The 60,948-nt window shown below is 45.5% G+C and overlaps 1 protein-coding gene across 1 annotated transcript; it reads left to right on the top strand.

Moving 5' to 3' along the window:
- The first annotated feature begins 9,820 nt into the window (after positions 1–9,820).
- Positions 9,821–11,334, top strand: LOC127333619 (uncharacterized). Its single transcript, XM_051360012.2, has 2 exons — positions 9,821–10,275; positions 10,366–11,334. The coding sequence occupies exons 1-2, from the start codon at positions 9,841–9,843 to the stop codon at positions 11,002–11,004; spliced, it is 1,074 nt and encodes a 357-aa protein (XP_051215972.1). The 5' UTR covers positions 9,821–9,840; the 3' UTR covers positions 11,005–11,334.
- Positions 11,335–60,948: the final 49,614 nt, after the last annotated feature.

Below are 60,948 nucleotides of genomic sequence, written 5' to 3'. Positions count from 1 at the left end.
AGGGGGGCGCGCCCCCCTATTGTGTGGCGCCCCCGTAACCCTTCCGACTTCGAGTCTCCGCCTATAAGAAGCCTCCTGACCTAAATCTTCGATACGAATAAGCCACAGTACGAGAAACCTTCCAGAGCCGCCGCCATCGTGAAGCCAAGATCTGGGGGACAGAAGTCTCTGTTCCGGCACGCCGCCGGGACGGGGAAGTGCCCCCGGAAGGCATCTCCATCGACACCACCGCCATCTTCATCAACGCTGCTGTCTCCCATGCGGAGGGAGTAGTTCTCCATCGGGGCTGAGGGCTCCGCTGTAGCTATGTGGTTCATCTCTCTCTCTTTGTGATCTAGTTGAATATCATCTATGTGCTACTCTAGTGATGTTATTAAAGTAGTCTATTCCTCCTCGATGATGTAATTGTGACAGTGTGTGCATCATGAAGTACTTGGTATATGCTATAATTTGTGATCTCTTGTAGATTATGAAGTTAACCATTACTATGATGGTATTGATGTGATCTATTCCCCTTTTCATAGCTTGTCGGTGACAGTGTGCATGCTATGTTAGTACTCGGTATAATTGTGTTGGTATATCATGCACTCTAAGGTTACTTAAATATGAACATCGAATGTTGTGGAGCTTGTTAACTCCGGCATTGAGGTGCTCTTGTAGCCCTACACAATTAGTGGTGTTCATCATCCAACAAGAGAGTGTAGAGTGGTTTTATTATGTGATCATTGTTGAGAGTGTCCACTAGTGAAAGTAGGATCCCTAGGCCTTGTTTCCACACATCGAATCTCCGTTTGTTTACTGTTCTGTTGCATGTTTACTCGCTGCCATATTTTATTCAGATTGCTATTACCACTCATATACATCCATATTACTTGCATTTTACTATCTCTTCGCCGAACTAGTGCACCTATACATCTGACAAGTGTATTAGGTGTGTTGGGGACACAAGAGACTTCTTGCATTGTGATCGCAGGGTTGCTTGAGAGGGATATCTTTGACCTCTTCCTCCCTGAGTTCGATAAACCTTGGGTGATCCACTTAAGGGAAAACTTGATGTTGTTCTACAAACCTCTGCTCTTGGAGGCCCAACACTGTCTACAGGAAAAGAAGCGTGAGTAGACATCAGTACCCCAAAGGCTCAAGTTTTATTCTCAATGGATACACCGATGCGGATTGGGCGGGAGACAAGGATGATAGGAAATCAACTTCCGGGGCTTGCCAATTCCTTGGTAGGTCCTTGGTGTGTTGGTCTTCTAAGAAGCAAAATTGTATATCTCTCTCCACCGCCGAAGCCGAATATGTTGCCGCCGCAAGTGGATGCACTCAATTGTTATGGATGAGGCAAACTTTAAAGGAATGCGATGTCATTTGTGACAAAGTGCCTCTATTATGTGACAATGAAAGTGCCATCAAGATTGCCTATAATCCGGTGCAACATTCAAGAACGAAGCATATTGAGATCCGGAATCATTTCATTAGGGATCATGTTGCCCGTGGTGATATTGAGCTTATCTATGTTCCTACCAAAGATCAACTTGCCGATATATTCACGAAGCCTCTTGATGAAGCAAGGTTCTCTTATTTGAGGAATGAGCTAAATATCATTGATTGAAGGAGTATAGCTTGACCATCTTGCAAACACACCTTTGTCTCAAAACTTTATTTGGTTTAGATGTGGGCATGGAAATAGGGGGAGTGCGGTTTAAATTATTGAGCTATCCCTCCCCCCATAATGCCAACATTAAGATATCATTCTCGTTATATCATAGGTTGATATGTGAGCTTCAATGATGAGTAGTGGTTTGGACCCAAGATATATCTTCGCGGTGCCATGCCACAACACTCATATATGGTGGCCTAGCCCACCACACTCTTCTTTGTGAAGAGTTGGGGTAATTTGGATCTTCATTGGATTTTATTGACATATCCTTGTTTTTATGGGAATTGGCTCAATGTTTGGCTTTCTCTTGATTTGATCCTTGCAAACTTGAGTTCATAGTACCATACCTCTCCTTGTCTCCATCCTAAGCCATTCTCTCATCTCTAAAACATTCTATCTCTTGCACAAGCTCGTTTCAAAAATTGCATACCAAAACTCATGTTTATCCTTGACCAAATTGTGTTTATTAAAAAAAGGGGTGTCTTAAAAAAAGGGGGAGGGAGGCTGGCCGACCCGGGCCTGACCAGGCCGGTAGTACCGTCGGGGCCTGGCCGGTACTACCGCCGGCCTCGGGCCGGTACCTCCACTCAAGAGGGGTCGAGCCCCAGGCTCCCCTCACCCTTTCCCTTTCCCGCATCCTCTCCAGACCCCCAGCCGCCCAGCCGCCGCTCTGCCCGCGCGCCACCACCGGTCCCCCGGCCATCCTCCGGCCACCTCCGGCCGGATCGGCTCCGTGGGAGCCTTCCCCCACCTCTCCTCCTCCATGGCTCCCGGTATTAGCCTCTCTCTCCGCGTATTTTGGTCGTATTTTGGCTCACATATTTGTTGGTTGTCGGCTCTACATGCTTAGATTTTTGGCTAAATCTTACACTAAGAGGTTGTATCTATTGCTGATCTATGTCCTCTAGTATGTAGCACCGTTAACCTCTACTATGTAGCATTTTTTACCTATAGTGTGTGGCCAATTTTTTTTTTCATCATGCATGTGTATTTTGGGTCAAAATTTTGTTCAATAGAGATGAGCTTGTGCCCTTATCCCATATGTCCCTCGGCTCTGTTCGTCTATTTCACAGGTGCTAGTCGGAAGAGGCGAGGGGTTCCGACCCTTGAGGATGAGATTGTTGAACAAGATGAAGTGTTACCCCGTGCCACTACTGCTCGTGGTGCTTCTTTGGCAAATAAAAAGAAAGGGAAACTGGCTATTGAGTCCTATGGCAGCGTCCGCCTTCATGCATACATGGCTATTCGCACCGCTAACCCCTTTTTGGGACCTCGGTCTTCTCGCACCCGCAACCGCCACTTCTACACCGAGGTTCAAGAGCGCATATTCAATGAAGTCTATCCTCCCAAGGTGAAGGTGGTTGATCAACGGTATATCAACATTGACCATTTGAAGAAGGATGCCTACTTTCATGAAGCTCTTGGGATTTGCGAGGAGTTTGGTTTGCTTCCCATTATGACTTTCCAATGCAACTATGATCCTTACCTTGTGACTCAGTTCTTTGCCACAGTCTATTTTCATGAGGATAAAGCTCGCTCCATTACTTGGATGACTCGTGATGAGGTACTCACTACCACTTGGAGGACCTTTGGACAGATTCTTGGCTATCCTATTCCGGAAAATTGTGAAGACGACTGTACTAGTGGTTGGAGGTTTCACGAGGAGTCTAATGCAAGCACCAAAGATGTTCTTGAGCCGCTCTATATGCCCGGTCGATGCAAGCTTGGATTCACTTCCGGTCTCCAACCCGTATATGATATTATGCTTCGCATCTACCGTGAGACCGTTGCCGTCAGAGTAGGTAATGTTGATGAGATCCATTCTTTTGTCATTGACTTGATGCTTCAAACTCATCTCCGGAAGGGCAAAGGTGTGAAGATGGATGTCATGGATTGCCTGTGGAACCAGATTTTCCTGCGTATGGTGGAGAAGAGGTCTCCTTCCTTTGCTCCCTTCATCATGAAGCTTATTTCTGAGGTGTGGCGTCAGAAATTTGAGGGAGCTATTCTGGAACCATTCTCACCCCTCACTGAGCATCGTCGCAAGAACATTCTTATCAAAGATCATGGGCTCCTAGCTTTTACCTCAGCCTCTGCAGCTCCTTCTGCCTCAGCAGCTCCTACAGCAGGTCCTGCAGATCCTTCCACTGCTCCTGGTCGCAAGTTTGATGGCTTTATTGCTCATATGGCCCTTGGGGGGCCTCCGGCTCACTCCGCATATGATCCCATGCTCGAGCCCTCTTGGTACACCAAGCTCAAGATCAAGGTAAAGAAGACCTTCTGCCTCCAGCTGGATATTCAGGAGCGTATGTATGACGCCTATGTGGCAGAGAAGAAAGCTCGACGTCGTCAGAAGAGCATCATGAGAAAGCTTGGTGTGGAAGTGTCTCCTCCAGGATCTGAAGAGAATATCCTTCCGAAGCCTCAGTGGATTTCTGCTCATAGGCAGTGGTCTGATGGCGAGGATGGACCCTCCTATGATGTCGACTCTGATGTTGCCGGGGACTTCCTTGATGCATAGGGACGATAGCATCGCTATTCGACCTTTTTGGCATCTTGATGTCAAAGGGGGATAAGAGTTCTATTAGGTTCGGGATTTGCATGGGAAGTCACAAGCTTGCGTTTTCTTTGACTCTTTATGCTTGTGACTTATGGTTACCTATTGTTGAGAACTACTTATTATGCTTTATGAACCTTATCTATGTGTGTGAGACATAGGGGCTACCTATTTATGTATGAGACATTATCTATCTACCTATCTATGGTAAAGACTAAGTGAACTACATGTGGTATGATCTCTAAACTCAACACTTGTCTTTACTCACATATGCTTGTCTCTTCTCAAGTGCAAGTGATGAATTTGCTTGCTTACTCCTTTTCTTTGCACTTGTTGGTTAATCTTATTTGCTTGAGTATATTGATCCTAGATTATGTGCTTCTTATTCAAATGTGCTAATTCTATTGGATGCACATGTCTAGGGGGAGCTTATTATATCATCTTATAATTTCTTTGCTCAAATACTCAATTCTTATGCAAATCTTATGTTGTCATCAAGAAACCAAAAGGGGGAGATTGAAAGAACATATCTCCTTTATAAGTTGTTTTGGTATTGATGACAATGATTTTATATGAGCATTTCATGTTATAAGATTTGTAGGTTGTTGCATGCTCGGAATGCCCAAAAGTTGAAGAGCGTAAAAGACATCAAAGTGTTATTCGTGTGTGTGGTTGTTTGTTGAAAGAAAGAATGGAAGAGAAAAGAAAGAAAAGAAAAGATTGGAAGATAAGAAGAAGAAAGAAGAGAAGAGTAAAAAGGGAATGAGGAGTGGTCGCCGGCGGTGGTGCGGGCGGTACCACCGGCCATGCAGCGGCCGGAGCCTCCGGGCTAGGTACCGCCTGCGGTACCGGGGAGCTGCCGTGTGCGGCAGTAAGGTTCCAGGGGGATTGGAGCCCCGGCGGTACCTCGACCGGTACCCCGGCCGGAGGCTCCGGTCTCCCCTCCTGGCCCGCACGCTCCTGGCCACGTGGCCACCCCTTATTCGCCCGCGCCGGTCGACCGCGGCCGGTAGTACCGGCCCAACCTGGCCGATACTACCGCTCAGCCCTCCAACGGCTGTTTATCTCCAGGATATAAATACCCTTCTTCTCCAAGTGGTTTGGCTGCTCACTTCTTTCCCAAAAAAGCAAAACACCATTGTTGAGCCACCAAGAATACCAAATTCATCGGATCTCCTCCCTCAACCACCCAAATCCCTTGTGCTTTGGAGAATCGAAGGAGAAGACCCCGATCTACATCTTCACCGAAGCAATTTGCATTTCCCTCTCATTTTGTTGAGGGCCCCCTTGCTAGTGTTTCTCTTTGGATCCCTAGTTGATTTGTGTTGATGTATTGTTGTTGATTGTTGTGTTGTTATAGATTTGGGAGCCTCCAATTTGGTTGTGGATGTGTGCCCCAAGAACCTAGTAAAGGCCCGGTTTCCGCCTCGAGAAAATCCCTTAGTGGAAGTGGGCTAGGCCTTTGTGGCGTTGCTCACAGGAGATCTGAGTGAAGCCTTCGTGGCTGTTGGTTTGGCTTTCGTAGCAACCACACTCCTCCAAACGTAGACGTACCTTCTTGCAAAGGAAGCGAACTACGGGAATCATCTCCGTGTCATCGCGTGCTTCACTCTCTATTACCTCTATCCTATTCTATCTCCTATATATTGTGTAGCTATATCGTGCTTAGTTGTTAGTCTTGTCATATAGGTAAATTCACTTAGTTGCATATCTAGAGAATTTACCTTTGTGTCAAACCTAAATTGAAAAAGAACTAAAAATTGGTTAGCACCTATTCACCCACCCCCTCTAGGTGCGGCATACGGTCCTTCCAGGGATCCCTGGCCACAACCTCCTGCCCATGCGGCGGTACCTCCTCCACCGCCGGCGTACGAGATTCCATGGCCGGCGCCAGAGTTGATTGACCTCGTGAGCGACGACGACCAGTAGGCAGCATCTACTTTTAGCACGCCTTTCTGGTTTTTTTATGTTTTTTTATTAATGCAAATTATGGCTTCATGAATGAAAAAAAAATTATGCATCGTGCCGCTGGAGCCACCCCAAAAGCAAACGGACGCCCAGACGATTTCGACCATTTGACCCGACGCGTCCGTTTGGACGTCCGAAATGCGTCGCGCCGCTGGAGATGCCCTTACACGCATACGGAGCTTTTCGGCGTCCATGTGAACAATTTGATTTACTTCCACCTAGTAAAAATTGACTTACCTTATGTTCACGATAAAAGGAAAAAATCTAAAATAAAATTTTGAAATGGAGAAGGATTTTTTTTGAAAATAGGAAAAGTTTGTTCAAAATATTCTGATACCACATAAGTAATAATACTCTCTCTGATCCATATTCCTTGATGCTAAAATGGATGTACCTAGAACTAAAATGTATCTAGATACATCTATAGTAACATGAAGTAATATGGATCGGAGAGATTATGTGATTTTTATAAGAAAACCTAAGAAAACAGAAAAAAAATCTAGAAAAATAGAATTTTTTTGTCAAGAATATCAGGTAACACCAAAGCATTCATGAAATATTTTGTTATTATCACCGGTTCGAATGTATAATATATTTCAAAATGGTTTCCTTAAAATGTTCTTAAATTTTCTTCTTTCTTTTGGAGAATAGATTTCTTCTTCTTTCAGAATTCCATTGGTTTGCCTACTAAAACAAATAAACTCAGTCGGAAACTCGAGGTTTGCGACCGCTGCGACATCTGTGGTAGGGATGCAGAAGACGCGTATCATGCTGTTGTCAGATGCACCAAGGCGAATGGGCTCCGCTATGCTCTCCGCAAACACTGGAAGCTTCCACATGAGCACACCTTCAGAAAAACCCGGAAAGATTGGTTGCTGATCCTTCTCAACCAAGTTGACATGGACACCGGGGCAAGAATCTTACTCATGTTCTGGAGAGCCTGGCACTTAAGGAACAACATTGTGCATGATAACGGCAAAGAGACGATCGAACGATCGATCTCATTTCTCCTTTCCTACGCCACTGCCCATGAGAACCTTGACGTCTGTGCGGATGACAAAGGGAAAACTCCCATGTGGAGCTCGAAGGAAAACGGTGATGGCGCCTCTTTGGGGGGCAGCATTGGGGGTTGGGCTGCCCCGCCCCAAGGCTGGATCAAGCTCAACAAGGATGCCTCCTTCATCTCCGCTGATCAAGCTAGCGGCGGTGGGGCTGTTGCGAGAGACTCCAATGGTGTGGTTCTGTTTGCAGCATGCTCTCCTATTCGGAACTGCAGTGACGCGGTTGATGCTGAAGCTAAGGCGGCGCTGAGAGGCATCGATCTTGCCTTCAGCCTTGGGCACACAAGAGTCATTCTGGAGTTGGACTGCGCTAGGACGGTCTCTGCTCTCCGGTCTGTTGATATTGACAGATCAAAACAATGGGCTACTTATGACCATGCGAAGAGCATCCTAAAAAGCCTTGATGATCACCGTGTAATCCACACTAGAAGAGAGTGTAATCCACACTAGAAGAGAGAGCAACAGAGTGGCTGATGCCCTTGCTAAGATGGCTAGATCAGCTGGAAGTTGCATTTGGTGGAGCCAGTTACCGGACATTATCTGTGATCTTGTAACACAGGACCAAAACTCGATTGTCTACCCGATAATATAATGCTCTCTTACACTCAAAAAAAAAAAGAATTCCATTGGTTTGTAGGAAACTATTTTCTAATGTCCTTTCAACTTCCTCCCGAACATGTTTTTTTCTTGAGATATGCTAAATCATCTCAACTTGTTTTTCTTCTGAACTGTAGTTTGCGTCTCAAATGGAAACAATTATAAACTACATAACAAGACACGTTAGCAAGGGTATATCATTTTTGGCAATGTTGCACAAATTCCACGCTCTATATTTCTAGCACAAAACCACATGTGTGACATGAGAAAAGGATGCAAAGAGAAATTTAACGATCAGTTTAGCGTGCCTATTTTGCCCTTTGCTTTTATTTTATACTACCTCCATTTCAATGAATAAAGATTTTTTTTAAAAGTCAAGCTATGTAAAGTTTAACTATTTGTTTGGAATAAACCATTAACATGTCGGATACAAATCAGTATGATCAAAGTTTACTTAGCTTGGCTTTTCATAAAAGATATACTCCCTCTATTCCAATGAATAATCGTCCTTATTTCTTGTGTTTTTTCTTTAACAAAAAATTACTTCAAATATATAAAGATTCTTGGTATAGAATTAGAATCATTAGAAAGTGATTTTTAATACAAATCCGATGATACTGATTACGTACAATATAAGCATACTTTTTTTGGGATCAAGTTTATTTTGAAATACGGGGTACGTCTTATGTGTCGAAACAGATGTAAGCTTTATTCATTGAAACAAAGGGAGTATTGTTTGTGTTTGTTTTTTTCCTTCCCTGTCTCAGACCATTGGGGCTGTTAACCCGTGCAAATTGTTCCTATATTCAGCTTAATAAAGTTTATTTTTTTCAGCGCAACCTTGCGAAGCAAACTTGAACTTGGGACATGAAGGCCATTAGAGCATGTCTAGTAGAGCCCCTAAACCCCTAAATCTGTAAAAATAACCGCTTTTTTACAGTTTTTGATGGAAAAATCGCAAAGATTAGAGCCCCTAAAACTGTAAAACTGTAAAAAAATTCCCAGGTCGGACCTGGGAATCCCTTCTTGGCCTGTAGAAACGAGGGTTGGGCAATCCAACCCGTCCCCGACCTGGGAACGCCTCGTACACGCGCGGGAGGGACATTTCAGCTCCCTCTTCCTCCCTCTTCCTCCCTCCCCCGATCCCGCCGCCGCCGCCGCCGGCCCCGCCCCGCCGCGGCCCGCCTCCTCCGCCGCCGGCCCTGCCCCGCCGCGGCCGGCCTCCTCCGCCCCCGCCGCCGCCGCGGCCGGCCACCTCCGCCCCCGCCCCGCCTCCTCCGCCCCGGCCTCACCTCCTCCCGCCCCTCCTCCGCCCCGGCCTCCTCCCGCCCCTCCTCCGCCCCGCCTCCGCCGCCTCCTCCGCCCCGCCTCCTCCCGCCCTCCTCCGCCCCGCCTCCGCCCGCCCCTCCTCCGCCCCGGCCCCGCCTCCTCCGCCCCGGCCCCGCCTCCGCCCCGGCCTCCTCCCGCCCGGCCTCCTCCCGCGCACCGGCCGCCGCCGCCATGGACGCCTCCCCGCCCCGCCCGTGCCGCCGTGGCCGCGCCGCCCGCCCCGCCGCCGTGGCCGCGCCGCCCGCCCGCCGCCGTGGCCGCCGCCCGCCCGCCGCCCGCCCCTGGCCCGCCGCCCGCCCGGCGCCCGTCGCTCCCGCCCCCACCCCCGCACCGGCCGCCCACCCGCACGTCGCCGCCGTCGGCGCGGGCGGCGGCGTGCGGGGCATCACCTCGTGCCGGCCGTCGGCCCCGCACCGGCCGTCGCTCCCGCCCCGCCCCGCCGCGGCCGCACCACCCGCACCTCCCGGAAACGGACGAAGGTGTCCTCCGGTGGTCCTCGTGCTGCCAAGGCCAAGGCCAAGGCCAAGGCGGCCTCCTCCCCGCGCCGAGGAAGGCCGTGGCCAAGAGGAGGGCAACGGCGAAGCTGCCCGCCCCGGCCGCCGTGCCGCCCGCCCGGAGGTGCCGCCCGCCCGGCCGCCGTGCCGCCCGCCCCGGCCGCCGTGTCCTTCATGGACATGCTCAATGAGGTGGAGGTGGACATCAACGCTCCACCGCTTGATCCCTATAGGGATGATGATTTGGAGGGAGGAGATGAGGAGGAGGAGGATGATGATGATGAAGACATCACAGAGATACAAGAGGAGGCGTTCACCCGCGTCCGCTCGTCGAACTACACCGACGCGGAAGATATACTCTTGGTTCGAGCTTGGGCGTCGGTGGGGTTGGATGCGGGCACCGGTACCGACCAAACCGGTAAACGGTATTGGCAGCGCATCGAGGACGCCTACCTTAAGATGAAGCCGAAGAGGAGTGGGTTCGCCTCGCGCTCATTCCGGTCGCTTCAAGGCCGGTGGGACTTGATGAAGCCGGCATGTGCGCGTTGGAGTGCCGCCATGGACCAAGTGATGGATGCGCCGCCGAGTGGCACCGTGGAGAGTGACTATGTAAGTTTGCAAACCTCACATCGTATGGTTTCTCTCATGTGTGTTCTATGGTTTCTCTCATGTGTGTTGTGTGTGTTGCTTGGTTTGTAGGAGAAGATTGCCGGCTTGAGGTACAAGGAGATGGCCGGCTCCAAGGGCAAAGAATTCCCATTCAAGCATGTTTGGTCAATTCTTCAAACATATGACAAGTGGAAGTTGAGAGATGATGAAACCGCACCGAAGAAGTCCGCAATGCTTGACATGGATGATCCGGAAGTTGAGGAGAGGAACTTGAACAAGCCCGAGGGAACCAAGAAGGCCAAGCTTAGGGTGAAGATGGAAGGAGAGGCGGCTAGCCTAAGGGAGAAGATGGATCATATGATGAAGGCAAGAGAGGCTTTGGCAACCAAGACGTTGGAGACAAAGCTTCTCATCACCGAGCAAAAGAAGGTGGTCAAGCTTGCACACATTGAAGCAAAGCGTGAGGAGGCAGCCCGCAAGGCCGACTTGGAGGAGAGGATGCTCAAGGTGAAAGAAGCAAAGGTATGGAAAGAACTCATGGTGGAAGAGAAGGAGCACATGATGATGTGCAAGAAAGACATGGATGAAGAGCAATTGCAATGGTGGAAGGAGTACAAGGAGGACATCGCCGAGAGGAAGAGGATGTTCCGAGGGTCCTCCTCTACCTTTGTAGTTGACACTACCATGAGCGATGGCGGTGTCGACAACTCGCATGATGGTGGGGTTTGATGGTGGTGGAGTGGCCTAGCATATGGCACCGACGTGTAATTTTTTGGTGATGGTGCCAATGAGATGGGCAAGATGATGATTATGTGATGTAAAAACTACTAAACCATGCATCCATGATTATTACTTTTGTAGTATGTTTGATGATTCATTGTGTTTTTGTGTCATATTGTGATGAATATGTGACAGGTTTAGAGGTTGGGGTTGAGGCAAAGAATAGAACCCCTAAACCCTCAAACCCCTAAAACGGAATATTCTGTTACACGGGTTGGGTTTAGGGGTTCTATTCTTTGCCCCTGTTTTTCAACCTGTAAATGTGTCCAAAACTTGCAAATCTCGGCCTGTAAATCCTAGAAAACTTTTACAGTTTTAAGGGTGCTACTAGACATGCTCTTAGGTCAGCGTTTGCGTAGAAGCCCGTATAGATTGGCCCATGAGGTTGCGATGCACAATTGTTGATGGGATCACAGGCTTCATGGGCGCCACCCTCCGAGCCCACCACCATGAAACATGTCGGTAGGCAACCCAGCGACGCGGACGTCCGCGCACAATACTTGCCAGCGTCCGGCGCGCGGGGACCGCAACAAAGGCGCGCGCAGCCGTGCAGAAAGCGTGACTAAAGTGAGCGCGCGCGGGAGCGGCAACAAAAGAAAGGAAGTCTCGAGAAAATGATGATGGCCCACTCACTAGTGAGCGAGCGAGTGGTCACGACAGACTGAGGCTGACCCGTGGGACCAGCGAGACAGACAGCCTGTGTCGCTCACGGGCATGTGGGTCCGACTGCACATAACCGAACCGAAACTGAAAACCGAACCGAAAAAAACCTAACCGAACTGAATTTTCAGTTTTTATGGTTTTATGGTTAGGTTTCAGTTAGCAAAAGTGCTAACCATATACACTTCAGTTAATTCAGTTAAAAACTGGAAAAACCGTGGTTAACCGAACAAAACCGAATAGCACATCCCAACAAAGAATTTTGCTTTCCAGGCCCATCACAAATTCATGTTAACGTTTTATTTCATTTAGAAGTGCACGTTGTGCTAACAAAGGTACTCTAATGTGGTGGTTTGGGTGTGTTAGTATATGTATATATGGACAAATCGTCAGTTCAAGTCCCAAATAGTGTTGCAATTTTTATTTTGGCCGCATTTCTATTATTTATCATTTGTTTCTCATGTAACACAATCAATTTGGTCTTAAAAAAATACATAAACAAAATATATGTCCATAAAAAGTAGGTGTTATTCAAAAATTCGCGTCAACTATGGTTAATTTGGTTATTACCGAAACCGAACCGAATTTATATGGTTATTACCGAAACCGAACTGTATTTTTATACGTAACCGTATTTACCGAAGTATTGAAACTATATTTACCGAAAAACCGTATTTACCGAACCGAATTAACCATATTAACCGAACGTGCAGCCGGACATGTGGGGGCAGCTCGCGAATTCTGCTCCTCGGCCCCCGCGCAGCAAAAGCACAAGCGAAGAACGGCCGCGTTTAGGGCATCTCCAGCGGGCCGACGTCCTTTGCGCCGGCCCGCGGATGTCTTGTGGGCCAGGGCGACCGTTTGCGTCGGGTAGCTCCAGCGGTGCGGACGCATATTTTATCCCGGGACAGCGTCAAGGTCGCTAATGGCGTTTTACGTCCCGTCGAGGACTGCCGCCGGCGATTAACTGTTCGCGCGGCGACGATCGTTCCCGCGCGCATCCAATACATTGGCAAGTTTTGCCGGCGGTTCGCGCGCGCGGGAAACGCCCTGCGCGCCAACGCCGTTTCCCGCCCCCGCTGTGGCTATATATGGTGGACACCGGCGGGGGCGACGGGCACACCTCAAGCTACCATCCATCCATGGCCGACCACATGAATTGGGAGCACGTTGTTCACATGTGCCGCCAGCTCCACCCGGAGGAGGAGGAAGACGAGGTAGCCGCCGCCGGCGTTGAGGCGCAGCAGCTGGACCTGGAGGTGGTGGCGGCGGAGGCGGAGGTCGCGGAGCGCGCGGAAGGGCGCCTCGCGGCGCCAGGGCGGAGATCGCCAACGCCATGGTCGAGCTCGCCGACGCCAGGGCTGAGCTCGCGGAGGCGCTGGCGGCCATCGCGGCCCCTCCGGCCGACGCCGTCATCCACGACATCGCGGACGACGACGTCCCCGTGCCCATGCGCTTCGAGTGCACCGGTGACCAGCTGGTTCTGCTCGCGTCCTTCGAGTCCCTGGCTGGGGACGCCCAGCGCCGTCAGGCTTGGCTGGCGGAGGAGAAAGCCCACAGCTATGCGATGGCCATGGCTGGGGGTTAATGTGCTTCGACCTGGACTCGCTCCAGCGTAGGGGCCCTTCTCCCGCGCAGGTTGATACGCGTACAACACGCAACCGTTGGGAACCCCAAGAGGAAGGTGTGATGCGTACAGTGGCAAGTTTTCCCTCAGTAAGAAACCAAGGTTTATCGAACCAGTAGGAGCCAAGAAGCACGTTGAAGGTTGATGGCGGCGAGATGTAGTGCGGCGCAACACCAGGGATTCCGGCGCCAACGTGGAACCTGCACAACACAACCAAAGTACTTTGTCCCAACGTAACAGTGAGGTTGTCAATCTCACCGGCTTGCTGTAACAAATGATTAGATGTATAGTGTGGATGATGATTGTTTGCAGAAAACAGTAGAACAAGTATTGCAGTAGATTGTATTCGATTAAAAGAATGGACCGGGGTCCACAGTTCACTAGAGGCGTCTCTCCCATAAGATAAATAGCATGTTGGGTGAACAAATTACAGTTGGGCAATTGACAAATAAAGAGGGCATGACCATGCACATACATGATATGATGAGTATTGTGAGATTTAATTGGGCATTACGACAAAGTACATAGACCGCTATCCAGCATGCATCTATGCCTAAAAAGTCCACCTTCAGGTTATCATCCGAACCCCTTCCAGTATTAAGTTGAAAACAACAGACAATTGCATTAAGTATGGTGCGTAATGTAATCAACAACTACATCCTCGGACATAGCATCGATGTTTTATCCCTAGTGGCAACAGCACATCCACAACCTTAGAACTTTCTGTCACTGTCCCAGATTTAATGGAGGCATGCACCCACTATCGAGCATAAATACTCCCTTTTGGAGTTACTAGCAAAAACTTGGCTAGAGCCTCTACTAATAACGGAGAGCATGCAAGATCATAAACAACACATAGGTAATAGATTGATAATCAACATAGCATAGTATTCTCTATCCATCGGATCCCAACAAACACAACATATAGCATTACAGATAGATGATCTTGATCATGTTAGGCAGCTCACAAGATCCGACAATGAAGCACAATTAGGAGAAGATGACCATCTAGCTACTGCTATGGACCCATAGTCCAGGGGTGAACTACTCACTCATCACTCCGGAGGCGAACATGGCGGTGAAGAGTCCTCCGGGAGATGATTCCCCTCTCCGGCAGGGTGCCGGAGGCGATCTCCTGAATCCCCCGAGATGGGATTGGCGGCGGCGGCGTCTCTGGAAGGTTTTCCGTATCGTGGCTCTCGGTACTGGGGGTTTCGCGACAAAGGCTTTAAGTAGGCGGAGGAGATAGGTCAGGGGGCCACACGAGGGCCCCCCACGCCAGGCCGGCGCGGCCAAGGGCCAGGCCGTGCCGCCCTAGTGTCTAGCCACCTCGTGGCCCCACTTCGTATCCTCTTCGGTCTTCTGGAAGCTTCGTGTGAAAATAGGCCCCTGGGCGTTGATTTCGTCCAATTCCGAGAATATTTCCTAACTAGGATTTCTGTAACCAAAAACAGCAGAAAACAGCAACTGGCTCTTCGGCATCTCGTTAATAGGTTAGTGCCGAAAAATGCATAAATATGACATAAAGTATGCATAAAACATGTAGATATCATCAATAATGTGGCATGGAACATAAGAAATTATCGATACGTCGGAGACGTATCACAGGTCGAGTAGGAGAACCGGGAGCTGGAGGTCGTCATCGCCGCCAGGGACGAAGCTGTGGCGGCGGCTAGGGGCAGGGCCCGCTTCGTCGCCGACGTGGCGGCGATCCAGGCGGAGGAGGACGCGGCGGCGGAGGCGACAGTCCAGGCGGCAGCGGAGGAGGAGGCCCGGGCGGCGGCGGCGGTCCAGGCAGCGGCAGAGGAGGTGGAGGCCCGGGCGACGGCGAAGGCGGCGGCTACCAAGGTGGCCGTTGCGACGGTGACGGCCCTGTGGGACAGCTCCCTGGCCGAGGCCCTCGAACGCCGCAGGCGGCAGGACGAGATGTCCGTTCGCCGGCGTGCGCGGCGCGCGGAGTGCAAGAAGCGCTCCCGCTTCGACGACGGCGCCGGCCCATCCGGCGGCCAGTAGTAGGGCGCGCGACTGCGAGTAACCGAGGCCGGTGTAGGCCGCGCGACGGCGAGTAGGTACGGCCGTTGTAGTTTTAGGTTAACTCGACTAACCATCTCTGTAAAGATGGTCCTTTTGGCCAATCAATAGTAATGAAAAAATCTTTTGCTTACCTAGTCACTGCCGACCGGGCCCGGATGTACCCAACGCGGACATTTTCCGCGACCGCCGAGCGTCCGCGGAGACGCAAACCTGGCGCATATTTGGGCCAGGTTTGCGTCTCCGCGGACGGCCCGGTCACTTTGCGTCGCCCCGCTGGAACAGGCCCCAGACGCGTTTCCGGTCACGGTGGACGAAAACGGTCGCTCAGCGACCGTTTGCGTCGCGCCGCTGGAGATGCCCTTAGCCCGTCACAAAATGCGCTTAGCTTTCTCTATCCAAGAAATGCTCCAATCCTCTCTTCTGAATCAAGTTCCCGTGACCTCCCAAATCGGTGACTCAAACGGTTTGTTTCTGTCTATTTGGGTCAGCGAGCGGATAAGATGTGTCACGGTTCAGCCGGATCGGACAGTGCGCGGCGGCGCGATCCATTCGGTCCGCTGGCTAGTTGGTCCGCGCACACGGGACAAATAAAATGGCATGAATTTAAAAAGCGCGCAAAGATTTAATAGGAATTTCATTGATTCAAACATAATTAAAACTAAAATCTGACATTTCACTTGACAAACCTAAACTCCGCCGCCGCTGCTCCCTCCCCTCTGTTCCCTTCCTCCTCCTCGCTCCATAGTCTAGGGGTGAACTACTCACTCATCACTCCGGAGGCGACCATGGCGGTGAAGAGTCCTCCGGGAGATGATTCCCCTCTCCGGCAGGGTGCCGGAGGCGATCTCCTGAATCCCCCGAGATGGGATTGGCGGCGGCGGCGTCTCTGGAAGGTTTTCCGTATCGTGGCTCTCGGTACTGGGGGTTTCGCGACGAAGGCTTTAAGTAGGCGGAGGAGATAGGTCAGGGGGGCACACGAGGGTCCCACACGCCAGGCCGGCGCGGCCAAGGGCCAGGCTGCGCCGCCCTAGTGTCTGGCCACCTCGTGGCCCCACTTCGTATCCTCTTCCGTCTTCTGGAAGCTTCGTGTGAAAATAGTCCCATGGGCGTTGATTTCGTCCAATTCCGAGAATATTTCCTTACTAGGATTTCTGAAACCAAAAACAGCAGAAAACAACAACTGGCTCTTCGGCATCTCGTTAATAGGTTAGTGCCGGAAAATGCATAAATATGACATAAAGTATGCATAAAACATGTAGATATCATCAATAATGTGGCATGGAATATAAGAAATTATCGATACGTCGGAGACGTATCAGCATCCCCAAGCTTAGTTCCTGCTCGTCCCGAGCAGGTAAACGATTGTAAGCACATGTAATGAATGCAGCGATCCAAACAATGGTAAATGACATGAGTAAACAAATGAATCATATAGCAAAGACTTTTCATGAATAGTACTTTCAAGACAAGCATCAATAAGTCTTGCATAAGAGTTAACTCATAAAGCAATAATTCAAAGTAAAGGTATTGAAACAACACAAAGGAAGATTAAGTTTCAGCGGTTGCTTTCAACTTATAACATGTATATCTCATGGATATTGTCAATGTAAAGTAATATAACAAGTGCAATATGCAAGTATGTAGGAATCAATGCACAGTTCAGACAAGTGTTTGCTTCTTGAGGTGGAGAGAGATAGGTGAACTGACTCAACATAAAAGTAAAAGAAAGGCCCTTCGCAGAGGGAAGCATTGATTGCTATATTTGTGCTAGAGCTTTGATTTTGAAAACATATAGAGAGCATCAAAGTAAAAAATTTGAGAGGTGTTTGTTGTTGTCAACGAATGGTAGTGGGCACTCTAACTCCCTTGCCAGACAAACCTTCAAAGAGCGGCTCCCATTTTATTTTATTTTTGGGTGGCACTCCTTCCAACCTTGCTTTCACAAACCATGGCTAACCGAATCCTTGGGTGCCTGCCAACAATCTCATACCATGAAGGAGTGCCTTTTTATTTTAGTTTTATTATGATAACACTCCTCCCCACCTTTGCTTTCTCAAGCCATGGCTAACCGAATCCTTCGGGTGCCGTCCAAGAATCACATACCATGGAGGAGTGTCTATTTTTGTTAATTAATTTGGGACTGGGAATCCCATTGCCAGCTCCTTTTGCAAAATTATTGGATAAGCGGATGAAGCCACTAGTCCATTGGTGAAAGTTGCCCAACAAGATTGAAAGATAAACACCACATACTTCCTCATGAGCTATAAAACATTGACACAAATCAGAGGTAATAAATTTTGAATTGTTTAAAGGTAGCACTCAATCAATTTACTTTGGAATGGCGGAGAAATACCATGTAATAGGTAGGTATGGTGGACACAAATGGCATAGTGGTTGGCTCAAGGATTTTGGATGCATGAGAAGTATTCCCTCTCGATACAAGGTTTAGGCTAGCAAGGTTATTTGAAACAAACACAAGGATGAACCGGTGCAGCAAAACTCACATAAAAGACATATTGTAAACATTATAAGACTCTACACCGTCTTCCTTGTTGTTCAAACTCTTTACTAGAAATTATCTAGACCTTAGAGAAACCAATGCAAACCAAATTTTAGCAAGCTCTATATATTTCTTCATTAATAGGTGCAAAGTATATGATGCAAGAGCTTAAACATGAGCACAACAATTGCCAAGTATCAAATTATCCAAGACATTTTACCAATTACTACATGTAGCATTTCCCGATTCCAACCATATAACAATTTAACGAAGAAGATTCAACCTTCGCCATGAATATTATGAGTAAAGCCTAAGGACATATTTGTCCATATGCAACAGCGGAGCGTGTCTCTCTCCCACACAATGAATGCTAGGATCCATTTTATTCAAACAAAACAAAAACAAACTGACGCTCCAAGCAAAGTACATAAGATGTGATGGAATAAAAATATAGTTTCATTAGAGGAACCTGATAATGCTGTCGATGAAGAAGGGGATGCCTTGGGCATCCCCAAGCTTAGACGCTTGAGTCTTCTTGAAATATGCAGGGGTGAACCACCGGGCATCCGCAAGCTTAGAGCTTTCACTCTCCTTGATCATATTGTATCATCTCCCTCTCTTGATCCTTGAAAACTTCCTCCACACCAAACTCAAAACAACTCATTAGAGGGTTAGTGCACAATTAAAATTTACATGTTCAGAGGTGACATAATCATTCTTAATACTTATGGACATTGCACAAAGCTACTGAAAGTTAATGGAATCGAAAAAATCCATCAAGCATAGCAAAACAGGCAATGCGAAATAAAAGGCAGAATCTGTCAAAACAGAACAGTTCGTAAAGACGAATTTCTAAGAGGCACCAGACTTGCTCAAATGAAAATGCTCAAATTGAATGAAAGTTACGTACATATCTGAGGATCACTCACATAAATTGGCATAATTTTCTGAGTTACCTACAGAGAATTAGGCCCAGATTCGTGACAGCAAAGAAATCTGTTTCTGCGCAGTAATCCAAATCTAGTATGAACCTTAGTATCAACGACTTTACTTGGCACAATGATACGTCTCCGACGTATCGATAATTTCTTATGTTCCATGCCACATTATTGATGAATCTACATGTTTTATGCATACTTTATGTCATATTTATGCATTTTCCGGCACTAACCTATTAACGAGATGCCGAAGAGCCAGTTGCTGTTTTCTGCTGTTTTTGGTTTCAGAAATCCTAGTAAGGAAATATTCTCGGAATTGGACAAAATCAACGCCCAGGGGCCTATTTTCACACATAGCTTCCAGATGACCGAAGGAGTCACGAAGTGGGGCCACGAGGTGCCCAGACACCAGGGCGGCGCGGCCCAAGCCCTGGCCGCGCCGGCCTGTCGTGTGGGGCCCTCGTGTGGCCCCCTGACCTATTTCCTCCGCCTACTTAAAGCCTTCGTCGCGAAACCCCCAGTACCGAGAGCCACGATACGGAAAACCTTCCAGAGACGCCGCCGCCGCCAATCCCATCTCGGGGGATTCAGGAGATCGCCTCCGGCACCCTGCCGGAGAGGGGAATCATCTCCCGGAGGACTCTTCACCGCCATGGTCGCCTCCGGAGTGATGAGTGAGTAGTTCACCCCTGGAGTATGGGTCCATAGCAGTAGCTAGATGGTCGTCTTCTCCTAATTATGCTTCATTGTCGGGTCTTGTGAGCTGCCTAACATGATCAAGATCATCTATCTGTAATGCTATATGTTGTGTTTGTTGGGATCCGATGAATAGAGAATACTATGCTATGTTGATTATCAATCTATTATCTATGTGTTGTTTATGATCTTGCATGCTCTCCGTTATTAGTAGAGGCTCTGGCCAAGTTTTTACTCTTAACTCCAAGAGGGAGTATTTATGCTCGATAGTGGGTTCATGCCTCCATTAAATCTGGGACAGTGACAGAAAGTTCTAAGGTTGTGGATGTGCTGTTGCCACTAGGGATAAAACATCGATGCTATGTCCGAGGATGTAGTTATTGATTACATTACGCACCATACTTAATGCATTTGTCTGTTGTTTTCAACTTAATACTGGAAGGGGTTCGGATGATAACCTGAAGGTGGACTTTTTAGGCATAGATGCATGCTGGATAGCGGTCTATGTACTTTGTCGTAATGCCCAATTAAATCTCACAATACTCATCATATCATGTATGTGCATGGTCATGCCCTCTTTATTTGTCAATTGCCCAACTGTAATTTATTCACCCAACATGCTTATTCTTATGGGAGAGACACCTCTAGTGAACTGTGGACCCCGGTCCATTCTTTTAATCGAATACAATCTACTGCAATACTTGTTCTACTATTTTCTGCAAACAATCATCATCCACACTATACATCTAATCCTTTGTTACAGCAAGCCAGTGAGATTGACAACCTCACTGTTTCGTTGGGGCAAAGTAGTTTGGTTGTGTTGTGCAGGTTCCACGTTGGCGCCGGAATCCCTGGTGTTGCGCCGCACTACATCTCGCCGCCATCAACTTTCAACGTGCTTCTTGGCTCCTACTGGTTCGATAAACCTTGGTTTCTTAATGAGGGAAAATTTGCCACTGTACGCATCACACCTTCCTCTTGGGGTTCCCAACGGACGCGTGCTGTACGCGTATCAAGCTCTTTTTCTGGCGCCGTTGCCGGGGAGATCAAGACACGCTGCAAGGGGAGTCTCCACTTCCAATCTCTTTACTTTGTTTTTGTCTTGCTTTATTTTATTTACTACTTTGTTTGCTGCATTATAACAAAATACAAAAAAATTAGTTGCTAGCTTTACTTTATTTACTGTCTTGTTTGCAATCTCTATATTAAAAACACAAAAAAATTAGTTACTTGCATTTTACTTAGTTTCTTGCATTTTACTTCTGTTACCATGTCTAGTTCTGCACCTGTTACTTCCTCACCTGAGGAATTAGTCTTCACTTTTAAACAAGGGGATGAGGAGAGTTTTAAAGATGCTTGGTCCAGAATTTTTGATTCTTATCGTAAAGCTGAACCTCAAATGACTCTAAGTTTGCTCCTTAGTAACTTTTATTTTGGGCTTATGATTCGCTATAGATATGCCTTGGATGCTGTAGTGGGAGGAGATTTCCTTCATTGCAATGGGGATCAAGCTTTCAATGCCATAAAGAAATTGGTTGCATCACATGATTCAGCCAATAACCTTGATTCAGCTCTTATTAGCATTTATAATAGATTAAACACTCTTGAGACAAGTGCATCTCGCTTGCACGAAAATTATTGCTATGTTCGTAACCGTCTTGATCAAGATTTAGTGAACTCTGAACCTTCATTATGGGATCCTACTATTAAAGTTGTTATCGGTGATCAAACTCTTCATGCCAATTGTGATATTATGTCTGAATTTGCCCTTATGCCTAAGAGTATTTATGGATCTTTGACACTTTGGGGACTCATTGAAGGGGGAGAAGGAATAACTCTTATTGATAACTCTGTTATAATTCCTAAGGGAATAGCCGCGGGTGTGCATACAACCATTCTTGGAAGAACAATATCCATTGATTATCTTGTTATTGAATGTGTAGGAACAGGACAAATCACACTCGGAAGATCCCTGCTGAAGCTATTGGGAGGAGTCATAGATGTGGGAGAAGGCACCCTAAAATTCACCTCTACACCGGGGGGTAGACATGTATTCCCTAAATCAAAGAGTAAGAAAAAGAACAAGAAAGGTAAGTGTAAAGCCCAAGGTAATGTTGATGCACCATCTTTTGATAATACTTGATACACACTTTCTGCGCCTAGCTGAAAGGTGTTAAAGAAAAGCGCTTATGGGAGACAACCCATGTTTTTACTACTGCACCTTTATTTTATATTTGAGTCTTGGAAGTTGTTACTACTGTAGCAACCTCTCCTTATCTTAGTTTTGTGCATTGTTGTGCCAAGTAAAGTCGTTGATAGTAAGGTTCATACTAGATTTGGATTACTGCGCAGAAACAGATTTCTTTACTGTCACGAATCTGGGCCTAATTCTCTGTAGGTAACTCAGAAAATTATGCCAATTTACGTGAGTGATCCTCAGATATGTACGCAACTTTCATTCAATTTGAGAATTTTCATTTGAGCAAGTCTGGTGCCTCAATAAAATTCGTCTTTATGAACTGTTCTGTTTTGACAGATTCTGCCTTTTATTTCGCATTGCCTGTTTTGTTATGCTTGATGGATTTTTCTATCCCATTAACTTTCAGTAGCTTTGTACAATGTCCAGAAGTGTTAAGAATGATTATGTCACCTCTGAACATGTAAATTTTGATTGTGCACTAACCCTCTAATGAGTTGTTTTGAGTTTGGTGTGGAGGAAGTTTTCAAGGATCAAGAGAGGGAGATGATACAACATGATCAAGGAGAGTGAAAGCTCTAAGCTTGGGGATGCCCCGGTGGTTCACCCCTGCATATTTCAAGAAGACTCAAGCGTCTAAGCTTGGGGATGCCCAAGGCATCCCCTTCTTCATCGACAACATTATCAGGTTCCTCTAGTAAAACTATATTTTTATTCCATCACATCTTATGTACTTTGCTTGGAGCGTCTGTTTGTTTTTGTTTTTGTTTTGTTTGAATAAAATGGATCCTAGCATTCATTGTGTGGGAGAGATACACGCTCCGCTGTTGCATATGGACAAATATGTCCTTAGGCTTTACTCATAGTATTCATGGCGAATGTTGAATCTTCTTCGTTAAATTGTTATATGGTTGGAATCGGGAAATGCTACATGTAGTAATTGCTTAATGTCTTGAATAATTTGATACTTGGCAATTGTTGTGCTCATGTTTAAGCTCTTGCATCATATACTTTGCACCTATTAATGAAGAAATACATAGAGCTTGCTAAAATTTGGTTTGCATAATTGGTCTCTCTAAGGTCTAGATAATTTCTAGTAAAGAGTTTGAACAACAAGGAAGACGGTGTAGAGTCTTATAATGTTTACAATATGTCTTTTATGTGAGTTTTGCTGCACCGGTTCATCCTTGTGTTTGTTTCAAATAACCTTGCTAGCCTAAGCCTTGTATCGAGAGGGAATACTTCTCATGCATCCAAAATACTTGAGCCAACCACTATGCCATTTGTGTCCACCATACCTACCTACTACATGGTATTTCTCCGCCATTCCAAAGTAAATTGCTTGAGTGCTACCTTTAAAATTTCTATCCTCTACCTTTGCAATATATAGCTCATGGGACAAATAGCCTAAAAACTATTGTGGTATTGAATATGTACTTATGCACTTTATCTCTTATTAAGTTGCTTGTTGTGCGATAACCATGTTCCTGGGGACGCCATCAACTACTCTTTGTTGAATATCATGTGAGTTGCTATGCATGTCCGTCTTGTCTGAAGTAAGGGAGATTTACCGCTAGAATGGTTAGAGCATGCATAATGTTAGAGAAGAACATTGGGCCGCTAACTAAAGCCATGATCCATGGTGGAAGTTTCAGTTTTGGACAAATATCCTCAATCTCATATGAGAAAATTAATAATTGTTGAATGCTTAAGCATTAAAGAGGAGTCCATTATCTGTTGTCTATGTTGTCTCGGTATGGATGTCTAAGTTGAGAATAATCAAATGCGAGAAATCCAATGCGAGCTTTCTCCTTGGACCTTTGTACAGGCGGCATAGAGGTACCCCTTTGTGACACTTGGTTAAAACATATGTATTGCGATGATAATCCAGGTAATCCGAGCTAATTAGGACAATGTGCGGGCACTATTAGTATACTATGCATGAGGCTTGCAACTTGTAGGATATAATTTACATAACACATATGCTTTATTACTACCGTTGACAAAATTGTTTCTTGTTTTCAAAATCAAAGCTCTAGCACAAATATAGCAATCAATGCTTCCCTCTGCGAAGGGCCTTTCTTTTACTTTTATGTTGAGTCAGTTCACCTATTTCTCTCCCATCTCAAGAAGCAAACACTTGTGTGAAGTGTGCATTGATTCCTACATACTTGCATATTGCACTTGCTATATTACTTTACATTGACAATATCCATGAGATATACATGTTATAAGTTGAAAGCAACCGCTGAAACTTAATCTTCCTTTGTGTTGCTTCAATGCCTTTCCTTTGAATTATTGCTTTATGAGTTAACTCTTACGCAAGACTTATTGATGCTTGTCTTGAAAGTACTATTCATGAAAAGTCTTTGCTATATGATTCAATTGTTTACTCATGTCATTTACCATTGTTTTGATCGCTGCATTCATTACATGTGCTTACAATAGTATGATCAAGGTTATGATGGCATGTCACTCCAGAAATTATCTTTGTTATCGTTTACCTGCTCGGGACGAGCAGGAACTAAGCTTGAGGATGCTGATGAAGGAGATATGCCCTAGAGGCAATAATAAAGTGGTTATTATTTATATCTTTATGTTTATGATAAATGTTTATATATCATGCTATAATTGTATTAACTGAAACATTAGTACATGTGTGATATGTAGACAAACAAGAAGTCCCTAGTATGCCTCTTAAACTAGCTTGTTGATTAATGGATGATTAGTTTCATAATCATGAACATTGGATGTTATTAATAACAAGGTTATGTCATTGTATGAATGATGTAATGGACACACCCAATTAAGCGTAGCATAAGATCTCGTCATTAAGTTATTTGCTATAAGCTTTCGATACATAGTTACCTAGTCCTTATGACCATGAGATCATGTAAATCACTTATACCGGAAAGGTACTTTGATTACACCAAACACCACTGCGTAAATGGGTGGCTATAAAGGTGGGATTAAGTATCCGGAAAGTATGAGTTGAGGCATATGGATCAACAGTGGGATTTGTCCATCCCGATGACGGATAGATATACTCTGGGCCCTCTCGGTGGAATGTCGTCTAATGTCTTGCAAGCATATGAATGAGTTCATAAGAGACCACATACCACGGTACGAGTAAAGAGTACTTGTCAGGAGACGAGGTTGAACAAGGTATAGAGTGATACCGAAGATCAAACCTCGGACAAGTAAAATATCGCGAGACAAAGGGAATTGGTATTATATGTAAATGGTTCATTCGATCACTAAAGTCATCGTTGAATATGTGGGAGCCATTATGGATCTCCAGATCCCGCTATTGGTTATTGGTCGGAGTGAGTACTCAACCATGTCCGCATAGTTCACGAACCGTAGGGTGACACACTTAAAGTTGGATGTTGAAATGGTAGTACTTGAATATGGAATGGAGTTCGAATATTTGTTCGGAGTCCCGGATAAGATCCCGGACATCACGAGGAGTTCCGGAATGGTCCGAAGAATAAGATTCATATATAGGATGTCATTTTATGTGAATTAAAATGTCGCGGAAGGTTCTATGGAAGGTTCTAGAAGGTTCTAGAAAAGTCCGGAAGAAACCACCAAGGAAGGTGGAGTCCACATGGGACTCCACCTCCATGGTCGGCCAGCCCTAGGTGGGGAGGAGTCCCAAGTGGACTCCCCCTTAGGGGGCCGGCCACCCCCCACATGGGAGGTGGAAATCCCACCTTTTGGTGGGAGTCCTAGTTGGGCTAGGTTTCCCCCTCTTATGGAAGGTTTTTGGTTCGGGTCTTATTCGAAGACTTGGACACCAACACTTGGGGATCCACCTATATAATGAGGGGCCAAGGGAGGGGGCCGGCCACCCCATGACCACAAGCTGGCCGCCCCCTTTGAAGTGGCCGGCCACCCCCTCCCAAACCCTAGCCGCCCCCCTCTCCTCCATATAGCCCGCGTAGCTTAGCGAAGCTCCGCCGGACTTCTTCACCGCCACCGACACCACGCCGTCGTGCTGTCGGATTCAAGAGGAGCTACTACTTCCGCTGCCCGCTGGAACGGGAGGTGGACGTCGTCTTCATCAACAACCGAACGTGTGACCGAGTACGGAGGTGCTGCCCGTTCGTAGCACCGGAACCGATCGTGATCAAGATCTTCTACGCGCTTTTGCAAGCGGCAAGTGATCGTCTACCGCAGCAACAAGAGCCTCATCTTGTAGGCTTTGGAATCTCTTCAAGGGTGAGACTCGATACCCCCTCGTTGCTACCGTCTTCTAGATTGCATCTTGGCTTGGATTGCGTGTTCGCCGTAGGAAAATTTTTGTTTTCTATGCAACGTTCTCCTACAGTGGTATCAGAGCCGTGTCTATGCATAGATGGTTGCACGAGTAGAACACAATGGTTTGTGGGCGTTGATGCTCTTGTTATCTTTAGTTTGAGTACTTTGCATCTTTATGGCATAGTGGGATGAAGCGGCTCGGACTAACTTTACATGACCGCGTTCATGAGACTTGTTCCTCGTTCGACATGCAACTTGTATTGCATAAGAGGCTTTGCGGGTGTCTGTCTCTCCTACTATAGTAAAGATTCAATTTACTCTTCTATTGAAAACATTAGTATCAACGTTGTGGTTCATGTTCGTAGGTAGATTAGATCTCTCTCGAAAACCCTAAACCACGTAAAATATGCAAACCAAATTAGAGACGTCTAACTTGTTTTTGCAGGGTTTGGTGATGTGATATGGCCATAATGTGATGATGAATATGTATGAGATGATCATTATTGTATTGTGGCAACCGGCAGGAGCCTTATGGTTGTCTTTAAATTTCATGTTGAGTAGTGTTTCAAAGTAGTTGTTATAGTTGCTACATGGAGAACAATCATGAAGACGGCGTCATTGATCTTGACGCTACGCCGACGATGATGGAGATCATGCCCGAAGATGATGGAGATCATGTCCGTGCTTTGGAGATGAAGATCAAAGGCGCAAAGACAAAAGGGCCATATCATATCACATATGAACTGCATGTGATGTTAATCCTTTTATGCATCTTATTTTGCTTAGATCGCGACGGTAGCATTATAAGATGATCCCTCACTAAAATCTCAAGATAATAAAGTGTTCATCCTTAGTAGCACCGTTACCAAGTCTTGTCGTTTCGAAGCACCTCGTGATGATCGGGTGTGATAGATTCAATAAGTACATATGACGGGTGCAAGACAGTTTTGCACATGCGGATACTAAGGTGGCCTTGACGAGCCTAGCATGTACAGACATGGTCTCGGAACACGTGATACCGAAAGGTAGAGCATGAATCATATGGTTGATATGATGAACACTTTGAGTGTTCGCCATTGAAATCACACCTTTTCTCGTGATGATCGGGTTTAGGTGCGGTGGTTTTGGTTCGTGTGATCACTAAGACAATGCGAGGGATATTGTTTTGAGTGGGAGTTCACTTAGGTTTTTAATTATGTTGAATTAAAATTTGAACTCAATTTGTCATAAACTTAGTCTAAACTATTGCAAATATATGTTGTAGAGATGGCGTCCCCAATCAATTTTAATCAGTTCCTAGAGAAAGAGAAACTTAAGAGCAACGGTAGCAACTTCACCGACTGGTTCCGTCATGTGAGGATCTTCCTCTCTGGCGGAAATCTGCAATTTGTGCTTGATGCACCGCTAGGTGACCCTCCTGCAGAAGATGAAACCGATGAAGTAAAAACTGTTTACGCGACTCGGAAAACTCGGTACTCTCAAGTTCAGTGTGCCATCCTGTGCAGTCTGGAATCCGATCTTCAAAAACGTTTTGAGCACCATGATCCTCATGAGTTGATGAATGAGCTGAAAGCTATATTCGAGACTCATGCGGCCGTGGAATGCTATGAAGCATCGAAACATTTCTTCAGCTGTATGATGGAAGAAGGAAGCTCCGTTAGTGAGCACATGCTCGCCATGACCGGGCATGCGAAGAAACTCAGTGACTTGGGAATAGTGATTTCTAACAGACTGGGGATTAATCGTGTCCTTCAATCACTGCCACCAAGTTACAAGAACTTTGTGATGAACTACAATATGCAGAACATGAACAAGGAGTTACCTGAACTCTTTGGCATGCTAAAAGCTGCTGAGATTGAGATCAAGAAAGAGCACCAAGTGTTGATGGTCAACAAGACCACCAGTTTCAAGAAACAGGGCAAGTCTAAGGGAAAATTCAAGAAGGGTGGCAAGAAAGCTGCCACGCCTCCTATGAAACCTAAGAACGGCCCTAAGCCTGATGCTGAGTGCTATTACTGCAAGGAGAAGGGACACTGGAAGCGTAATTGCTCCAAGTATCTGGCAGATCTAAAGAGCGGCCTTGTCAAGAAGAAGAAAGAAGGTATATCTGATATACATGTTATAGATGTTCATTTCACTGGTTCTCGTTCTAGTACCTGGGTATTTGATACTGGTTCGGTTGCTCATATTTGTAACTCGAAACAGGAACTAAAGAATAAACGACAACTGCTGAAAGATGAAGTGACGATGCGCGTTGGAAACGGATCCAAGGTCAATGTGATCGCAGTCGGCACACTTCCTCTACATCTACCTTCGGGATTAGTTTTAAGCCTAAATAATTGCTATTATGTACCTGCGTTGAGCATGAACATTATATCTGGATCTTGTTTAATGCAAGACGGTTATTCATTCAAGTCTGAGAATAATGGTGGTTCTATTTTTATGAATAATATCTTTTATGGTCGAGCACCACAAAAGAATGGCTTATTTCTGTTAGATCTCGATAGTAGTGATACGCATATACATAACATTGATGCTAAGCGAATTAAATTGAATGATAATTCTACTTATATGTGGCACTATCGTCTTGGTCATATTGGAGTGAAACGCATGAAGAAACTCCATACTGATGGATTACTTGAATCACTTGACTTTGAGTCACTTGATAGATGCGAAGCATGTCTAATGGGAAAAATGACAAAGACTCCATTTTCTGGTATGATGGAGCGAGCTACTGACTTATTGGAAATCATACATACCGATGTATGTGGACCAATGAGCGTAGCATCGCGCGGTGGTTATCGTTATGTTCTAACCTTCACAGATGATCTGAGTAGATATGGGTATATCTATTTCATGAAACATAAATCCGAAACTTTCGAGAAGTTTAAGGAATTTCAAAGTGAAGTAGAAAATCAACGTAACAAGAAGATTAAATTTCTACGATCTGATCGTGGAGGTGAATATCTGAGTTATGAGTTTGGCATGCATTTAAAGAAATGCGGAATACTTTCACAATTGACACCGCCGGGAACACCTCAACGAAACGGTGTGTCCGAACGTCGTAATCGAACTCTCTTAGATATGGTTCGTAGTATGATGTCTCTTACTGATTTGCCGTTATCATTTTGGAGTTATGCATTAGAGACAGCTGCATTCACTTTAAATAGAGCACCATCAAAATCCGTAGAAACGACACCGTATGAATTATGGTTTAATAAGAAACCTAAGCTATCGTTCCTGAAAGTTTGGGGTTGCGAAGCCTATGTAAAGAAGTTACAACCGGACAAGCTAGAACCCAAAGCGGAGAAATGTGTCTTCATAGGATACCCTAAGGAAACTATAGGGTACACTTTCTATCACAGATCCGAAGGCAAAATCTTTGTTGCTAAGAACGGAACCTTTCTTGAGAAAGAATTTCTCACTAAAGAAGTGACTGGAAGAAAAGTAGAACTCGATGAGATTGATGAATCTATACTCGTTGATCGAGTAGCGCGATCGGAAGTTGTACCTGTACCGCCTACACCGGCAACAGAGGAAGCTAATGATAATGATCATGAAACTTCGAACGAGGAAACTACCGAACCTCGCAGATCGACAAGGGAACGTGCCACTCCTGATTGGTATGATCCTTGTCTAAATGTCATGATTGTGGATAACAATGATGAGGACCCTGCGACGTATGAAGAAGCGATGATGAGCCCAGATTCCAACAAATGGCAAGAAGCCATGAAATCCGAAATGGGATCCATGTATGACAACAAAGTATGGACTTTGGTAGACTTACCTGATAGCCGAAAGGCTGTCGAAAATAAATGGATCTTCAAGAGAAAAACAGATGCTGATGGTAATATTACTGTCTATAAAGCTCGACTTGTCGCAAAGGGTTTTCGACAAATTCAAGGAGTTGACTACGATGAGACATTCTCACCTGTAGCGAAGCTAAAATCTGTGAGGATTTTGTTAGCAATAGCTGCATTTTTCGATTATGAGATTTGGCAGATGGATGTCAAAACGGCGTTTCTTAATGGAGACATTGAGGAAGAGTTGTATATGGTACAACCCAAAGGTTTTGTCGATCCTAAAAATGCTGACAAAGTATGCAAACTTCAGCGTTCAATCTATGGACTGAAGCAAGCATCAAGAAGTTGGAACCGACGCTTTGATAAGGTGATCAAAGACTTCGGGTTTATACAGTGTCATGGAGAGGCCTGTATTTACAAGAAAGTGAGTGGGAGCTCTGTAGCATTCCTGATATTATATGTAGATGACATATTATTGATCGGGAATGATATAGAACTATTAAGCAGTGTTAAAGGTTATTTGAATAATAGTTTTTCAATGAAAGACCTTGGTGAAGCATCATATATATTAGGAATCAAGATCTATAGAGATAGATCAAGACGCCTAATAGGGCTATCACAGAGTACATATCTGGACAAGATTCTAAAGAAGTTTAGAATGGACGAAAGTAAGAAAGGGTTCTTACCTATGTTACCAGGCAAGGTATTGAGTAAAACTCAAGGACCGGCTACGGCAGAAGAAAGAGAAAGGATGAGTAATATCCCCTATGCCTCGGCAGTAGGATCTATCATGTATGCCATGCTATGTACTAGACCGGATATAGCACATGTTGTTAGTTTGACTAGCAGATATCAAAGTGATCCAGGTATGGAGCACTGGACAGCGGTCAAGAATATCCTGAAGTACTTGAAAAGAACTAAGGATATGTTTCTTTGTTATGGAGGTGACCAAGAGCTCGTTGTAAACGGTTACACCGATGCAAGTTGGAACACTGATCCTGATGACTCTAAGTCACAATCTGGGTACGTGTTTATATTGAATGGTGCTGCAGTAAGCTGGGCAAGCTCGAAGCAGTGCACGGTGGCGAAGTCTTCAACAGAATCAGAGTACATAGCGGCTTCAGAGGCTTCATCAGAAGCGGTATGGATGAAGAGGTTCATTGTAGAGCTCGGTGTGGTTCCTAGTGCACTGGACCCATTAATCATTTACTGTGATAACATGGGTGCCATCGCCAATGCACAAGAACCAAGGTCACACAAGAGGCTGAAGCATATCAAGCTGCGTTACCACTCGATTCGCGAGTACATCGAAGATGGAGAAGTAAAGATTTGCAAAGTACACACTGATCTGAATGTAGCAGATCCGTTGACTAAAGCTCTCCCTAGGGCAAAGCATGACCAACACCAGAATGCCATGGGTGTTAGGTATATTACAATGTAATCTAGATTATTGACTCTAGTGCAAGTGGGAGACTGAAGGAGATATGCCCTAGAGGCAATAATAAAGTGGTTATTATTTATATCTTTATGTTTATGATAAATGTTTATATATCATGCTATAATTGTATTAACTGAAACATTAGTACATGTGTGATATGTAGACAAACAAGAAGTCCCTAGTATGCCTCTTAAACTAGCTTGTTGATTAATGGATGATTAGTTTCATAATCATGAACATTGGATGTTATTAATAACAAGGTTATGTCATTGTATGAATGATGTAATGGACACACCCAATTAAGCGTAGCATAAGATCTCGTCATTAAGTTATTTGCTATAAGCTTTCGATACATAGTTACCTAGTCCTTATGACCATGAGATCATGTAAATCACTTATACCGGAAAGGTACTTTGATTACACCAAACACCACTGCGTAAATGGGTGGCTATAAAGGTGGGATTAAGTATCCGGAAAGTATGAGTTGAGGCATATGGATCAACAGTGGGATTTGTCCATCCCGATGACGGATAGATATACTCTGGGCCCTCTCGGTGGAATGTCGTCTAATGTCTTGCAAGCATATGAATGAGTTCATAAGAGACCACATACCACGGTACGAGTAAAGAGTACTTGTCAGGAGACGAGGTTGAACAAGGTATAGAGTGATACCGAAGATCAAACCTCGGACAAGTAAAATATCGCGAGACAAAGGGAATTGGTATTATATGTAAATGGTTCATTCGATCACTAAAGTCATCGTTGAATATGTGGGAGCCATTATGGATCTCCAGATCCCGCTATTGGTTATTGGTCGGAGTGAGTACTCAACCATGTCCGCATAGTTCACGAACCGTAGGGTGACACACTTAAAGTTGGATGTTGAAATGGTAGTACTTGAATATGGAATGGAGTTCGAATATTTGTTCGGAGTCCCGGATAAGATCCCGGACATCACGAGGAGTTCCGGAATGGTCCGAAGAATAAGATTCATATATAGGATGTCATTTTATGTGAATTAAAATGTCGCGGAAGGTTCTATGGAAGGTTCTAGAAGGTTCTAGAAAAGTCCGGAAGAAACCACCAAGGAAGGTGGAGTCCACATGGGACTCCACCTCCATGGCCGGCCAGCCCTAGGTGGGGAGGAGTCCCAAGTGGACTCCCCTTAGGGGGCCGGCCACCCCACATGGGAGGTGGAAATCCCACCTTTTGGTGGGAGTCCTAGTTGGGCTAGGTTTCCCCCTCTTATGGAAGGTTTTTGGTTCGGGTCTTATTCGAAGACTTGGACACCAACACTTGGGGATCCACCTATATAATGAGGGGCCAAGGGAGGGGGCCGGCCACCCCATGACCACAAGCTGGCCGCCCCCTTTGAAGTGGCCGGCCACCCCCTCCCAAACCCTAGCCGCCCCCCTCTCCTCCATATAGCCCGCGTAGCTTAGCGAAGCTCCGCCGGACTTCTTCACCGCCACCGACACCACGCCGTCGTGCTGTCGGATTCAAGAGGAGCTACTACTTCCGCTGCCCGCTGGAACGGGAGGTGGACGTCGTCTTCATCAACAACCGAACGTGTGACCGAGTACGGAGGTGCTGCCCGTTCGTAGCACCGGAACCGATCGTGATCAAGATCTTCTACGCGCTTTTGCAAGCGGCAAGTGATCGTCTACCGCAGCAACAAGAGCCTCATCTTGTAGGCTTTGGAATCTCTTCAAGGGTGAGACTCGATACCCCCTCGTTGCTACCGTCTTCTAGATTGCATCTTGGCTTGGATTGCGTGTTCGCCGTAGGAAAATTTTTGTTTTCTATGCAACGTTCTCCTACAGCTGATACGTCTCCGACGTATCGATAATTTCTTATGTTCCATGCCACATTATTGATGATATCTACATGTTTTATGCATACTTTATGTCATATTTATGCATTTTCCGGCACTAACCTATTAACGAGATGCCGAAGAGCCGATTCTTTGTTTTCATTGTTTTTGGTTTCAGAAATCCTAGTAAGGAAATATTCTCGGAATTGGACGAAATCAACGCCCAGGGGCCTATTTTCACACGAAACTTCCAGAAGACCGAAGGAGTCACGAAGTGGGGCCACGAGGTGCCCAGACACCAGGGCGGCGCGGCCCAAGCCCTGGCCACGCCGGCCTGTCGTGTGGGGCCCTCGTGTGGCCCCCTGACCTATCTCCTCCGCCTACTTAAAGCCTTCGTCGCGAAACCCCCAGTACCGAGAGCCACGATACGGAAAACCTTCCAGAGACGCCGCCGCCGCCAATCCCATCTCGGGGGATTCAGGAGATCGCCTCCGGCACCCTGCCGGAGAGGGGAATCATCTCCCGGAGGACTCTTCACCACCATGGTCGCCTCCGGAGTGATGAGTGAGTAGTTCACCCCTGGACTATGGGTCCATAGCAGTAGCTAGATGGTCGTCTTCTCCTAATTATGCTTCATTGTCGGGTCTTGTGAGCTGCCTAACATGATCAAGATTATCTATCTGTAATGCTATATGTTGTGTTTGTTGGGATCCGATGAATAGAGAATACTATGCTATGTTGATTATCAATCTATTATCTATGTGTTGTTTATGATCTTGCATGCTCTCCGTTATTAGTAGAGGCTCTGGCCAAGTTTTTACTCTTAACTCCAAGAGGGAGTATTTATGCTCGATAGTGGGTTCATGCCTCCATTAAATGCGGGACAAGATGACGAAAGTTCTAAGGTTGTGGATGTGCTGTTGCCACTAGGGATAAAACATCGATGCTATGTCCGAGGATGTAGTTATTGATTACATTACGCACCATACTTAATGCAATTGTCTGTTGTTTTCAACTTAATACTGGAAGGGGTTCGGATGATAACCTGAAGGTGGACTTTTTAGGCATAGATGCATGCTGGATAGCGGTCTATGTACTTTGTCGTAATGCCCAATTAAATCTCACAATACTCATCATATCATGTATGTGCATGGTCATGCCCTCTTTATTTGTCAATTGCCCAACTATAATTTGTTCACCCAACATGCTTATTCTTATGGGAGAGACACCTCTAGTGAACTTAGCGGTCTATGTACTTTGTCGTAATGCCCAATTAAATCTCACAATACTCATCATATCATGTATGTGCATGGTCATGCCCTCTTTATTTGTCAATTGCCCAACTGTAATTTGTTCACCCAACATGCTTATTCTTATGGGAGAGACACCTCTAGTGAACTGTGGACCCCGGTCCATTCTTTTAATCGAATACAATCTACTGCAATACTTGTTCTACTGTTTTCTGCAAACAATCATCATCCACACTATATATCTAATCCTTTGTTACAGCAAGCCGGTGAGATTGACAACCTCACTGTTTTGTTGGGGCAAAGTACTTTGGGGAAAATTTGCCGATGTACGCATCAAGTACCAAGGTGGCCGTTGCGACGGTGACAGCCCTGTGGGACAGCTCCCTGGCCGAGGCCCTCGAACACCGCAGGCGGCAGGACGAGATGTCCGTTCGCCGGCGTGCGCGGCGCACGGAGTGCAAGAAGCGCTCCCGCTTCGACGATGGCGCCGGCCCATCCGGCGGCCAGTAGTAGGGCGCGCGACTGCGAGTAACCGAGGCTGGTGTAGGCCACGCGACGGTGAGTAGGTACGACCGTTGTAGTTTTAGGTTAACTCGACTAACCATCTCTGTAAAGATGGTCCTTTTGGCCAATCAATAGTAATGAAAAAATCTTTTGCTTACTGTAATATTCCAGGTAATGGGGTTACAAAAATAGAGGAAACAGATGTGTGCATTGTATTCATGCATAGAAAATCTGGGGAATTTTCGCGCTTTAAAGTAAAACTGTCACAGTAACTGAAGTTTCACTTGACCTTGGTGGAATTGAAGTAACTCATCAAGTCAAGCACTATAAACCTCAATGTGACTTTGTTAAAACCTTGTTTTGGGAAGAGACGATTTGATCTAAGGGGTTAGATCAAATGGAACTAATAATCAACACCACAACACTTTACTCAATGATCAACTACTTGATCTTATAACAGATTATAATAAGGTAATCCTTGCCATAACATATGAACATACATCTATTTGGAAATCAAGTAACAATAAATGGAGAAACCATTCTTCACTTATCTTTTCCATGTCTTAAACTAATCCTTGATCCTACCATGAACCTCATGGTATTCATTTTATTTCAATCTTGGAAACATAACAAGGAAATCAACTATAGAAATATAAATTCTTCTCTATTCCAAATTATTATACATCAAACCTAGAGAGGTGAGAGTTCTATATTATTTATTAGAGAAGCAATGACAAGTCTTGAGCTACACTTTGGATATACATCCATATGATCACAACATCATCTTCAAGAGGAACCCTAGGATCTTATTCAAGATATTTCCTAGAGAAAGACTACATTTATGTTAAATATAGATGTTGATGATCACATCAATCTCTATGGAGCCTAACCTTAGGTTAGTATTAAAAGTCCTTCCCAAATGAGTGAGACCTTTCATACTAACCCCAGCTTTACCTATTTCAGAATAAAGGACAACCTTTGAACTAAAGTATTAGGAGATTAACCATTTCCCTTGGAGTGGTGAGATAACCTAATACCACATGAAATAATACCATATCCATGAATTGATAAAGTAAGGAAGAGATTACTCCAACTAAGTTAGACAATTGAATCTTTAGCTCAACTACCTAAATAAATATTAGGAGTATACCATAAACCCTAGAATAACTAACTCAAGCTATGGTGTTACCCTCAAGTTAGTTGAGGAAACACTTGGATTCAAGGGAGAGACCTATTATATATTCAAGTGGTTAAACCATCAATCCTTGAGAGAACTCTAAGTAATTACCTCAGGAATTCTCCTGGGATTTAATCTATTGAGACAACCATAGTAGGACCATCCAGGAAAATAAAATAGAAGTACTACACCCCAGGTGATCAAGACAATACTTGATCTTAGAAGTGAGAAACTTAGATCATGAAAGATACTTTAGGAAACCAAACCTTTGATCATTACAAATTGGGTAATGATCATAAACCCTAAGAACTTGAGGTAAGGATATTAAGAACAAGTGGATCATGCCTAATCCATGACCATGCTTTGGAGAAATAGGAGTATAATCCAAATGCTAACACTTATATGATCAGTAGATATTATTCATCACATGAAATCATGGGGAGATCACTAGTAAGCAATCCTAGACTTATATCACAACCTTTAATGGTGAACCACTTGGTGATCACAAATAGAATCCTAACATAGCTATATTTCATAAATTAATGAACCTAAGAAAACCTTAGAGTTAAACACTATACTTTATATGGTGAGAAACCATACATCCATATGACCAAAGTTAACTATAAAAAGAACTATAATCAATGTAGTTACTTTAATGATGAGTTGGGGATAATAATAGGAGTTAATTGGTACAAGATAAAACCAATTCTCAAATCCTTAGTAATTAGAGAAGCACATGAAATATTAAGCAAGTAACCACCTTATCATGGTTAGGGGAGATTAAACCCTAGCACATACAATATGGTGTCATCTCATCTCTATAACCTAGAATTAAATCTCAACCCTAGTTTGAGTATCCCTTGGGTGATCACAAATAACACCTAAACCACAATTAAGATTCAACCCATGTGTCATTAGGTAATTAACATTTGAACCCTAATGATTCATTCATCAAATCCTACGCTTCAATTATAAAACAAAAGAGCCACCTAATGCTAAAGTCCTATAATTAAAACCAGGTGTGGTTGACAACCATTTAACTTTGTAACCAAGATAAACCATGATGGAAACAAATACCTACTTTGATACTCTCAAATATAATGCTAGTACTAACCTTAATAATAGGGGTTATGATAAAAACTATAAAACCCTAATACATTGGAGCTCACATAAAATAATATGCAAGTAACTGAATCAAGACCCTAGAAATAATTTGGTACATAAAGCCCTGCCATTTGGCCATCTCCTTGAATCATAACAATATTTGAAATTTCAAAAGAAAGAGAATGGAAGATTATAATTATTATCTTACCTATTTGAATTATAGTGTATGGTGAACCTATCATTATATGAACAATCAAAATAGTATGTCTCAAGTAGAATTATTACTTGAGAGGTAATTTCCAAGTGAATAGTATTTACAAATACCTGCATGGCAGAATTGATTTCAAATTTGAATTCAACAAATAAGAATACAAAACAGAAATAAATAAAAGAGGAGAAAAGGCATACCTGGACCTTACCTGGACGTGTCAACCCACCAGCAGCCCAGCAGCACGGCCCAAACCGCAGCCCATAAGCCAGCCCAGCAAGCCACCGTACCCCTTCGTAAAAAAATCATCGAGGAGAGGGTCGTCCTCATCCCCTCCTCTCGCATGGATGCCAGCACGAAGCCGTGCCTGGCTTCCTCTCGCTGCTGTCATCGTCTCCGCGACCAACGACGTGACGAGGATCGTCCGAGCGCCGTATAAAATCCCTGGGACGAGCCCTAGCCTCGGTTTCCTTCCTCCTCCGCTTAATTTCCCCCAAACCGAAACCCTAACCGAGCCGGTCGGCGACCATCGCCGTCGACTGGGACGTCCCCGTGCCAAGCCGTGACCACCAGCAGCATCGCCGTCCTCTACTTGCTAGACCCAAGAGAGGAATCGAGCTGGGGAGGTCCACAGCACCTGCACCGAGCTCGTCTTCCCCGATGCCGGCCATCATTGCCGCCGTCGATTCAGACCACCATTGGTCACGCCGTCAAGCGCATCGTGCTCCTGGTGAGCTCTTGAGTCTCTTAGCTTGCTCGCCTTGCTCGATTCATCGTCGTAGCCTCGCCGCATCATTCACCCGCGAGCTCTGCCGTTCGGCCTTGCCGCCGGCCGAGCTCCGGCGACCATTTGGTGGCGGCGCCACCACCAGGAGGTTCGCCTCGGCGTCCTCTTTCCAACGAACCCGCACACGCCCCCGCGGGAACGCTCTAGCTCCGGCGATTACCGTCCCTGGCCGCCGGTGAGGCACAGGGTTGCCACCTCGGCGCCATGTGGCCTCCAGCGTGGGCATGGACCCACCAGCCAGTGGTTGTGGGTAGCCCTGGCCGGGTACACTTAGTCATTTTCTAATTTTAATTTCAAATTCATAAATTACTGCAACTTTACAAATTCATACAAAATTCAATATAACTCAGAAAAATAAATATAAGATATTAAAATTCTTAGAAAAGAAAACTCTATCCAATAAAAATATGAAATGAAATTCTTATTTTTAATAAAAATTTAATTATTTAATGCTTGTTATTTAAACCTTTAATTTTAATTCCAAATTTAATTAAAATTCAATAATTAAGAAAAACTTCTAAAAAATTAATAAGAACCAATAAGAAAATCAGGAAAATAATAAAACTAATTTTCCTTTTCTTATAATTTATTAAATCCTTAATAGGAGGATCTAAATCCTAATTAATAATTACCTTAATTATTAATTCTTTAAAAATAATAAAAGGACAAATCCAATATTATTTTAATTTCAAAGTTATTAATAACTTCAACTTTATTAATGAAGTTATTAATACAAGAAATATAGAGTAATTAGGAAACTCTAGTTCCATCATAAACTAAGTGATAACCTCATAATTTTATGTGGAACCCTAAAACCCTAATTCAACTATGCACCAAACCCTAGCTCCATTAATTCATATGAATCTTAATTGCTTATAACCTAAACCCTAGGTTAGAACATGTGATCATGATACCTTCTTTCAAATCATAGAAACATAGTAGCAACTAAATACTTGTCTTGGCCACATAAAATGTAGAAGACCTATCACTAATATATGGGTATCCCGCATGTTCATCTTCATCAGACCTAGTTAATCTAGTGGGGTCAACCAAGTGAAAACCCTAGATCCTATTACCAAAGCCATCATCCTTATTGACCCCTAATTAGCATCACACCATTGTGATGAACCTTAATAGCAACCATACCTACTATTTTACATTACAGAACACTGTTCCACTAAACCCTACTAGTGTTGGATACTTATGAACCATCCTATTTAGAAACCAACTATTTTACTTAGGGAAATACATAGCAAACCTAAACAACCTCAACCTAATTGATATACTTCTTACTACTTAAGAAGTATGTTCTTCAAAAGTTAATCTTTTGAAGAAAATAAGGAATCATCACCAACCCTGCTTATAAGAACCTATAAACCCTAGCTAGCAATCACCAGTCAGATGAATCAACATTGATAGCAACCATGTATAAATACTTTCTTAGGATGCTTAGGCTTAATTCAACCTTACAAGCTCTAAGTGTTAATGAATCCAACTAGGTTGTGATCCATCTAATACTTACTCCAGAAACTAAATGAAACCAGAGTCAACCATAGAACCCCATCAACCTAATTATCATACTTGTTCTTTATTATAGAACTTGTTCTTCAAAAGTTATTCTTTTAAATTATATGATAATCAATCATTAACCATGCCATAAATGACTAAAACTAACCACTGTTCTTTACTTGTTAACATTATGCCAATTATCATTCTTTGTGTGCTATTAGTGTTATTGTTATGATATATTGCAGCACCTGTGTATGATACCATGTAACCACACCTGAATAAGAACTTTGTATGAGAATCATTCTAAAAGTACAACACACCCTGAATCACTCATTACCACTCACTAATCCTAAATCATCGGGGTTAGGTCACGCTTAGAGCGATTGCATCTCATACTTATGCATTATTGCATCCTTGCCAATCTTTTAAACATCGTCCTTACCGGACGATGATGCTATTTCAGAATTTGGAGTTATTGCGTATCGAAGACCTTGCCTGCATAATCTTGCAGTCAAGAAAGGCAAGTTCATCACTTGCTCATGTCATTTGAGTATCTTTATCAAATTACTTGCAAAGTACTATGATTATCACTATTGCATAAAAACCAAAATCACTATTTTCATAACTATGAATATGACTATGTGGTTGGCAATGGAACCATGGATTGTGTTGATATGGTGGAGGTTCCATTGCAAGGGTTTATATCCATCTAGGATTAAACAAAAAATGTCGCCAGTGATTCTTGTGCCGTAATACCCGTGTTAACCATAAGATCTGGAATGGGACGGAATAGTCAATCGTATTTCCACCTCTTGTACATCAACGGATGCGCTTACCGTAGCAGTTGTATCTGGCGGAACAACCGGAGGGTGGGGATCCCACTCTAATTCCCCACGGTAAAGCATTGCTTGCCGTAGCAGTTGTGTCTTGCGGAACAACCGGAGGGTGGGGATCCCACTCTAATTCCCCACGGTAATGCGGTCTATGATGGGTTGCAGCTGCCGGCGAAGGAGTTTATGGTAGAGCCCAGAACTGTTGTCGTGGTCGGGGTCCACCCTGAAATTACGGGAATAATGGGACCGGCGAGGACCCAGGGTCGGGGTTTGCAACAAAGGGTGGGTGTGCGAGGTAGCGGAGGAATATGATTGGCTATGACCTTACTCCTGACCTCACACCAAAGGAAGTGTGGACGAGCCTGCAACTCGGTTGGCAACAAGGATAAGATCTCTTATGGGTAAAGCAACACACCTCTGCAGAGTGTAAAGAACCGTGACCTGTCACTCCCTGTTCCGGGATTTGGAACTGCGAACGCTGCCGGAAAGGAGCTCCATGAAGTTCTAGTAAACCGGTGAAGGCTGACGGACATAGTTCTTCTGAATAAAAGCAACCTTTTGAAGAAATGGTTATGAAAACTTGCATTGGTATTAGACTTTCTGGTCTAATGCTGTAGCTAGTGCATTAAATACCTCTTTCCTATAATGAACTTGTTGAGTACGCTCGTACTCATCCCACTCTTAAATCCCCTGCTTAGATATGGAGGCATCAAAGGAGGATCTACAGTGCAACTCGAAGGCCGATGAGTCAACAACTACTTCAAGAGACAGGACCCTGTCAGAGGAGTCAAATATCACCGCCAACAAGGGAAAAACCTAGTTTAGCCATAGAAGGGAACTAGCTTCCTAAACCTAGCTCCTATTTAGCTAGAATCTATTCTTAGCCTCTGTAGCTAGTGAAATACTCTACAAATAGAGTTCGTGATAAGACTAGACTACGAGTCGTTCTTCTGGAGTTTATTTGCAGTTTTACCTTATTGTAAAGTAGGAGGTGTAGGATAACGTTGCATAGAAAACAAAAATTTTCCTACGGCGAACACGCAATCCAAGCCAAGATGCAATCTAGAAGACGGTAGCAACGAGGGGGTATCGAGTCTCACCCTTGAAGAGATTCCAAAGCCTACAAGATGAGGCTCTTGTTGCTGCGGTAGACGATCACTTGCCGCTTGCAAAAGCGCGTAGAAGATCTTGATCACGATCGGTTCCGGCGCCACGAACGGGCAGCACCTCCGTACTCGGTCACACGTTCGGTTGTTGATGAAGACGACGTCCACCTCCCCGTTCCAGCGGGCAGCGGAAGTAGTAGCTCCTCTTGAATCCGACAGCACGACGGCGTGGTGTCGGTGGCGGTGTAGAAGTCCGGCGGAGCTTCGCTAAGCTACGCGGGCAATATGAAGTGGAGGAGCAAAGCTAGGGTTTGGGAGGGGGTGGCCGGCCACTCAAGGGGGGCGGCCAAGCTATGGTCTTGGGGGTGTGGCCGGCCCCCTCCCTTGGCCCCTCATTATATAGGTGGATCCCAAGTGTTGGTGTCCAAGTCTTCGAATAAGACCCGAAACCAAAACCTTCCATAGGAGGGGGAAACCTAGCCCAACTAGGACTCCCACCCAAAGGTGGGATTCCCACCTCCCATGTGGGGGGTGGCCGGCCCCCTATGGTGGAGTCCACTTGGGACTCCACCCCATCTAGGGCTGGCCGGCCATGGAGGTGGAGTCCCTTGTGGACTCCACCTTCCTTGGTGGTTTCTTCCGGACTTTTCTAGAACCTTCTAGAACCTTCCATAGAACCTTCCGCGACATTTTATTTCACATAAAATGACATCCTATATATGAATCTTATTCTCCGGACCATTCCGGAACTCCTCGTGATGTCCGGGATCTCATCCGGGACTCCGAACAAATATTCGAACTCCATTCCATAATTCAAGTGCTACCATTTCAACATCCAACTTTAAGTGTGTCACCCTACGGTTCGAGAACTATGCGGACATGGTTGAGTACTCACTCCGACCAATAACCAACAATGGGATCTGGAGATCCATAATGGCTCCCACATATTCAACGATGACTTTAGTGATCGAATGAACCATACACATATATTACCAATTCCCTTTGTCTCGCGATATTTTACTTGTCCGAGGTTTGATCTTCGGTATCACTCTATACCTTGTTCAACCTCGTCTCTGACAAGTACTCTTTACTTATACCGTGGTATGTGGTCTCTTATGAACTCATTCATATGCTTGCAAGACATTAGACGACATTCCACCGAGAGGGCCCGTAGTATATCTATCCGTCATCGGGATGGACAAATCCCACTGTTGATCCATATGCCTCAACTCATACTTTCCGGATACTTAATCCCACCTTTATAGCCACCCATTTACGCAGTGGTGTTTGGTGTAATCAAAGTACCTTTCCGGTATAAGTGATTTACATGATCTCATGGTCATAAGGACTAGGTAACTATGTATCGAAAGCTTATAGCAAATAACTTAATGACGAGATCTTATGCTACGCTTAATTGGGTGTGTCCATTATATCATTCACACAATGACATAACCTTGTTATTAATAACATCCAATGTTCATGATTATGAAACTAATCATCCATTAATCAACAAGCTAGTTTAAGAGGCATACTAGGGACTTCTTGTTTGTCTACATATCACACATGTACTAATGTTTCGGTTAATACAATTCTAGCATGATATATAAACATTTATCATAAACATAAAGATATAAATAATAACCACTTTATTATTGCCTCTAGGGCATATCTCCTTTAGTCTCCCACTTGCACTAGAGTCAATAATCTAGATTACATTGTAATATACCTAACACCCATGGCATTCTGGTGTTGGTCATGCTTTGCCCTAGGGAGAGCTTTAGTCAACGGATCTGCTACATTCAGATCAGTGTGTACTTTGCAAATCTTTACTTCTCCATCTTTGATGTACTCGCGAATCGAGTGGTAACGCAGCTTGATATGCTTCAGCCTCTTGTGTGACCTTGGCTCTTGTGCATTGGCGATGGCACCCATGTTATCACAAGAATGATTAATGGGTCCAATGCACTAGGAACCACACCGAGCTCTACAATGAACCTCTTCATCCATACCGCTTCGATGAAGCCTGCGAAGCCGCTATGTACTACGATTCGTTGAAGACTTCGCCACCGTGCACCGCTTCGAGCTTGCCCAGCTTATCGCAGCACCATTCAATATAAACACGTACCCAGATTGTGACTTAGAGTCATCGGGATCGGTGTTCCAACTTGCATCGGTGTAACCGTTTACAACGAGCTCTTGGTCACCTCCATAACAAAGAAACATATCCTTAGTTCTTTTCAAGTACTTCAGGATATTCTTGACCGCCGTCCAGTGTTCCATTCCTGGATCACTTTGATATCTGCTAGTCAAACTAACAGCATGTGCTATATCCGGTCTAGTACATAGCATGGCATACATGATAGATCCTACTGCCGAGGCATTGGGGATGTTACACATCCTTTCTCTATCTTCTGCCGTAGCCGGTCCTTGAGTGTTACTCAATACCTTGCACAGTAACATTGGTAAGAACCCTTTCTTACTTTCGTCCATTCTAAACTTCTTTAGAATCTTGTCCAGATATGTACTCGTGATAGCCCTATTAGGCGTCTTGATCTATCTCTATAAATCTTGATGCCTAATATATATGATGCTTCACCAAGGTCTTTCATTGAAAAACTATTATTCAAATAACCCTTAACAACTTTGCTTAATAGTTCTATATCATTCCCGATCAATAATATGTCATCTACATATAATATCGGGAATGCTACAGAGCTCCCACTCACTTTCTTGTAAATACAGGCCTCTCCATGACACCGTATAAACCCGAAGTCTTTGATCACCTTCTCAAAGCGTCGGTTCCAACTTCTTGATGCTTGCTTCAGTCCATAAATTGAACGCTGAAGTTTGCATACTTTGTCAGCATTTTTAGGATCGACAAAACCTTTGGGTTGTACCATATACAACTCTTCCTCAATGTCTCCATTAAGGAACGCCGTTTTGACATCCATCAGCCCAATCTCATAATCGTAAATTGCAGCTATTGCTAACAAAATCCTCACAGATTTTAGCTTCGCTACAGGTGAGAAAGTCTCATCGTAGTCAACTCCTTGAATTTGTCGGAAACCCTTTGCGACAAGTCGAGCTTTATAGACGATAATATTACCATCGCATCTGTTTTTCTCTTGAAGATCCATTTATTCTCGACAGCCTTTCGGCTATCGTGTAAGTCTACCAAAGTCCATACTTTGTTATCATACATGGATCCCATTTCGGATTTCATGGCTTCTTGCCATTTGTTGGAATCTGGGCTCATCATCGCTTCTTCATACGTTGCGTGGTCCTCATCATTGTTATCTACAATCATGACATTTAGACAAGGATCATACCAATCAGGAGTGGCACGTTCCCTTGTCGATCTGCGAGGTTCGAGTAGTTTCCTCGTTCGAAGTTTCATGATCATTATCATTAGCTTCCTCTGTTGCCGGTGTAGGCGGTACAGTACAACTTCCGATCGCGCTACTCGATCAACGAGTATAGATTCATCAATCTCATCGAGTTCTACTTTTCTTCCAGTCACTTCTTTAGTGAGAAATTCTTTCTCAAGAAAGGTTCCGTTCTTAGCAACAAAGATTTTGCCTTCGGATTTGTGATAGAAAGTGTACCCTATAGTTTCCTTAGGGTATCCTATGAAGACGCATTTCTCCGCTTTGGGTTCTAGCTTGTCCGGTTGTAACTTCTTTACATAGGCTTCGCAACCCCAAACTTTCAGAACGATGACTTAGGTTTCTTATTAAACCATAATTCATACGGTGTCGTTTCTACGGATTTTGATGGTGCTCTATTTAAAGTGAATGCGGCTGTCTCTAATGCATAACTCCAAAATGATAACGGCAAATCTGTAAGAGACATCATACTACGAACCATATCTAAGAGAGTTCGATTACGACGTTCGGACACACCGTTTCGTTGAGGTGTTCCCGGCGGTGTCAATTGTGAAAGTATTCCGCATTTCTTTAAATGCATGCCAAACTCATAACTCAGATATTCACCTCCACGATCAGATCGTAGAAATTTGATCTTCTTGTTACGTTGATTTTCTACTTCACTTTGAAATTCCTTAAACTTCTCGAAAGTTTCGGATTTATGTTTCATGAAATAGATATACCCATATCTACTCAGATCATCTGTGAAGGTTAGAACATAACGATAACCACCGCGCGATGCTACGCTCATTGGTCCACATACATCCGTATGTATGATTTCCAATAAGTCGTAGCTCGCTCCATCATACCAGAAAATGGAGTCTTTGTCATTTTACCCATTAGACATGCTTCGCATCTATCAAGTGACTCAAAGTCAAGTGATTCAAGTAATCCATCAAGATGGAGTTTCTTCATGCGTTTCACTCCAATATGACCAAGACGATTACACATATAAGTAGAATTATCATTAAGTTTAATTCGCTTAGCATCAATGTTATGTATATGCGTATCACTACTATCGAGATCTAATAGAAATAAGCCATTCTTTTGTGGTGCTCGACCATAAAAGATATTATTCATAAAAATAGAACAACCATTATTCTCAGACTTGAATGAATAACCGTCTTGCATTAAACAAGATCCAGATATAATGTTCATGCTCAACGCAGTACATAATAGCAATTATTTAGGCTTAAAACTAATCCCGAAGGTAGATGTAGAGGAAGTGTGCCGATTGCGATCACATTGACCTTGGATCCGTTTCCAACGCGCATCGTTACTTCATCTTTCAAATAGCTTGTCGTTTATTCTTTAGTTCCTGTTTCGAGTTACAAATATGAGCAACCGAACCAGTATCAAATACCTGTGTACTAGAACGAGAACCAAGAAATGAACATCTATAACATGTATATCAAATATACCTTCTTTCTTCTTCTTGACAAGGCCGCTCTTCAGATCAGTGATACTTGGAGCAATTACGCTTCCGGTGTCCCTTCTCCTTGCGATAATAGCACTCGGCATCGGGCTTAGGGCCGTTCTTAGGTTTCATAGGAGGCGTGGCAGCTTTCTTGCCACCCTTCTTAAATTTTCCCTTAGACTTGCCCTGTTTCTTGAAACTGGTGGTCTTGTTGACCATCAACACTTGATGCTCTTTCTTGATCTCAATCTCAGCAGCTTTTAGCATGCCAAAAAGTTCAGGTAACTCCTTGTTCATGTTCTGCATATTGTAGTTCATCACAAAGTTCTTGTAACTTGGTGGCGGTGATTGAACGACACGCTGAATCCCCTCTCTGTTAGGCAACACTATTCCCAAGTAACTGAGTTTCTACGCCTGCCCTGTCGTGTCGTGCATGTGGTCTCTAAGGGAGCTGCCTTCTTCCATCATACACTGAAGAAATGTTTCGATGCTTCATAGCATTCCATCGCCGCATGAGTCTCGAATATAGCTTTCAGCTCATTCATCAACTCATGAGGATCATGGTGCTCAAAACGTTTTTGAAGATCGGATTCCGCATCGCACAGGATGGCACACCGAACTTGAGAGTACCGAGTTTTCCGAGTCGCGTAAACAGCTTTTACTTCATCGGATTCATTTTCTCAGGAGGGTCACCTAGCGGTGCATCAAGCACAAATTGCAGATTTCCGCCGAGAGGAAGATCCTCACATGACGGAACCAGTCGGTGAAGTTGCTACCGTTGCTCTTAAGTTTCTCTTTCTCTAGGAACTGATTAAAATTGATTGGGGACGCCATCTCTACAACATATATTTGCAATAGTTTAGACTAAGTTTATGACAAATTGAGTTCAAATTTTAATTCAACATAATTAAAAACCTAAGTGAACTCCCACTCAAAACAATATCCCTCGCATTGTCTTAGTGATCACACGAACCAAATCCACCGCACCTAAACCCGATCATCACGAGAAAAGGTGTGATTTCAATGGCGAACACTCAAAGTGTTCATCATATCAACCATATGATTCATGCTCTACCTTTCGGTATCACGTGTTCCGAGACCATGTCTGTACATGCTAGGCTCGTCAAGGCCACCTTAGTATCCGCATGTGCAAAACTGTCTTGCACCCGTTATATGTACTTATTGAATCTATCACACCCGATCATCACGAGGTGCTTCAAACGACAAGACTTGGCAACGGTGCTACTAAGGATGAACACTTTATTATCTTGATATTTTAGTGAGGGATCATCTTATAATGCTACCGTCGCGATCTAAGCAAAATAAGATGCATAAAAAGGATTAACATCACATGCAGTTCATATGTGATATGATATGGCCCTTTTGTTCTTGCGCCTTTGATCTTCATCTCCAAAGCACGGATATGATCTCCATCATCTTCGGGCATGATCTCCATCATCGTCGGCGTAGCGTCAAGGTCAATGGCGCCGTCTTCATGATTGTCCTCCATGTAGCAACTATTACAACTACTTTGAAATACTACTCAACATGAAATTTAAAGACAACCATAAGGCTCTGCCGGTTGCCACAATACAATAATGATCATCTCATACATATTCATCATCACATTATGGCCATATCACATCACCAAACCCTGCAAAAACAAGTTAGACGTCTCTAATTTGGTTTGCATATTTTACGTGGTTTAGGGTTTTCGAGAGAGATCTAATCTACCTACGAACATGAACCACAACGTTGATACTAATGTTTTCAATAGAAGAGTAAATTGAATCTTTACTATAGTAGGAGAGACAGACACCCGCAAAGCCTCTTATGCAATACAAGTTGCATGTCGAACGAGGAACAAGTCTCATGAACGCGGTCATGTAAAGTTAGTCCGAGCCGCTTCATCCCACTATGCCATAAAGATGAAAGTACTCAAACTAAAGATAACAAGAGCATCAACGCCCACAAACCATTGTGTTCTACTCGTGCAACCATCTATGCATAGACACGGCTCTGATACCACTGTAGGATAACGTTGCATAGAAAACAAAAATTTTCCTACGGCGAACACGCAATCCAAGCCAAGATGCAATCTAGAAGACGGTAGCAACGAGGGGGTATCGAGTCTCACCCTTGAAGAGATTCCAAAGCCTACAAGATGAGGCTCTTGTTGCTGCGGTAGACGATCACTTGCCGCTTGCAAAAGCGCGTAGAAGATCTTGATCACGATCGGTTCCGGCGCCACGAACGGGCAGCACCTCCGTACTCGGTCACACGTTCGGTTGTTGATGAAGACGACGTCCACATCCCCGTTCCAGCGGGCAGCGGAAGTAGTAGCTCCTCTTGAATCCGACAGCACGACGGCGTGGTGTCGGTGGCGGTGTAGAAGTCCGGCGGAGCTTCGCTAAGCTACGCGGGCAATATGAAGTGGAGGAGCAAAGCTAGGGTTTGGGAGGGGGTGGCCGGCCACTCAAGGGGGGCGGCCAAGCTATGGTCTTGGGGGTGTGGCCGGCCCCCTCCCTTGGCCCCTCATTATATAGGTGGATCCCAAGTGTTGGTGTCCAAGTCTTCGAATAAGACCCGAAACCAAAACCTTCCATAGGAGGGGGAAACCTAGCCCAACTAGGACTCCCACCCAAAGGTGGGATTCCCACCTCCCATGTGGGGGTGGCCGGCCCCCTATGGTGGAGTCCACTTGGGACTCCACCCCATCTAGGGCTGGCCGGCCATGGAGGTGGAGTCCCTTGTGGACTCCACCTTCCTTGGTGGTTTCTTCCGGACTTTTCTAGAACCTTCTAGAACCTTCCATAGAACCTTCCGCGACATTTTATTTCACATAAAATGACATCCTATATATGAATCTTATTCTCCGGACCATTCCGGAACTCCTCGTGATGTCCGGGATCTCATCCGGGACTCCGAACAAATATTCGAACTCCATTCCATAATTCAAGTGCTACCATTTCAACATCCAACTTTAAGTGTGTCACCCTACGGTTCGAGAACTATGCGGACATGGTTGAGTACTCACTCCGACCAATAACCAACAGCGGGATCTGGAGATCCATAATGGCTCCCACATATTCAACGATGACTTTAGTGATCGAATGAACCATACACATATATTACCAATTCCCTTTGTCTCGCGATATTTTACTTGTCCGAGGTTTGATCTTCGGTATCACTCTATACCTTGTTCAACCTCGTCTCCTGACAAGTACTCTTTACTCGTACCGTGGTATGTGGTCTCTTATGAACTCATTCATATGCTTGCAAGACATTAGACGACATTCCACCGAGAGGGCCCAGAGTATATCTATCCGTCATCGGGATGGACAAATCCCACTGTTGATCCATATGCCTCAACTCATACTTTCCGGATACTTAATCCCACCTTTATAGCCACCCATTTACGCAGTGGTGTTTGGTGTAATCAAAGTACCTTTCCGGTATAAGTGATTTACATGATCTCATGGTCATAAGGACTAGGTAACTATGTATCGAAAGCTTATAGCAAATAACTTAATGACGAGATCTTATGCTACGCTTAATTGGGTGTGTCCATTATATCATTCACACAATGACATAACCTTGTTATTAATAACATCCAATGTTCATGATTATGAAACTAATCATCCATTAATCAACAAGCTAGTTTAAGAGGCATACTAGGGACTTCTTGTTTGTCTACATATCACACATGTACTAATGTTTCGGTTAATACAATTCTAGCATGATATATAAACATTTATCATAAACATAAAGATATAAATAATAACCACTTTATTATTGCCTCTAGGGCATATCTCCTTCAGGAGGCTATGATGATCTTATGTAACATAGTCGATGTTGTAATTCTATAGACATGCCTTGGACCCGCATATGTTTCTGTTGTACCACTCTGAGCGATATAATACTAGTGGAATGGTGTTTCATTGGTGTTATATCAGACTTGCATACTACACCATGCAGTGGTATGCCGGGTCACCACACTTACCTAGTCACTACCGACCGGGCCCGGATGTACCCAACGCGGACATTTTCCGCGACTGCCGAGCGTCCGCGGAGACGCAAACCTGGCGCATATTTGGGCCAGGTTTGCGTCTCCGCGGACGGCCCGGTCACTTTGCGTCGCCCCGCTGGAACAGGCCCCAGACGCGTTTCCGGTCACGGTGAACGAAAACGGTCGCTCAGCGACCGTTTGCGTCGCGCCGCTGGAGATGCCCTTAGCCCGTCACAAAATGCGCTTAGCTTGCTCTATCCAAGAGATGCTCCAATCCTCTCTTCTGAATCAAGTTCTCGTGACCTCCCAAATCGGTGACTCAAACGGTTTGTTTCTGTCTATTTGGGTCAGCGAGCGGATAAGATGTGTCACGGTTCAGCCGGATCGGACAGTGCGCGGCGGCGCGATCCATTCGGTCCGCTGGCTAGTTGGTTCGCGCACACGGGACATAAAATGGCATGAATTTAAAAAGCGCGCAAAGATTTAATAGGAATTTCATTGATTCAAACATAATTAAAACTAAAATCTGACCTTTCACTTGACAAACCTAAACTCCGCCGCCGCTGCTCCCTCCCCTCTGTTCCCTTCCTCCTCCCCGCTCCCTGAGGTGCCGCTGGGCCTAGCTCGCGACACCGGTGAAGGGGGGTAACGGGGATTTGGGCCTTGGGCCCCCTCCGTGGTCGCCGGCACCGGATCTGAAGTCGCTGGCCCCTCCTCTCCTGAACAGCGTCCAAGCTCGCCGGGTCCTGCACCGGCGAGCTGATGGTGGCAGGACTCTGCGACCGTGAGATATCCCTGACCAGTGATACCGGCCCTCCTCCTTGCTCCCTGGGTGAAAACCTAATCTTGGATTGGGCCGAGGTGGCGTTGTGGCGGCGCGTACTGCAGCGGTTGCGCGAATTGGGGTGGTGTCGCTGGCGGCGCGTGCGGAGGAGGCGGTGGAACCTCCTGGCTGTCCCATGTTGCTTGTGGTGGCGCGTGCAGTGGCAGCGGTGGTGGCAATGGCACGCGGCAGGGAGGCTACGTGCTCCACCACCATGTCCGAGAGCTAGACGACGTCCTCCAGCCCTGGCCAGGACCATTTGGCTTCAATGTCGGCCAATGACACGGCCAAGGCAGCGGCCGTGGCCACCTCATCGTCGTAGTTGTTGGGGAGGACCGCCTACAGCTTCACAGCGGCAGGAGGCACGTCTTCCATCTCATCGTCCTCCTCGTCACCGTCGTAGAAGACCTCGTCAACTTTGTTGGGAGCGTCGTCGTCGGGCATGAAATCTCGGCGGCCGCGGATAACCCGGCGCGTCTCATGCTTCTAGGCAAGGAATGCGCGCCGGTAGTCCTCCCGCTGGTACACCTCATCGTGCTGCATCGTCGGTAGCAGGCGCTCGATCCGTCGGCGCATCTCCTGCCGCAAGAATTGTCGGTCCGTCAGAGGTGGCGGAACAAGCAGCCTCCCCCTATTTAGGTGCCACCCGTGAAGGAGGGAGACGTCACGGTGGAGGCAGGGGTTGCCTTGCGCCCACCACCGTTGCCCCTCCAGCACCGACACGTAGTACTTGTTGTGGCCCGGTCGGTGCGGAGGAGGAGCCTGCACCACCACCATCTATGCACCGGCAAAGAGTTGCGGTTGCAGGGGTGGAAGCAGGATGCGAGTGCGCGCAGGGTTCCGCCGAGGCGAAGAATCCTGGCAGCGCTGCAAGCCGAACGAGGTTTAGCCTCGTGGTCGTTGCCGGTTCTCTTCATTCACCTCGGCACCTTCAGCATGGGCGAGATCATGCAGGACTAGAAATGGTGGTGGCGGTGGGAGTGTGGGAGCAGATGCGGGCACGGCCTTGGCTTAAGTACCGCTGGCCATCAATGCCTACGCAGGAGTTGAGGCGGCACGCGCAAATTTCGCACGGACACATCAGTTTCCCAAATTTGGGGTGTCGATGGGTTGCTACAAACGGATCGGTCTATTTGCCTCGCCCCGCTGGAGCGTGTGCGGGTTGTCCGTCTATCCGCGCGGACCGTTTCGGACAACCCATGATCATTTGGGTCGGTCCACTGGAGATTCCCTTAGAGAAATGTCTTTTTCGGTGGAGTGAACCATATTTAATTGCTTCGTAGTTCGATCAATAGACTATGTATAGTGAGGATAAGATGATGATGTCTCAGCTCATGCAAGACGAAGTAGATGTTGACGCCAATGTAGAAGAGAATTTGATGAGCATATATTGTCTTCTTTGATTACACACAAACATTAATGCCTCACCACAGTAGGGAGGTTCTAGGAAGTGGAAGAGGAAGAACAAGGACAAGCATCAGATGCAGGGTGCTATGATGCTTGAGGCTGACTATTTCCCCAACAATTCAACACATATACCAAAGGTCTTTCACCCGTGCTTCAGGATGAACAAAGAGTTGTTCATGAAGATTGTGATTGGTATGAGGGGCATGATGACTACTTCATCTGCAAAAAATACTACACTGGATTTTCTGGTTTCACCTTAACTCAGAAATACACAGCTGCTTTGAGGTGTATTGCATATAGAGTATATGCACATGATGACCATCTCCCCATGGCTGAGTCAACGATGTGCACATGTTTTGTCGGGAAATCGCCGCAAATTTTGATCCATTCTATTTGACAGCACCAAATAAAAAAGACACATATCGGATCTTGGAACAAAAGGAATCACGAGGATTTCTTTGGATGCTTGGAAGCATCGATTACATACATTGGGATGGAAGAATTGACCATTCCCTTGGCAGGGGATGCACAAAGCTTATACTCGTGAGTGCAACATGGTTTTTGAAGCTGTGGCAAGACCCATGGATTTTGCATGACGGGATCTCACAATGACATCAATATATTGCAGCTCTCTCTGGTGTTTGCTAGACTTGCTGAAGGTAATGCTCCGGAGGTATACAGTGAGATCAATGGCCACGCAACAATAGGTACTATCTAGCTGATAGCATCTATCCAAAATGGTTGACATTTGTGAAGACAATCCGTGACCATTTCACAGAGAAGAAATCTTGGTGCTAGACGAGTTGTAGCAAGGATGTCAAGCGGGCATTTTTCTACTAGTTGTCAACCCGTGCACCCGCACGGGATGGTATCTATGTTCTTTTAGTTATTGAACAAAATGAAACCTTCAATTACATGTTTCACTTGATGTATTACTTAAATATAGAGAATCAATTATTATTTTTTGTAATGTAACACATCAATATATGGGTACATATTAAGGTGATTAAATTATCAAATTTAAATACAAATCATAATATAAATTATTCTAAAGATATGAAGGTTTATTTAAAAAACAATACCAAATCATTGTGAATAATAAGTCACTTAACATTTATTTCATTCACTTTTATGTTAAATCTCGATAACTGCAAAATTATCGAAAAAATGGCCCCATCCGAGCACATCAACATCTAGAAATTTGAATATCATGATAATGTTAGTTGAACCAATGATAGTCGATATAACATTCTATGTGATTAAAATTGTTCTTTGTTATCGATAAATATCTGGTTGTTATTCAGCTTTTGTCTACAAAACCAAGGTAAGTGCTTGTTTATCGTCTATGAAATGCAGAATTCAACCAAGAATATAAAATAAAACTGGGTATGAAAGATAGGTGGTTACTTTCTTCAGTCCAACTCGCACACTTGTACTTGTAGGACAAAGAAGAACTGAATCATTATAGTAACATATATGTAAGCATATTTTTAGACTTGAAGTTGATAAATGTATAAAGAAAGTAGTGCGAAAAAATATGCAACAGAACCATGAAGTGATTGGTTAAAATGAATGAGCTATTGGATCATATCAAGATTTGGTCCGAGGAAAACATCGTTGCAGACTAAACGTAGGTTCAGTGGTGCAATATTATATAACATCATGATAATTGTGTGTTTCCTAACTGGATGTGGTAGGTCAGACCTAGAAGATGAGTAGTCCCGCGCTGGATCATATCTAACACATAAATCTGCAAAACACATTGTCATGATAAATATAGTCACTTCGAATTGCTATTTGCCAAGCAAAAATTCTAAACTGAGATAGAATACAGATGTTATATGTACTGACAAACAATATTTAGATAGCAATTGTACACTTGCAGGTATAATATTATCAGAAAAGCAGTTAAACCAAAGATGCAATGAATGCTAACTATCATTTTCAAAAAAAGGAATATAGATTATCAAACAAAGACAACGTTTTTTTTATTTCTCGATAATGAAAATCAAATAGTTTGATTGCAAAGGGTGATGCTAACTTACTTCATAGTATTTGCTTGCACAGAAAAAATTAAGTTATAGCTTCTTTTTGGATCACACTGTTGTTGACATATATATCACCAATATGTTGGTCTCATATTTGTAACCATGATACTACATTTAGCTTAACCTTCAAAATTCTTGGTCAAATTTTATGATAAAAGATAGAGGTAAGCACTCAGGCTCTTAATTTAAAGTATGTAAATATGGATGTATGTACATTGCTTGTATTTGAAAATAACCATAAGTTACTGCCTTGGGTGTATTCTAAAGAGATAACTTTGTGTACCCATCTAATCTTCTGAAGTTTCTACTATAGAATATTAGGGTTGATATAGATGGGCTGATACTTACTAAACCTGCAATACAAATCAAATGTATCATATTTATTTCATCGGAATACTGCACGTGAACAATAATGTGGTATGGGAATATCTATACCAATTATATTTGCTAGACGAAGTGCACCATTACTTGCAGAAGGAAATAATGGAAAAGGTACCAACCTTAACACTATTAGTAGATATGAGATATGATACTGGAGAACCACCTCTAGTAGATAAGAAAATATTTTCCAGAATACCGAAAGATAACGTGTAAACAGTGAACCACTAATTTCTAATGGGGCTGAAATTGAACCAATCGTACTTAAAAGAAATCACATAGGAGAAAACCCTGCAGGAGTATATACAGCACGGTGAAGGGCGACGGAGGCCAATTATGAAGGTGGTTGAATCGGACATTTGGCAAACCTGTATGGCATGTTGCTGCTAGAATCGGACTGTGGGGCGACATCTCTGTAAGTCACACCAGAGGTGAGAACGGAAGACGGAACCTGGGATATGGAGTGAATTGCAATGTAGAGCACGCTGGATGGAGAGATGAATTCTATTCAGCTTTATACTGCAATCTAATATGTTTACCTTACTGTCCATTACTATACCAAGTTGAATGGAAAGATGCATATTATGTTTCAGAGAAACACACTGGATTTTTGAATTTTTTTAATGATCCATGTAACTGGATGAATACGAACATGATATGCTGCTAGTAACACCAAATGGAGAACAAAAATTCTAATCTAATAATTAGGAGAACAACAATCAGAAAGCAAATATTCTTATATTGGTTGTAATAACATCTCACATTATGGGATAGAGAGAGTAGCTTATATAAGACTTTGCATGTAGCATATACACGTGAAGAATTAACTTGAAGAATTTCCATGAAAAAATTGGATGCAATTATAATATGTATGAGTAACCAAATGAAACAGTGGAGGCACACAAAAAAATCTTTTATTTGAGTTCAAGATAGGCAGAACCCATACTTGTATGTAAGGAGCGTCGAGGCGTGACTACGACATTAATAATAGAATATCAGATGTATTAGGGAAGTAAAACTATATAAAAGGCACTAAGTTAAAATGGTAATTACCCTTAATGGATCAAAATTTGTTCAGGTCAAACTGCCCCAAATGTTATCACCTCGTCTCAAAAGCTAAGACCGACTCTCCTTGACAAAAAAAAAAAACAACTGGAGCTTTTTCAGCACTACACGTTAGTACTTCCCTGTTTATAAGAGCATCTCCACTCGTTTGGTCTGCCCACGACGAAATCCGGACGAAACAACCGTCGGATTGGACGAAATAAAGTCATGGGGAGTACCGTATTTCCAGTCGTCCACCCGGAGTTCGGCGGACATAGTTTAAATTCAAACAAACCGTCGTCCCGCGCTACAAGTACGGCCAGTTGATCGGCAAAAGGACCAGCAAAAGGATCAGCCACAGATCGGCGATAGGAGGGAAATTACACGGAAACAGGCTCATCGGCAGTCCCGGCCGGCACGGCGGTGTCCGACGGACCAGTTTCCTCACACGCCGTGGTCGAAGCGGTTGCGGCAGTCGACGACGAAGCAGCGGCAGTAGACGTCAAAGCAGCGGCAGTCGACGAGGTAGATGGTGAGGAAGACGAGGTAGGAGCCGGCGGAGACGACGAAGAACTGGCCGGAGTGGCTCGGAGGATGTCGCTGCGGTGGCCTTGGTACCAATTTCCTCGTCTCCTCGTCCATCAGATCCGTGTTCCCGCCCATCAGAAACGCCAAGTCAGTGTTCCTCTTCTTCGCCGCCGCCGTCGTCTTCAGCAGGGCGATCCGGACGCCTTGGTTTGCGAGCATCTCCCGCCACCTGCCGTCGAACTTGTCGTTCCTCCCGTCGGCGTGTGTCCTCAAGTCGGCCCAGCACTTGTCGATCGACGCCTACATCCTGTCGGTGGGATTGCCCGTCTTTTTGAGCTCTTTGAGTTTCTTCTGGCCGAGTTCCGGGCGCCCATCCGCAGAGCCAGCCGCCGGAGCGTCGGGGTTGTACTGCTCGGTCTTGCTCTTCGAGAGGGACTTGCGGGTTCCCGCACACTTCTCGCACTTCTCGATGCGGGCGTAGACGTTCAGGAACTTGAACTGCATGCCGGTGTCGTCCATGTACATGTCCAAAGCACGGCGCAGCTGGGGAAAAAGAGTACGGCGATACGGGTCAGCTCACGACGATCACTACACGGTGCACAGCTAACCTCGGTGATGCAGGGTCGACGGAGCATACCTGTTGCTCCAAGTCGTGGCCGCTCATCGGCCGTTCTTTGATCTCCTCCTGTATGCTGTGTCATTTACTGCATGCCGTCTGTATGACCCCCCAATGGGTGGCCATTGCCTTGTCTCCCCGGTTCATGTTCGTCTTGCTGAAGTAGGGGTCGACGAGTTTGCATTCGTCGAACGCCTGCTTCACTCGAAGCCAATATGTGTCAAACGACTGATTGGCCCCGGTTATGTCGTTCATGGACACGGTCATCCAAGCTTCGGCGAGGCACTCCTCTTCCTTCGGCGTCCATTTGATACGCGGTTCGGCAGGCGGCGAGTCCTTCTTCCTCTTCTTCTTTCCCTTCGACAGGTTGGCGTCGGCTTGAGTTGGCTGTTCTTCTTCTTCGTCTTCTTCTTCGACGGCTTGGCTTCCGTCGGCCACATCCTCCACATACTCATTGCGCGCCGCGACAGCTGCCGTCGCCCTCGCCTCCTCTTGCATGAAGAACCCCGGGCTCGCAGCGGCGGCGGCCATGAAGAACCCCGGGCTCGCAGCGGCGGCCATGGAGCCGGAGGTGATCATCTCGTGGATCTCCTCGTCGTTCGGCGCCGCCATCGCACCGAACGGGAGCGGCCCTCGTCGCAGGGCCGGCGAGGTGCCCTCGAACTGGCCGCCGATGCCGACGTCGAGCTCGGGCGGCGACGGCGTGAACCTGGACGGTTGGACGTAGGCGCCCTCTTGGAACATGGCAGGCGGCGACGGCGAGTAGATCGAAGGGGAGAAAGACGACGGGGAACTGCTTGTACCTTGCGTCGGCCATTGGCCGGGGAACATGGCGCCGCCGCCGCCGCCGTGAACATGGTCCATGCTCATGGCCATGCTGATCTTCCTTGCTTGTTCGTCCTGGGCCGCCACCGCCCTCTTGGCGGCGGCTTTTTTCACCCTCTCCGCCCTGCCGGTTGTTTCGACGTCGCGCCGGATCTCGTCCGCTGCCCACTCTGCGTTCGACATACCCGGCGGCCGCTCCTTGTTCGCTCGCGGCTTCCTCGCCGTCGCCTTCGGCGGCATTGTGGTGGATGAGAAGACGAGGAGGAGAACGGTGGTGGACGAGAAGACGAGGCCGGGAACTGGAACTGGAAGACGAGGGGGAGAATGGACAAATTCGGCGGGAGAGTTTGGGGATATGCAAGCAAATTGGAGGGAAATCGACAGGATTTGGCTTTCCTGTCGCCGACTACGAGGGTCCACACGACGTTTCGCGCCAAATTCTTTCGTCCGGAGTCCCCGAGCGCGCCCCGGGGGACCGGGGATGGCGTGGGCTCGCCGGATGGATGAAGGGTCAAATCCGGACCAAAACGAGGAACCGGGGGCGCGACTGGGCCGAATTTCGCCGTCCGGATGGGAAAAACGTCGCTCGGGGGCCTCGTCGGGGAGACGAGTGGAGATGCTCTAACACAACTACTTTTTTTAGATGATAACAATAGATGTGATCAACCTATTCACCGCATTACTAAATAGATGATCAATCAAAGCACATCAACAGTCCAGCCATCCAACATATTAATCAATAGACTCTATGAATTCAGTAATTACATCTGTTAATCACCAAGTATATTATTCAATAGGAACAGATGGGATTTAGATGGAAGAGTCGACCTGAGGTGAGATGGAGTGGCCGAAGTTGGATTTGGTGCTTTGACCTAGAGCACCACCGCCAATATGGTCCTAGCAAGATGTTTCAATCCACCCAGACTTAATCATTGCTGCTGGATTCGTATTGCTTCACCGCCGAACTGAATAATGTACTGGCAAACACACCAAGTTTGACACCAATATTGCAGTGACAATCTGCAAACATGAAGAACCAAATTAAATGGCATGATTACTCAGATAGCTATTAGTAAGAAAGTAAGGCATTATTAAATAAAATCAAGCCACTAAGATTATTAAATTATTTCCAAACTATGCGATCGGAGGATTATGTCCAAGCTGCCCTGCGACGTGAATTAGAGCATGTCTAACTGGCCCCGTATAACCCGTCCACCCCGTAAAATTCCGGCGGGATACGGGGCAGGCGCGATTTGGGCCGTCTAGCAGGCCCCGTATTAGGGCCGGCCCGTTTCGGCGGAATACGGGGCCCAGGAAATCGGCCCCGTCGCCCCCTACTTATACTGGGCGCAGGTGCGAGTGAGGGGTTAACCCCTCACTCGCAACCCTAGCTCCGCCGTGCGCCGCCGCCTCCTCCATCCTTCTCCGGCGACAAATTACTCGCTCCCCCGCGCCGCATTCCACCCCATCTCCGGCATGGACTCCCGCCGCCGCAGTACCGCGTCGCCGGCGAGCGGATCGAAGCGATCCCGCTCGCCGGATACCGTAGAGGAGGCGTGGCGGCTCAAGTGCAAGAGGTCCGCCGCCGGGAGCCGCCGCGCGGCGTGCCGGTACGCCGGCGCGCTGTACGTGCCGGATTCGCTCCGGGAGTACGCCGCCGGTGGGCGGTGGTACCGACAAGACCCGCCGCTCAAGCCGATGAGCGGCGGAGCCTTCGAGAAGTGGCTCGCCGAGTGGCAGCGCGACCGCGCGTCCAAGGCGGCCTGGGCGGCGACCATCGGCAGCACCAGCGGCGGAGGAAGAGGAGGCGGCGAGGAGGAGGCGGCGGAGGAAGAGGAGGCGACAGAGGAGGAGGCGGTCTTCCGGCGTGCGGTGGCCGAATCCGAGGCGGATGCCGCCGAGAAAGCTCGGGCGGAGGCAGAGGAGGAGGCGGCGGCCATCGCCGCCGTCCGGGAGTTCGAGGCGCGGGAGGCGCAGGAGGAGGCGGCCTCCATCGCCTTCATCCCCTACGTCATCCTTGACGAGTAGATGTAGGATAGATGTAGTATGATCCGTAGTATGATCGAAATGTATGTATGATCCGTAGTATGATCAATGAAGATGAACTTCCCGGGGTTTTTATTTTTGAAAATACGGGGCGAAATACGGGATCTGCTAGACGGAATGGCTCTTCCGTTAGCAGTTTTTTGATAGGCGAAATGCGAGCGTTACACGGGGCAGCGAAATACGGACCTGTTAGACATGCTCTTGAAAGGAGAGATCACCACGAGTCTAGGACGGTAGGCTGCAGCAGAGAAAAGGGCGAGATCGAGATGTGTTTTTTTACCTGAGATTGCGATGGTTGTTGGTCCTCTCATTGAAGCGTGGTTAAAGTCTAGGACGGTAGGCGGCAACAGAGAAAAGGGCGAGATCGAGATGTGTTTTTTTTAGCTGAGATTACGATGGTTGTTAGTCCTCTCATTGAAGCGTGGTTAATAGGGGGTGATTTTTTTTTAAAATAATACAAATTATTTTATAATTTTCAGAAATGTCACGCGTTTTGGAAAATTTCCAGATATGTGACTCGGTCGGTTTTCAGTCTACCGATCGGCCTACCGAAGACTATTTGGACTGCTCATAGTGGAAGTAACATAACTAGTAACATCACACATTTTAAGGTATTTTGGTGACATGGCATACCAATCTTTACTATTATATTGCAGTTGGTCGTAGGTCATACAACGCGTTTGGTGAAGGGGATTGAGACCATCCTGTCCATCCAATTATTTTCAACATCTCCGCTTCAATGTTCACCCTTGGATCAAAGCAAGTCATTGCTTTCCTTCGTTTACTACGCAGCTCGCTAATTGCCGGATCAAAACATATCACTGCTTTCCTTCTTTTCCCATATCACTACTCTATAAAATTATTATTTCTTTCCTTCTTT

This window comes from Lolium perenne, chromosome 2 (genome assembly GCF_019359855.2).
Source record: "Lolium perenne isolate Kyuss_39 chromosome 2, Kyuss_2.0, whole genome shotgun sequence".
Taxonomy (NCBI): domain Eukaryota; kingdom Viridiplantae; phylum Streptophyta; class Magnoliopsida; order Poales; family Poaceae; genus Lolium; species Lolium perenne.
The sequence above is the reverse complement of the archived record's forward strand: the minus strand, read 5'-3'. Positions and strand labels throughout refer to the sequence as shown.

What these genes read in the sequence shown, in the direction of transcription:
- LOC127333619 (XM_051360012.2), top strand. Translation starts at nt 9,841, where the DNA reads ATGGACATGCTCAATGAGGTGGAGGTGGACATCAACGCTCCACCGCTT. An exon ending in GCACCGTGGAGAGTGACTAT is followed by an intron (nt 10,276 to 10,365) that starts GTAAGTTTGCAA and finishes CTTGGTTTGTAG; the next exon opens with GAGAAGATTGCCGGCTTGAG.